The sequence below is a fragment of the Salmo salar genome, chromosome 06 (assembly GCF_965601325.2).
Source record: "Salmo salar chromosome 06, fSalSal1, whole genome shotgun sequence".
In the NCBI taxonomy this organism is placed as follows: Eukaryota; Metazoa; Chordata; class Actinopteri; order Salmoniformes; family Salmonidae; genus Salmo; species Salmo salar.
In genome coordinates this window covers 43153036-43205000 of record NC_138296.1, presented here as the reverse complement: position 1 = coordinate 43205000, position 51965 = coordinate 43153036, and the positions used below count along the sequence as shown (strand labels likewise).

At 44.2% G+C, this 51965-nt stretch overlaps 1 protein-coding gene across 1 annotated transcript; it reads left to right on the top strand.

The window, feature by feature from the left end:
* The first annotated feature begins 16984 nt into the window (after positions 1-16984).
* On the top strand, positions 16985-22788 carry LOC106607322 (uncharacterized). The gene is made up of 2 exons (XM_014204173.3): positions 16985-17110; positions 19566-22788. The coding sequence occupies exon 2, from the start codon at positions 19573-19575 to the stop codon at positions 20914-20916; it is 1344 nt and encodes a 447-aa protein (XP_014059648.1). The 5' UTR covers positions 16985-17110; positions 19566-19572; the 3' UTR covers positions 20917-22788.
* The last annotated feature ends 29177 nt before the right edge of the window (positions 22789-51965 follow it).

Below are 51965 nucleotides of genomic sequence, written 5' to 3'. Positions count from 1 at the left end.
TCACGCTATGGCCAAGCAGCGCAGCGGTACATTCAGCTGTGAGAGACAGAGAGAGAGAGAGAGAGACGAGAGAGAGAGAGAGAGAGAGAGAGAGAGAGAGAGAGAGAGAGAGAGAGAGAGAGAGAGCGAGAGAGATGGAGAGAGAGAGATGGTGGAAAGGAGGGAGAGAGAGGAGATGAGAAGAGGAGAGAAGGGATCAGGGAGGGACTCCGGAACATTCTGAAGGCCAATGCTGCACTCTTTCGTTATATTGCTCTCTGCACATTGTTGATGGTTTCTCTACCTCTCTGTATGCTGTGTCTTCTGTATGCTGTGTCCCTCTCTCTACCTCTCTGTATGCTTTGTCTTCTGTATGCTGTGTCCCTCTCTCTACCTCTCTGTATGCTGTGTCTTCTGTATGCTGTGTCCCTCTCTCTACCTCTCTGTATGCTGTGTCTTCTGTATGCTGTGTCCCTCTCTCTACCTCTCTGTATGCTTTGTCTTCTGTATGCTGTGTCCCTCTCTCTACCTCTCTGTATGCTGTGTCTTCTGTATGCTGTGTCCCTCTCTCTACCTCTCTGTATGCTTTGTCTTCTGTATGCTGTGTCCCTCTCTCTACCTCTCTGTATGCTGTGTCTTCTGTATGCTGTGTCCCTCTCTCTACCTCTCTGTATGCTTTGTCTTCTGTATGCTGTGTCCCTCTCTCTACCTCTCTGTATGCTGTGTCTTCTGTATGCTGTGTCCCTCTCTCTACCTCTCTGTATGCTTTGTCTTCTGTATGCTGTGTCCCTCTCTCTACCTCTCTGTATGCTGTGTCTTCTGTATGCTGTGTCCCTCTCTCTACCTCTCTGTATGCTTTGTCTTCTGTATGCTGTGTCCCTCTCTCTACCTCTCTGTATGCTGTGTCTTCTGTATGCTGTGTCCCTCTCTCTACCTCTCTGTATGCTGTGTCTTCTGTATGCTGTGTCCCTCTCTCTACCTCTCTGTATGCTTTGTCTTCTGTATGCTGTGTCCCTCTCTCTACCTCTCTGTATGCTGTGTCTTCTGTATGCTGTGTCCCTCTCTCTACCTCTCTGTATGCTGTGTCTTCTGTATGCTGTGTCCCTCTCTCTACCTCTCTGTATGCTGTGTCTTCTGTATGCTGTGTCCCTCTCTCTACCTCTCTGTATGCTGTGTCTTCTGTATGCTGTGTCCCTCTCTCTACCTCTCTGTATGCTGTGTCTTCTGTATGCTGTGTCCCTCTCTCTACCTCTCTGTATGCTGTGTCTTCTGTATGCTGTGTCCCTCTCTCTACCTCTCTGTATGCTGTGTCTTCTGTATGCTGTGTCCCTCTCTCTACCTCTCTGTATGCTGTGTCTTCTGTATGCTGTGTCCCTCTCTCTACCTCTCTGTATGCTTTGTCTTCTGTATGCTGTGTCCCTCTCTCTACCTCTCTGTATGCTGTGTCTTCTGTATGCTGTGTCCCTCTCTCTACCTCTCTGTATGCTGTGTCTTCTGTATGCTGTGTCCCTCTCTCTACCTCTCTGTATGCTTTGTCTTCTGTATGCTGTGTCCCTCTCTCTACCTCTCTGTATGCTGTGTCTTCTGTATGCTGTGTCCCTCTGTCTACCTCTCTGTATGCTGTGTCTTCTGTATGCTGTGTCCCTCTCTCTACCTCTCTGTATGCTGTGTCTTCTGTATGCTGTGTCCCTCTCTCTACCTCTCTGTATGCTGTGTCTTCTGTATGCTGTGTCCCTCTCTCTACCTCTCTGTATGCTGTGTCTTCTGTATGCTGTGTCCCTCTCTCTACCTCTCTGTATGCTGTGTCTTCTGTATGCTGTGTCCCTCTCTCTACCTCTCTGTATGCTGTGTCTTCTGTATGCTGTGTCCCTCTCTCTACCTCTCTGTATGCTGTGTCTTCTGTATGCTGTGTCCCTCTCTCTACCTCTCTGTATGCTGTGTCTTCTGTATGCTGTGTCCCTCTCTCTACCTCTCTGTATGCTGTGTCTTCTGTATGCTGTGTCCCTCTCTCTACCTCTCTGTATGCTGTGTCTTCTGTATGCTGTGTCCCTCTCTCTACCTCTCTGTATGCTGTGTCTTCTGTATGCTGTGTCCCTCTCTCTCAGACACGGTCTGTTCTAGAGCCTGGACCGCTGATTTATCTGGTTCAATCTGATAACTATTTACACTCCCCAAAATCTCACATCTCATATGTGTCATATATTACACAGTGTTTGTGTGTGTGCGTGTTTGCTTGCGTGCCTCTGTGCAGGTGTGTGTGCGTCCGTGTGTGTGTGTGTATACATAAAAAGTCTGTCGATTCACCCCTCATCTAATTGTAGTAAAGACATTAATTTCCTGTCCAATATTCCCCTATGGCCTACAATATTAAATTCATGATAGCATATAAATCTCACAAACCTTCCAGAAATTGCCCTCAAGATATAACTGAATCAAAAACTCTCACTAAACAAAACATCCATTTGCATCCAAGTCATCTATTTTTTACACACGACCCACAGGGCACAGACGTCAATTCAACATCTATTCCACGTTGGTTCCACGTCATTTCATTGAAATGACGTGGAAACAACGTTGATTCAATCAATGTGTACCTAGTGAGTACCCACTGGACATTCAGGACATTCAGTGCTCAGACCGCCACACACACAACCGTCAAATCAACTGACACGACATGTTGGACAACTCAGCCACTACATTCTATAATCAGATAAAGTAGTAGCAATGATTTACAAAGTGTCATTAACACATGCCATATAAACAAACTATTAATACACAGGTAAGTGAGGAGCTGTATGTATCAAGCGTCTCCGAGTAGGAGTGCTGATCTAGGAACAGTATTACATTTTGGATCATAATGATGAGGATCACATGGGCGGGGGGGACCTGATCCTAGATCAGCACTACTACTGTGAGAGGCTTTATGAATCGGGCCCCTGGTGCTGAGAGCAGGTGCTGACCAGGCAGTGTCCCAGGGGGCTGGGTGACTCCTGAAGGACCCAGCTCAGCTTCTACAGGACATCTGGAGTCTCATCAGCATTACATAGGAATCATTCAAACACACCCAGACTGTCACCACCTGACCACACACACACACACACACACACACACACACACACACACACACACACACACACACACACACACACACACACACACACACACACACACACACACACACACAGCGGGAGGGCTCTGAGGGACACACACACAGCAGGAGGGCTCTGAGGGACACACATATACACAGCAGGAGGGCTCTGAGGGACACATATACACAGCAGGAGGGCTCTGAGGGACACATATACATAGCAGGAGGGCTCTGAGGGACACATATACACAGCAGGAGGGCTCTGAGGGACACATATACACAGCAGGAGGGCTCTGAGGGACACATATACACAGCAGGAGGGCTCTGAGGGACACATATACACAGCAGGAGGGCTCTGAGGGACACACACATATACACAGCAGGAGTGCTCTGAGGGACACACACATATACACAGCAGGAGGGCTCTGAGGGACACATATACACAGCAGGAGGGCTCTGAGGGACACATATACACAGCAGGAGGGCTCTGAGGGACACATATACACAGCAGGAGGGCTCTGAGGGACACATATACACAGCAGGAGGGCTCTGAGGGGGACACACATATACACAGCAGGAGGGCTCTGAGGGACACATATACACAGCAGGAGGGCTCTGAGGGACACATATACACAGCAGGAGGGCTCTGAGGGACACATATACACAGCAGGAGGGCTCTGAGGGACACATACATATACACAGCAGGAGGGCTCTGAGGGACACATACATATACACAGCAGGAGGGCTCTGAGGGACACATATACACAGCAGGAGGGCTCTGAGGGACACATATACACAGCAGGAGGGCTCTGAGGGACACACACATATACACAGCAGGAGGGCTCTGAGGGACACATATACACAGCAGGAGGGCTCTGAGGGACACATATACACAGCAGGAGGGCTCTGAGGGACACATATACACAGCAGGAGGGCTCTGAGGGACACATATACACAGCAGGAGGGCTCTGAGGGACACATATACACAGCAGGAGGGCTCTGAGGGACACATACACACAGCAGGAGGGCTCTGAGGGGGACACACATATACACAGCAGGAGGGCTCTGAGGGACACATATACACAGCAGGAGGGCTCTGAGGGACACATACACACAGCAGGAGGGCTCTGAGGGACACATATACACAGCAGGAGGGCTCTGAGGGACACATATACACACACACACACACACACACACACACACACACACACACACACACACACACACACACACACACACACACACACACACAGAGGATACACAATGGACAGGAGACACACACACAGACCAGGTTGGACACACACTGCTAAAGAAGACACAGGTACAGTATGTAGGTAAACATAACATACTGACACATTTACATTGGAGTCACATTGTTGGGGGAACAACCACTTTTCCACAGAGCAGCTCTGTTCGCATGTTGAGCTGCCTGCAGCTGCTTGTGGTTAATGCGCTTCTACACCAAACGCACACGAACAGACTGCTAATGAAAAGGCATGATCACTATCTCTTACGTGCGTAACCAAGGTGGTTCAGTGAACCCCTCTCATGTGATGAGTAACGATGCCTAAGACCTGAAGACTTGCAAGTCTAACATTGTCTTAGGAGCCATGGGCTTCAACCCAGTTGGTCAGGTATGTGTGTGTGTGTGTGTGTGTGCATCTGTGACTACTGCTTACCATCCTCTTCCTCACTTAATAGCTAGAACTGGGTCTGGACTGTGTCTATAGACTTTTAGTCTAATGGGTTGATGACAACTGACTGAAACAAAAATGCTTTGAAGTACACAAACAAATAAGTGAAAACATGCTAGAAACAAAGTGTTTGTGTGTCTCTGTCTGAGTATGCAACTTACTTAGCTGGTGAGCCAGTTAGTTTTTGTGTGTTTCTGTCTGAGTATGTAACTTTCTTAGCTGGTGAGCCAGTTAGTTTTTGTGTGTCTTTGTCTGAGTATGTAACTTACTTAGCTGGCGAGCCAGTTCGTTTTTGTGTGTTTGTGTCAAAATGGCAGAAAAAAGGCCAATGTGATGAGAGAAAAATAATGACTGCTAATTAGTGCCTCTGTCTTCTGCATCCAGACATGCTCTGGGTTTTATTGTACTTCTACTACCAGTGTTTAACTGTTCTCCAGCTGCCTGTATCATATTACAGAGCGGGAAAGCACACAAACAAAGTATTTTTAATATTTCATTTGTTTTTGTAAGGCAGCGTCAGGAAAGGCATAAACCAATAAGGAGAGGTCCACAGCGACATGCAGCCAACTTTTCCCTGGTATTTGGCAGAGAAACAGAATGTTTTTAATGAAAGCGGTAATATACAAGTGGCAGCCTGGGAGTGCAGCCCGCATCAATAATTCTGGAGCTGTATGAATATCTGCCGCTCCATTCCTGGGGTTGGTGTCAGCAGAGTCGTGAGTGGAAAAAAGAAGTGATTTACGCTGTTACCCAAGTTTTTAGCTGATGCACACATTCTACCTGTATTATAATCTGGACAGGGGTTGGACTGAAGTAGGGCAGGCCAGCCCTCTGGAGGGGGGAGTGTGTGTACTCTCTGTGTGTGTGTGTGTGTGTGTGAGTGTGAGTGAGTGTGTGAGTGTGTGAGTGTGTGAGTGTGTGAGTGAGTGAGTGAGTGAGTGAGTGAGTGAGTGAGTGAGTGAGTGAGTGAGTGAGTGAGTGAGTGAGTGAGTGAGTGAGTGAGTGAGTGAGTGAGTGAGTGAGTGAGTGAGTGAGTGAGTGAGTGAGTGAGTGAGTGAGTGAGTCCGTCCGCTTGCGTGTGTTGAACAATAAACACAAACGCAGCCTCATGTGATTGATCCTTTTTTTAATTGATGTAGTTCTGTCCTTGAGCTTTTTCTTGTCTATTAATGTTCTGTATTATGTCATGTTTCATGTATTGTGTGGACCCCAGGAAGAGTAGATGCTTTTGCAACAGCTAATGGGGATCCTAAAACAATACCCAATCATTCAAACTAGATACCATCTCGGGGGCATCTGTTTGGCAGCAGGGGGAGCGGAGCAAGCCATGGTCGATATGCCCCTCTCTCTGCCAACACTGATTGGGCGCTAGCCTTTCATTACAGCCCTGCTGCCATTGTTGTCGGTCCACAGGAGGGGAGCGAGGCACTGCCATCTCGAAGGGGGACTCATCCTTTTGCCGACACACACACGCGCACTCACACACACACAGGTTTCCATCCTGCCAACACAGAGAAGGGGTCATAAGGTCAGAGCTGCTCCAGTTAGTTTTTCCAACAGATGTTGGTGGATCAAGTGTTTGATGTGTTGCCGACGGGGATGGGAATGCACGCAGAACGTGAGCTGTTGCTTGGAAGTCTCTCTGGGTAAACAGAGGAAACGGATACATTCACCATGCTAGAAATAGGGAGGTAAAAGGCTTTTGAGGGAGCAATGGACTCTTCAAACAGACACAAAAACATGCCGTGTGTGTGTGCGTGTGTGTTTGATGTACTCTCTCTCTCTCTCGCTCTCTCTCTCTCTCTACGTAGTGTGAAGTAGAGGTACAGTTGAAGTCGGAAGTCAACATACACCTTAGCCAAATACATTTCAACTCAGTTTTTCACAATTCCTGACATTTAGTCATAGTAAAAAGTCCCTGTCTTAGGTCAGTTATGATCACCACTTTATTTTAAGAATGTGAAATGTCAGAATAATAGAGAGAATTATTTATTTCAGCTTTTATTTCTTTCATCACATTCCCAGTTGGTCAGAAGTTTACATTCACTCAATTAGTATTTGGTAGCATTGCCTTTAGATTGTTTAACTTGGGTCAAACGTTGTCCATTGTCCATTTGGAAGACCCATTTGCGACCAAGCTTTAACTTCCTGACTGATGTCTTGAGATGTTGCTTCAATATATCCACAACATTTTCCTCCTCATGATGCCATCTATTTTGTGAACCATGAAGCACCACCCTTGTGCTTCATGGTTGGGATGGTGTTCTTCGGCTTGCAAGCGTCCTCCTTTACCCTCCAAACATAATGATGGTCATTATGGCCAAACAGTTCTATTTTTGTTTCATCAGACCAGAGGACATTTCTCCAAAAAGTGTGCAGTTGCAAACTGTAGTCTGGCTTTTTTATGTCGGTTTTGGAGCAGTGGCTCCTTGCTGAGCAGCCTTTCAGGTTATGTCGATATAGGACTTGTTTTACTGTGTTTATAGATACTTTTGTACCTGTTTCCTCCAGCATCTTCACAAGGTCCTTTGCTGTTGTTCTGGGAGTGATTTGCACTTTTCACACCAAAGTACGTTCATCACTAGGAGACAGAACACGTCTCCTTCCTGAGCGGTATGACGGCTGCATGGTCCCATGGTGTTTATACTTGCGTGCTATTGTTTGTACAGATGAACGTTGTCACGTCCTGACCCTTGTAAGAGGTCATTTTCCATAGTAGAGTGGTCAGGGCGTGACAGGTGGGTGTTTTGGGTGGTTTTGGGTTTTCTGTTTATATGTGGGCTTTTTCTAGATTTCTATTTCTATGTTTTGTTTTCTATGTTTTGGCGGGGTATGGTTTCCAATCAGAGGCAGGTGTCTATCGTTGTCTCTGATTGGAAGCCATACTTAGGCAGCCTGTTTTTCCTTTGGGTTTTGTGGGTAGTTGTTTTCCGTTTTGTCAGTGTACCTCACGGAACTGTTGGCTGTCATTTTTGTTATTTTGGTTTAAGTGTTTTCATTAATAAAGGAAATATGAGAACTTTACCTACTGCGCCTTGGTCCCCTTTCGACGACTCTTGTGACAGAACTACCCACCACCAACGGAGCAAGCAGCGTGCATTCTCCAGGAGGAAGAGCAAGACCAAGCAGTATGGTTCAGAGGAGTGGACCTGGGTGGAGATCCTAGATGGGGCAGGACCCTGGACAAGGCCTGGGGAGTATCGCCGTCCGCAGTGGGAGATAGAGGTAGCGAAGGCGGAACGACGATACTGGGAGGAACGGCTAGGCAAGCAAGAAGAGGCCGAGAGGCAGCGCCCAAAAAATGTTGGGGGGGGGGGGGCACACGGGTAGATTGGCGAAGGCGAGGTTAAGACCTGAACCAACTCCCCGTGCTTACCATGGGGAGCGAGTGACTGTAGAAGCACCGTGTGATGCGGTGGTGCGCACGGTGTCGCCCAGGCGCACTCACAGCCCGGTGCGCTCGGTGCAAGCTCCTTACCGCTGCCGTGCTAGAGTTGGCATTCAGTCAGGAAGGAGTGCGCCGGCTCAGCGTTCCTGGTCTCCGGTGCGTCTCCTTGGCCCAGGTTATCCTGCGCCAGCTCTACGCACAGTAACCCCAGTTTGGCAGCTAAACCCAGTGTGGCCAATTCCAGCTCCCCGCCCTTGCTGGGCTATGGTTAACATCGAGCCAGGACGGGTTGTGCCAGCCCTAAGTGCCAGACCTCCAGTGCGCCTCCAAGGCCCAGTGTACCCTGTGCCTGCTCTGTGCACTCTCCCTCCAGTGTTCAACCATGGCCCAGTACGTCCTGTGCCTGCTCCTCAGCTTGGAGCCTCCAGCGACGCTCCTCAGCCCGGAGCCTCCAGCGACGCTCCTCAGGCCGGAGCCTCCAACGACGCTCCTCAGGCCGGAGCCACCAGCAATGCTCCTCAGGCCGGAGCCTCCAGCGACGCTCCTCAGCCCAGAGCCTTCAGCGGCGGCCTGCAGCCCAGAGCCTTCAGCGGCAGCCTGCAGCCCAGAGCCTTCAGCGGCGGCCTGCAGCCCAGATCCTCCAGCCGCGGCCTGTAGGTCAGAACCTCCAGCGGTGGTCTACAGCACAGAGCTTCCGGTAATGATCTACAGTCCGATTCCTCCGATAATGATCCACAGGCCTGTGTTACAGAAGCGGAGGGATCTGCGGGCGGAACGGGGGTTACGCCCTGAGCCGGAGCCACCTCCGTTGCTGGAGGATCGGAGGGAGAGGAGGGTTCTGGGTGTAGCACATGAGCCGCCATAGACGTTTGTCACCCTCCCTTCACTCCCTTTGTGTTTGGGGTTGTTTTTATTGTTTTTTGTTTGGGTGCAGTCAGGGTCTGCACCTTTGGTGGGGGGGGGGGGGGGTACTGTCACGTCCTGACCCTTGTAAGAGGTCATCTTCCATAGTAGAGTGGTCAGGGCGTGATAGGTGGGTGTTTTGGGATAGGTGGGTGTTTTGGGTGGTTTTGGGTTTTCTGTTTATATGTGGGCTTTTTCTAGATTTCTATGTTTTGTTTTCTATGTTTTGGCGGGGTATGGTTTCCAATCAGAGGCAGGTGTCTATCGTTGTCTCTGATTGGAAGCCATACTTAGGCAGCCTGTTTTTCCTTTGGGTTTTGTGGGTAGTTGTTTTCCGTTTTATCAGTGTACCTCACGGAACTGTTGGCTGTCGTTTTTGTTATTTTGGTTTAAGTGTTTTCATTAATAAAGGAAATATGAGCACTTTACACACTGCGCCTTGGTCCCCTTTCGACGACCCTTGTGACAAACGTGGTATGAACCAGACTTGTGGAGGTCTACAATTTTTTTTCTGAGGTCTTCGCTGATTTCTTTTGATTTCCCCATGAAGTGAAGCAAAGAGGCACTGAGTTTGAATGTAGGCTTTGAAATAGACCCACAGGTACACCTCCAATTGACTCAAAGGATGTCAATTAGCCTACCAGAAGCTTCTAAAGCCATGACATCATTTTCTGGAATTTTCCAAGCTGTTTAAAGGCACAGTTAACTTAGTGTATGTAAACTTCTGACCCACTGGACTTGTGATATAGTGAATTATAAGTGAAATAATCTGTCTGCAAACAATTGTTGGAAAAATTACTTGTGTCATGCACAAAGTAGATGTCCTAACCGACTTGTCAAAACTATAGTTTGTTAACAAGACATTTGTGGAGCGGTTGAAAAACGAGTTTTAATGACTCCAACCTAAGTGTATGTAAACTTCTGACTTCAACTGTAATTGGCCGGTGCAGGGTGTGAATGAGTGCAGTGGTATTGCCGTGGCGTTGCCAGTGTGATAAGCAGCACCAATGTTTCGTTCCACCGCTTTATTTCACAAGAGCTGGTTGAAGCCGGCTTCTTGTCTCCACATTCCCCTTTACGGCCTATCCCCACCCCACTTCAACCTCTCAGCATCCACAACAACACTGGTGAGATCACGTGTTTCTGGTTTCCTAGTAACTGGGGGAGGTAAGAGGAAGTGGGAGGAGGGAGAGGGATGTGGAGGTGCATTTTCATCCTCTGTGTGTGTGTGTGTGTGTGTGTGTGTGTGTGTGTGTGTGTGTGTGTGTGTGTGTGTGTGTGTGTGTGTGTGTGTGTGTGTGTGTGTGTGTGTGTGTGTGTGTGTGTGTGTGTGTGTGTGTGTGTGTGTGTGTGTGTGTGTGTGTGTGTGTGAGCGCGCGTCTGTGTGCGTTTGTGTGCGTTCGTGTGCATTTGCGTGTGTGTTTTTGTGTGCATGCGTGTGTGAGTGCCTGGGTGTAAACGGTGCTCATTATGGGCGGTAGAGGAAACATGTTTCCCAGCCGTTACAGCACTCACACTTAGCTCTGTGTTTGGCACCTCCCAACTCCCTCCTTTATAGGAGTGTTATTGACCAAGGTCAAACATCAGGGGCCTTCCTCTCCCTGAAAAAAACAGCCCTGGAAAACCCCCAGTCACTCTTTATAACACACAGTAGCAGCCAATAACACACACACACACCCTGGTTCATTATCCCCTTCATATGCATCTCTAGTTGTATATCTTCTCTTCACATAATATGATAACTCACTCTCCCATAACTCTCTATGCTGCTTGTTTTCCTCTCACTGCCATTAACAGACACACATTGTGGTCCTCCCACTATCTCCCACTCACTGTCACTGGCATCTGAACAGTCTTTTCTTCAATGTGAACAAACTATTGGCTAAGTTCTAGTGCGTTCTCCACACAGGCTGAATACACAATAACATCTTGATACAGTGGTAAACACACCAATACCCTATTAGAGACTAAGAGATTGTCAGATGATGATGATTACAGTCAGACCTTGAGAGAGGACAAGCCTCCACACACACACACACACACACACACACACAAGAATTTCTATTTGCTAATTGACTGGTCATGTGATTTGAGCTGAATGTATTTATCCCCCCCGCCTACAGGAAGTAATGCAGTCCGGAGGCATGGCAGAGCCTTGTGTTAGAGAGCTTATGGCTGATGCGTTCGGTGAGAGAGCACATGGCTGATGGAGTTTGTGCTGTAAATAAATGTGTTAAACTGTCATTTTATTGACTGCCTCTGCATCACTCGGCCTGCTCAACTTAGAACCTGACAGGGACGAACACACCCTTCTGTCTGTCTCCAACTGTTTGAACAGCATGCCAGCCTGTCCACCTTGTTCAGATGTTTAAATAAAGTGGTCTACCTTATTTCTCAGAATGAGAACGTGTTGCCAATTCCTTGTAGAACTGTGTTTTATGCTAATTGTACATTTATAAAACACAGACTAGACCAGAATCAGTGTTCATTTATACTCCTGTTTTAGTAGTCTGCTTTGCGCACAATTTGAGGAGTTGAGACATAAAAAGGGTATCGTTAGAAAGGTTAACTTCTCCTCTATTACAGTAAAATAATGTCTCAATGTGTCCCTTTGACTGATTCTGTTGGACCAAACCTCAAATGTAAATAGCGAGTTGAAACCGCTTGTCAGAGAGGAAGAAGTGATCTCTCATCTTTGTTGTTGTGAGTGGCAGGGGGAGGGGCTTAGTGTGTGTGCTTTAATGGGAAGAAGGTGCTTTACAGCACAAAGGGAGAGAAGGAGACAAGACCAAAAAGACAACATGGAAACAAGAGGACCTAAACTCTCATAAAAAATAAAAAAAATCCTTGATTCTTTTGATACAGGCATTTGGAATATCGCGCAAAAAAATACATTTGAATTAAATCTAATTGATTCGTTAACGTATTCCAGGTAGAACCTTTTGGTTCTAAGTAGACCCCTTTCGGGTTATATAAAGATCCCTTTCCACATATGGTTCTACATCGAACCCAAAAGGATTCTACCTGAAACTAAAAAGGGTTCTCTTATGGGGACAGCCGAAGAACCCTTTTGGAACCCTTTTATCTAAGAATGTGGTAGTAAACCGCAGGGGATAGAGATGTAGGGATTATTGAAATGTGGAAGGTAGAGCAGAGATCCTTGATGATGCTGCCTGACAATTTTTGCAAACTGATAAATCTCTGTTTACAGTAAATGTCAGCGTTTAACATTGCACGGTAGGAAGGAGGGAGAAGCAGAGGGAGAAAGGGCCTGCCATGGCTGCTTTGTATTCTGGACTAACCATTTCGCTCTCATTTGGTAGGAATGAAAAGCAGAAGCGATGGGAGAAGAACAGAAGAGGGAGGTGGGGGTCTGTCAAACTGAGGGAGAATGACGAGACTCATTACCATTTCCTCATACCGCTTCCCAGAACCACCTCTCTCTCTCTCTCTCTCTCTGAGATTTGTATCTGATTGGTTCTTTCTTTTTAAAAGTTCCCCATTTCCTTCTTGATTCAGCAGCCAACACATTCCTGCTTTGTGGGGATATTGTCACGTCCTGACCCTTGTAAGATGTCATTTTCTATAGTAGAGTAGGTCAGGGCGTGACAGGGGGTGTTTTTCTATGTTTTCTACTTCTGTTATATTCTAGGTTTCTATTTCTATGTTTTTTAGTGGGGTTGATCTCCAATTGGAGGCAGCTGGTCCTCGTTGCCTCTAATTGGAGATCATATTTAAGTTGGTTTTTTTTCTCTATTGTGTTTGTGGGTAGTTGTTTTCCGTTTTGTTGCCTGACGGAACTGTTTGCTGTCGTTTTGTTTCTTTGTAAAAGTGTTGAGATTTCATTAAAGAATAATCATGAGCACTCAACACGCCGCGCCTTGGTCCCCTCTATACGACGCACGTTACAGATATAGGCTAACCTCCATGTTGAAAATGCATTATATCAATCAGATTCTATCCCACTCAGATGTGGCAACTACTTAGAACCTATCACTATCCACCTTGTGACACACACAGCTACAGAAGTTGTAGCCAGTCTCTTTGTCGACTGTGAATAGTAGGCCAAACAGCTAATGTCTTGGGCTGTGTTAAAGTCCTCTTTCGCATTAGTGCTTTAGACTGAGGAGTCAGAAGATACAGGGCCTCTCTCTCTCCTACAGCCCTATGCTGCTGGAATGTGGTGAAGTCCTGACCTTTTCACACACCACTCTAATGTTTTATTGCACTGCCCAGGCAACCATGGAATTAACATGCAGCATTAATGTGTCATCATCGGTCATCGCTCACATGGCTATCATGGAAACGACATTTAGGGGTTTTGTGGCTATTGCTGTGAGGCTTAATCTGTGTTAAATGTATTTTATTTTAATCCATTTAGAAAAAAATCCTCCCATTATACTATAGCCGACTGGATAATTGAAGCGAATTTGTAGTCTAGACCAAATGCTATTTGTTGGTTAGTACTCATTAATATATTACAGTAGTAAGATATTAATAGGATTCCTTGTGGAAAGGGTAATTCCTGTTGGAGAAGATGAGAAACGAAATGACTAGTGTGCCACAAGGTCACAGCACTGAACATACTTCTGTCCAGCAGAGACTTATGTTTACATGAAGAGGCACAACCCACGCATGCACAAGCACACACATTCTCACTCTCACACAAACAAGCCCTCAATTCATTAGATTATTGCTGACTGTTAGAAATGCAGTGCATTTGACCATTAATTGCAGAACAAAGCTTATTTAGAGATAATAAAAATGTAAATATATTCTGAACTGGGCCATAAGTTTGAAAAATTCAAGACATAATTTTTAGGTCATATTGTCACGGTTGTCGTAGGAATGAGCGGACCAAAGTGCAGCGTGTGTGTCGTTCCACATTTTATTTATACTGTGAAACTATGCAATACATAAATAAACTGAATGACAAAAACAACAAACCGTGACGCAGAGATGAAACATACACTACTCAAAATTAATCTCCCACAAACCCAGGTGGGACAAACATCAACTTAAATATGAACTCCAATTAGAGATAACGATGACCAGCTGCCTCTAATTGGAGATCATCTCAAACAAAGCCCAACATAGAAATACAAAAACTAGAACAACCCAATGTAGAAATACAAAACTAGACCATAACAACCTAGAAAAACTAAACTAGAAAACCCCCCTGTCACACCCTGACCTACTCTACCATAGAAAATTACAGCTTACCATGGTCAGGACGTGACACATATCGCCCAGCCCTACACTGAACCAAAAACGGTTTCCTCAAAGGGTTCTCATATGGGGCAGGCAAAGAACCATTTTAGGTTCTAGATAGCACCTTTTTTCTAAGAGTGCAGTTGTGTGGCATATCTCTCTCAGACATTATGGATCTTAGTATGCCCTAGGCTAAATACCTAGGCTAAATATAAGCCTTCCACAACCATAAGACACAATAATAATGTCATTTTTCAATACAAATAGTTTAACATACTTTTTTTTGCAATAATCACTGATCTGGCTTTCAAGTCTGTCATGGTGTTGTGAAATTAGCTGCATCCGTTTGAAGGCGGTAGGTTGGAATAGTTTTCATTGTTAGTGTTGCATCATAAGCAGTTCCAGTGAATTTCCACAGTTCCAGTGAATTTGCAATAATCACTGATCTGGCTTTCAAGTCTGTCTATGAAAATGCCATTTTTGTTACAAATATAACCAGAACCATGCATAATGCACATTCACTTAGAATAACTAACTTCTTGTAGCAGGCATTATAGAAAATATACACGTCTCGTAAACAATCGCTCAAGCACATGCCTACGTGCTAGTTGAGTAGCCAGCTAATCTTCTTATTTCAAGTTTAGCCAACTTGGACCTTTTTGCTAGCTAACCAGGAAGAACACACCCTTCTGTCTGTCTCCAACTGTTTGAACAGCATGCCAGCCTGTCCACCTTGTTCAGATATTGAAATAAAGTGGTCAACCTTATTTCTCAGTCTCGTAAACAATCGCTCAAGCACAAGACTACGTGCTAGGAGTAGCCAGCTAATCTTATTTCAAGTTTAGCCAACTTGGACCTTTTTGCTAGCTAACCAGGAAGAACACACCCTTCTGTCTGTCTCCAACTGTTTGAACAGCATGCCAGCCTGTCCACCTTGTTCAGATATTGAAATAAAGTGGTCTACCTTATTTCTCAGAATGAGAACGTGTTGCCAATTCCTTGTAGAACTGTGTTTTATGCTAATTGATCATTTATAAAACACAGACTACACCAGAATCAGTGTTTATTTATACTCCTGTTTTAGTAGTCTGCTTTGCGCACAATTTGAGGAGTTGAGACATAAAAAGGGTATCGTTAGAAAGGTTAACATCTCCTCTATTGCAGTAAAATAATGTATAAATTTGTTTCAGTGTCCCTTTGACTGATTCTGTTGGAATATGGCAACTAAGTTCATTAGTGATTCATCTTAACTCTCTCTCAACTCTCTCTGACCCCTTTACACATGCAGCTGAGTAACAGAGTGACTGAAAAATCTGTAACAGAATGACTTCCATTAAATTGGCCACAATGAGAAATCCTAGTAGTCACAAACCACAGTTGCTGAAGAGAACACTACAGCACAGTACCTTAGAGTACAATACAGTAAATTAAAGTAGAGTATAGTTCAGAACAGTAGAGTAAAGTTCAGTACCGTAGGTTAACACATGAGTAAAGTACAATATAATGTAATATACTCTATTTTATCGGACTATACTGTATTCTACTGTACTTTTCTTTACCTTGCTGTACTATACTCTACTGTACTCTACTCTTCTGTACTGCAGTCTACTCTACTGTACTGAACTATACTCTACTGTGCTTTACTGTACTGTACTGTACTCTACAATGATCTCCTGTGCTTTACTGTACTGTACTGTACTCTACAATGATCTACTGTGCTTTACTGTACTGTACTGTACTGTACTGTAAGGTACTCTACAATAATCTACTGTGCTTTACTGTACTGTACTGTACTGTACGGTACTCTACAATAATCTACTGTGCTTTAATGTACTGTACTGTACTGTACTGTACGGTACTCTACAATAATCTACTGTGCTTTACTGTACTGTACTGTACTGTACTGTACGGTACTCTACAATGATCTACTGTGCTGTACTGGGATGTCAAAACTTTGATTGGTACAGATTTGTTTCGGTCAGGACCAACAAAATGTGGTCTTGTTTGGGGAATAATAGCCAATGTGTAGAATAATACCCAAACATGCAAAGAACAATATTAAATGTTTCTACCTTTATGTACCTATTTAGGATACATCACCATGAAGATAATGACATTAATAATTATGCATTTCTGGATAGTACAGATCAATGACTCACAATGTCATGCTGTTACCGTCAATCTGTTACCGGGTGTTGATCCACTAAACTTACTGTAGTTCAATAATCAAAACAGATTTTTTGTATCATAGCTGACAGGCATCTTTGAATCTTAATTCAGAGTAGATATTTAACAGAATTTTGGGAAAACATGGTCACATTAAAAACGGAGGGAGATTTTACTGTCATTCTGTCACCAAACTTTGCATCTGCTCTGTTCATCTACTAAATGTGTTTTAGTGAAATTTTCAGTGGCAATTGTTAAAAGTAGACTTCTACATACTTGAAGAAGTATGGTTTGTTTAACTTGGCAATCAATGGTTTTTGCTTAGCATACATTTGAAAGTGAAATAGTGAGTCTCATGACCACTCTGCGCAACATTTTTATCACTCTGCTCAAGTGTAAAAAGGTGAACCTGTTAGCAGCATATTATAACTGATTATAACTTGGCGGCATACACAAACACACACCTGAGCGGTCTGCCAGGTTAGTGGGTGAATGTGTGACTCATTTCCTTTCCTGGAGACGTCAGTCTTCTGCCGGGCTATAAAAGGAGGTGAGGTGGTTCAGTGTTCACTAGATCAGAGGACGGTTCACCAGATCAGAGGACGGTTCACCAGATCAGAGGACGGTTCACCAGATCAGAGGACGGTTCACCAGATCAGAGGACGGTTCACCAGGAACACGGTAAGAGAAGATCATTTACTAACGCATAGATACTATTTCTCTTAAACTCTCTTACTATTTGTGTGCAGTTAGGAATTGTAAAATATTTAACAGTGTTTATATATAAGTTATATATTTTTGCTACTGTAGGTTAAATATCTTCTCTGAATTAAGATTCAAAGTGCTCAATCGCTGTTAGGAATTTGCAGTACAATTCCTAACCGCACGCATAATACAAGCAAGAATTTAACAGAAAAGGGAACATCTCATTGTAATCAGATCCAACAGATCTAAGATCATAAACACTGTTAAATATTTTACAAAAATAGTTTCCAAAAATATATAAATTATATATATATATATATATATAATATATATATATATATATATATATATATATATATATATATATATATATATATATATATATATATATACACACACACTACCGTTCAAAAGTTTGGGGTCACTTAGAAATGTCCTTGTTTTTGAAAGAAAAGCACATTTATTTGTCCATTAAAATAACATAAAATTGATCAGAAATACAGTGTAGACATTATTAATGTTGTAAATGACTACTGTAGCTGGAAACGGCAATTTTTTTATGGAATATCTACATAGGTGTACAGAGGCCCATTACCAGCAACCACCTGTGTTCCAATGGCACGTTGTGTTAGCTAATCCAAGTTTATCCTTCTAGGCAGAGCTCCTCTGTCCAGTGTCTGTGTTCTTTTTCCCATCTTAATCTTTTCTTTTTATTGGCCAGTCTGAGATAAGGCTTTTTCTTTGCAACTCTGCCTAGAAGGCCAGCATCCCGGAGTCGCCTCTTCACTGTTGACGTTGAGACTGGTGTTTTGCGGGTACTATTTAATGAAGCTGCCAGTTGAGGACTTGTGAGGTGTCTGTTTCTCAAACTAGACACTTTAATGTACTTGTCCTTTTGCTCAGTTGTGCACCGGGGCCTCCCACTCCTCTTTCTATTCTGGTTAGAGCCAGTTTGCACTGTTCTGTGAAGGGAGTAGTACACAGCGTTGTTCGAGATCCTCAGTTTCTTGGCAATTTCTCACATGGAATAGTCTTAATTTCTCAGAACAAGAATAGACTGACGAGTTTCAGAAGAAAGGTCTTTGTTTCTGGCCATTTTGAGCCAGTAATCGAACCCACAAATGCTGATGCTCCAGATACTCAACTAGTCTAAAGAAGGCCAGTTTTATTGCTTCTTTAATCAAAACAACAGTTTTCAGCTGTGCTAACATAATTGCAAAAGGGTTTTCTAATGATCAATTAGCATTTTAAAATGATAAACTTGGATTAGCTAAGACAACGTGCCATTGGAACACGGGAGTGATGGTTGCTGATAATGGGCCTCTGTACGCTGTGGCAGACCAGGGAGTTTGGTCAAGACGTTTACACAGATCAGACACGGACAGAGTATGATTAGCTCTGTTTCAAGGGTGTTTATTAAATAATAAATCAAAAGAAAAGGATAGGTCTCCCCTATGAGACCCTCTCCGGGATAGCGTATCTGGGCTCCGGGTCTTACAGTGCTATTCCTGTCAGGCACACATACTCCCTCATCTTTGCTTGGGCACCATCTCCAACTACACAGAAGTCAACTTACTTCCCCCAGTCCTTCCCTGTGTGCTGCCCTTCTGGCAGCTTTATGGGGTTTGTACAGCTGGTGAGCAATCAGCCCTTGATTACTCACCAACTCCCCAATCAGCCCCAATTAGTCATGGTTTGAGAGCCCATCGAGACCTGGCACGTCCAGCAGATGGAGCCATCGCCTCGTGATGTATACTCCGTCTGTCACCAGGCCTTGGCGAGTCTCCCCCTGGTGGCTGACCTGCTGTACGCCACAACGCCAACGTAGATATTCCATAAAAAATCAGCAGTTTCCAGCTACAATGATAATTTACAACATTAACAATGTCTACACGGTATTTCTGATCAATTTGATGTTATTTTAATGGCAAATGAATGTGTTTTTCTTTCAAAAATAAAGACATTTCTAAGTGACCCCAAACTTTTGAACGGTAGTGTATATCGATATAATATTGTCCCAAAATATTATTGTGATATGTACATTTATAGATTTTTTCCCCCATCACTAGTGAACAAAGATGGCGACTCCCATGTACTTACCACAAAACCCTAATTTGCTAAATTTGCCATACATTGCTCTGCGTTACTATTTTTTGGTATCAGCATTAGCACAGTATACATGATCCTAATTCTAGATCCAAGATGGCGGCAGTTTGAAAAAATGGGAAAAGTAGATTTATTGACACATTGAACCATTTCGCGCGCAGTAGTTTGTGGGTCTGTGAGTGGTGCTAAAAACGTCATATCTGAATTCCTCCATCTTTATGCACCTTCGCCGTTGTAATCAATCAATTCTAAATGCAATCAATCAATCCATTTTCAAGACTTGAGTTACTGCTGCTATCATACTGTATGTCTCTCTCTCCCACAGGATTACCATGGAGAGAAATGCCTTGCTTTGCATCTTCTTCTTGTTGCTACCACTGGCCTTAACGTCTGCAGACATACCTGTCCTTAACTCAATAAAAGACCTCAGGAACATCGAGTTTGGCCACGGATTCCCTCGTCATGGCCTAATGCTGCTACACTTTGTCTCTGGCGGCATATACGTCGATAACAACGATGCACTCATACCAACGTTCTCGCCAGAAAGGGGAGACTGGGGCTTCCATTACTTTAATAACAATGAACACATTTTTCCACCACTGCAAGATCAGAACAATCAGGGTTACTACGCAGTCGGGAATATCAACACACGAACAGCATACCCACTCTATCCTTATGTCACTCACAGCTATTACCTTACCCCAGGAAACTTAGAGAGGAACATGGACAGGTTAGTTGTCAGAACACACCCCAACAGTCTACTGTTAGAGGCAGTCTACATAACACAGCACTATCGAGGAAGCAATGAGTATGACCCCAGTAACACCTACCAAATCAGCTCCGCCCTCCTGCGGGAGATCAGGACCCTCAGCAATAACAGGGTGGACAGTGTGCACGCGTTTCTGTACGCTGCCGGCTATGACGTAGACTCCACATCCTTCACCCAGAACTGCTTCGCCACTGATAGCCCATACATGGTTGAAGACGCAGGCAGAATGACTCTGAATGAGTCCACTGCTATAATGAAAGGGGCAGTGGTGAATGACCACCACACAGAGTGCTATGCTGTTGTGCTCCAGGTGAAATCCACAGAAAGTGGGTACGCTCGGCTCGGATGGGCTAATGTCCCTGACAGCCTGCTGGATGAGGGGGTAATGCTGGCCCTCTTTATTAATAACGCTAAAAATAATCTTGAATCTCTCTCTCTTGACAAGCGCAGCTACGGAACCTATGACACCAACCAATACCTTAACCACGGCCTACAGGTCAAGCTCCTCTCCAAGGACGGGTCAAATGTCTTCATGAGCGGACCTAAGTATGATGACGCAGACAGGAAGCTTCCTGTTGGCATAGAGGGGTATGACGCCAGTCTGCAGCTCTACACTAAAGACGGCTATGCTTGCGCTCGCCTGTTCATCAGTAAGACCTTCACCGATTGGAAGACTGATTTCTATTACTCGTGGGTTGGATTCTACTCCAATCACAACGATGCTAGTAATTCTTACTCTACTCACCAGTACGCTATCTATTTCACTAAGCAGGATGACACAAACATAAAATATGATATATATTCGTATGTGTCTGATATGTCCATTCAACCTGGAGCTCAAGCTCGATTCTTCCTCACGGAAACATACGATGAAATTCTGGCACAAACTAAACCATGGGAAAGGTAAAAAGGTGTCTGGAAGATTGCTGGTATTAGTATTAGTGTCTCCAGCCGTGAGCGAGGTACTTTACCCCTCAGACTGTTGAACAAAAACAGTCATTTAAGGAGAAACCAGCAGAATCTTACAACACTTGGAAAGAAATTGGAAAGCAACAGCGTAAATTTAAAGCACACAACAAAGAACACCTCAGTCATGTCTCCACCGCTTACACACACCACACCGTCTCCGTGGCGACAGAGCAGCCAATCACCATGCTGACGGCAGTAGAGAGCAGACAGGATTGGGCACATCTGACCCTTCTGTAACTCAGAGACTGATTAGACTACTACTAAAATATGTTTTGTCTCAGGCAATAAGATGGAGATGTGGGGAGAGAATGAGTGAATGAATCAAAAGGCGTAAATCAGCATAATGCCCTGAGGTAGTTTATTAACTACCCTAAACTACTAGACCTATGATAACTTCATAACTGCAATTGAACAAACTACCCTGACCAGACCAATCAAACACTGATGTCTGTAATGTCTACATGTCAAGTGTTTGTATTGTCTACTACCGTCAATTGTGGTACAGTTTTTCTATGTAAATTGTAAATTATGTTTTGTTGTGTTCATGGAGCCCAGGAAGATTAGCTGTCGTCATAGCGTCAGCTAATGGGGATCCCAATAGAGATAAAGATAAATAACTTTGTGTTATATTGAAGGCCAATTATCAAGATTGTTAATGGATGGGTAGATTTGTTTGGGCTGGTTAGACTCACAATCTAACAACAGAGGAGTAGAGGAGGGCCAGCAGTATTTTGACTAGGGTTGCAAAATTCTGGGAACTTTCAATACATTTCACAGAAATAAATATATTTAAAGCAGTGGAGGCTGCTGAGGGGAGGACGGCTGGAATGGAGTGCAATGCCTGAAAATGGAATGGTATCAAAACACATGAAAACCAGGTGTTTGATACCATTTCATTGACTCCATTCCGGCCATTATTATAAGCCGTCCTCCCCTCAGAAGCCTCCACTCTTTTAAAGATAACTTACGGTCAATTTTTTATTTTCGATTAACTTGTCTGTCGGCCCTGCATTAAAGACCATAAATAGTTAAGGAAAATTGTGATAAATAAAAACATATACCAATTTCATTTAAGGACCTAAAAATTGACAGCTGTGCCGTATAAATTGCAAAATAGTTGGGAAGAGATTTCCGATGTACCCATTCCATGGCACATGGTTTATGAATTGACACGCGAAACAATGCCGGATTCAAAACTTCAAAACAAATTTTTCAATTTAAATTATTATTCTTGCAACCAATATAATGTTATATATATGGGGATATAATCTTCCCAGCGCTGCAGATTTTGCTGTGAAGAGGCAGAGACATTAGATCATTTATGGTACTGTCCATATGTAGCTAGTTTTTGGTCACAGGTCCAGGAATGGCTGAAGAATTGCAACATTTACCTAGAACTAACGCTGCAGATAGCAATACTGGGTGATTTGAAAAGTCATAGTCAATCAATCAATAATATAATAGTTTGTCACGTTCTGACCTTAGTATGAGGTCATTTTTCCATAGTAGATTGGTCAGGGCGTGACAGGGGGGTGTTTTTGTCTATGTATTTTGGGTTTTCTGTTATCTATGTGGGTTGTCTAGATTGTCGTTCTATGTTGTATTTTCTATGTTGTGGCCGGGTATGGTTTCCAATCAGAGGCAGGTGTTTTAAATTTGTCTCTGATTGGAAGCCATACTTAGGCAGCCTGTTTTTCATGGGGTTTTGTGGGTGGTTGTTTTCCATTTCGTTGTTTGTACCTGACGGGACTGTTGGTTGTTTTGTTAGTTTTGCAAAGCGTTTTCATTAAAAGTAAATATGAGCACTTCACACGCCGCATTTTGGTCTCCTTTAGACGACCCTTATTACATAGTTATTTTTGCAAAAATGTTTACCTTTAATTTACAATCTGTAGAAGCTATGAGAATAGAAAGGTTCAGTACTTTTGTGAAGCATCACAGCACAGTTGAAAAATATATGGCAAATAGAAATCCAAAATGGATGGCGTTAACAGATAGATGGGAGGGGTTGAATGGAGCTGAAGGGTGGGACTAATAACAAGATAACCAATGTATAACATATGTGGTCTGTGAAATGTATATAGGTTCAGAAATGTTGTGAAATAGCACAGTTACAAATAGAAATCAAACTGGATGGACATCAGAAATAGAGGAAGGACTAAAAACAAACAAAATATAACTATTGAAAGATTGTGTCTGTAAAATGTGTATAATATGTATAAACTGAAGGTAGAAGCCTAAGTGTTATTGTTTATTAGTGTACTCCAATAGGGGGAAGGGGGGTAGGGTTTGCAGGGAATAATAAAGGTATATTCTAAAAAAAAGTATGTATATGTGTGTATGGCAATATGTATGTGTATATGTATGAATGTTTATGTATGCATATATATATATATATATATATATATATACACAGTTGAAGTGGGAAGTTTACATACATTTAGGTTGGAGTCATTAAAATTAGTTTTTCAACCACTCCACAAATGTCTTGTTAACAAACTATAGTTTTGGCAAGTCGGTTAGGACATCTACTTTGTGCATGACACAAGTAATTTTTCCAACAATTGTTTGCAGACAGATTATTTCACTTATAATTCACTGTATCACAATTCCAGTGGGTCAGAAGTTTACATATACTAAGTTGACTGTGCCGATAAACAGCTTGGAAAATTCCAGAAAATGTCATGGCTTTAGAAGCTTCTCATAGGCTAATTGACATCATTTGAGTCAATTGGAGGTGTACCTGTGGATGTATTTCCAGGCTTACTTTCAAACTCAGTGCCTCTTTGCTTGACATCATGGGAAAATCAAAAGAAATCAGCCAAGACCTCAGAAAATTAATTGTAGACCTCCACAAGTCTGGTTCATCCCTGGGAGCAATTTCCAAACGCCTGAAGGTACCACGTTCATCTGTACAAACAATAGTACGCAAGTATAAACACCATGGGACCATCCAGCCGTCATACCGCTCAGGAATGAGACGCGTTCTGTCTCCTAGAGATGAACGTACTTTGGTGCAGAAAGTGCAAATCATTCCCAGAACAACAGCAAATGACCTTGTGAAGATGCTGGAGGAAACAGGTACAAAAGTATCTATATCCACAGTGAAACGAGTCCTATATCGACATAACGTGAAAGGCCGCTCAGCAAGGAAGAAGCCACTGCTCCAAAACCGCCATAAAAAAGCCAGTCTACGGTTTGCAACTGCATATGGGGACAAAGATTGTACTTTTGGAGAAATGTCCTCTGGTCTGATGAAACAAAAATAGAACTGTTTGGCCATAATGACCATCGTTATGTTTGGAGGAAAAAGGGGGAGGCTTGCAAACCGAAGAACACCATCCCAAACGTGAAACACTGGGGTGGGAGCATCATGTTGTGGGGGTATTGCTGCAGGAGGGACTGGTGCACTTCACAAAATAGATGGCATCATGAGGCAGGAGAATTATGTGTATATGTTGAAGCAACATCTCAAGACATCAGTCAGGAAGTTAAAGCTTGGTCGCAAATGGGTCTTCCGAATGGACAATAACCCCAAGCATACTTCCAAAGTTCTGGCAAAATGGCTTAAGGACAACAAAGTCAAGGTATTGGAGTGGCCATCACAAAGCCCTGACCTCTGTGGGCAGAACTGAAAAAGTGTGTGCGAGCAAGGAGGCCTACAAACCTGACTCAGTTACACCAGCTCTGTCAGGAGGAATGGGCCAAAATTCACCCAATTTATTGTGGGAAGCTTGTGGAAGGCTACCCGAAACGTTTGACCCAAGTTACAGTTTTTCTCAATTGCTAAAACACAATTTCTGAAACCTTGCTTCATTTCCTGAAAACATTAAACACAAAACCTCATTTTCAAGCACTATTTGCATAACCTCAAACCTCAACCGCAAAATGAAACATTCGCCTCAAAACAGTTTTACCTGTGTTCAAAATCAAACACTGCTCTCAAATCATAAACAAAGTGATCAAAATGGTATACACTCTCAAGCAGTCAGTAAACAATACACCGAAAAATAGAAAACACATTGTTCAAAACATACAATTCTCAGGGAGAAGCACACAAGCCTCTTGTGTGCCGTATCCAGCCCTGACATGATTCCTCACCTATATCACCACAGGCTAAATCCATGGCTTGCAGCAGATTTACTCTGGTGTAGGGTTGTCTATCCTACACTTTCCATCTCCAAGAGGAGAAAAACTCCTCAATCGGATTCAGGAAAGGCGAGTATGGAGGGAGGTACAAGTTCATAAACTGCCCATTGGTGTTAAACCATTCCCTTACCTGAGCAGCTCGATGGAAACTGTCATTGATCCACACTATCACATAGGTGGGAATGGGATTCTCATTTAGCTCTTGACCCTGCTGCTCTTGAACCTGCTGCTCAAATAAAATATTTCTTAGATTGGCAATAAGTCTTAGAAGGTGCTGGGTGTTATATGGCCCGAGTGTAACATGGTGATGTAGAACACCATGGTTGCTGATAGCAGCACAGATTGTGACATTGCCACCTCGTTGACCAGGGACTTCAACAATGGCCCACTGTCCAATCATGTTTCGGCCTCTCCTTCTCCTCTTTGTTAGATTGAAGCCTGCTTCATCGACAAAGATGAACTCATGGGGTCTGTCCAAGGATTCCAAGTCAAATATTGTCTGTGTAGAAATACAATATACTGTATGTAGGATTTTGTAAGTCGTACAGAGACAGTGCTATACTGTAGAGTACAATTAGGCCTACTGTATGCACTTCTGATTCACATACATTGTATGTACTGAAGAGTAATGTCATTCACATAGTATGTGTTAGTACTGTAGACAATCTGGATTACAGTAAATGTTTCTGAATGTACACTTACTTGCACATACTGAGCTCACAGTTCTTTCACCCTTGGTGAGTTGCGCTCAAAAGGTACTCTGTATACTTGTTTCATTCGCATCCTGTTACGATGGAGGACACGGTCAATTGTGGAAATGCTCACACTGTCGATTCCCTGGAAGTGTGTGTTGTCTTGTATCACTCGTTCCTGGATTTCTCTGAGTCGTATTGTATTATCTTGCCAACTATAACGGCCTCTTGCTCCCGAGTGAATATAGCTGTCCTTCCACCTGCATGTAGCAGCCTTGCAATTGTACAAAAAGTAGTTGTGCAGTTACAAAACATATTCATGCAGTACAATACATACAGTGATTAACTTTACAAATGTCTATTGAAACAGCTGCATATAGTGTAGTACAGTAAATTTGCAATTACAAAACTACAGTAGTATACTGTCCCTGTTCTCTTCTCTGAGTGTCCTTACTATGGTGGACACAGAAAATCGGCTGAAATTGGGTTGCACTCTAAGTCCTGCTTCCCTCATTGTCAGTCCATGGACAAGAACATGGTCTATAACTGTTGCCCGAATTTCATCAGATATTTCCACTCTTTGTCTTCCTCTTCCTCTTCGTCCTCCTCTTCCTGTTTCTTGCCCTCCTCCTCCTCATCGCCCACCTCGCATACGCACTCGTCCTCGTCCTCTCACATTGTTTCTTCTATCCATTCTCAGACTTTCTCCTTCCCACCTTCAACAACCTGTTTGCTCTCTGAACTGGCTTATATTGGTTGTGTCGCATCATTTGAAACCGGTTAAATACATTTTGAGTGGTTGTGTTCAATCAATGACATGTGTTCTCTATTTGTATTTGATTGTTGCCACTTGTGTTTACCAGTATGGATGACATATGCATTAGAGTGCAGAATGTGTTTTGAGAATGAGAATGTGTTTAGAGTTTTGCTGAAAAGTCTAAGTGAGATCTGCAAATTGTGTTTTGCCATGTGAAATGGTTTAAGGTATTGACCACAGACTGCATAATTAGCTAAATGAGTCCAGGCAACTGAGAACTTTGTTCAGCCAATGGGTTTTAGTGTTTTAGCAATTGAGAAAAACTGTAATTTAAAGGCAATGCTAGCAAGTACTAATTGTGATGAAAGAAATAAAAGCTGAAATAAATCATTCTCTCTACTATTATTCTGACATTTCACGTTCTTAAAATAAAGTGGTGATCCTAACTGACCTAAGACAGGGAATTTTACTAGGATTAAATGTCAGGAATTGTGAAAAACTGAGTTGAAATGTATTTGGCTAAGGTGTATGTAAACTTCCGACTTCAACTTTGTGTATGTATGTATGTATATATATATGGTTATGTTTATGGATATATATAATTACCCCAAAAATATATGGGGGATTGGAAATGATGCAGACAATTACATTGATAAAATCTTTACAGCTGATCCACACCTTATTATTTTAAATGACAAAAAAATACTATAAAAAAAACACTCAATTTAAAACACTTAAAAATCCCAATTTCTAGATGAACATGTCGACTCATCGTCAAGTATCCACCATGAGTAAAGTCAATCGGTCAGTCTATTAAAGATACTATAATTTGTGATGAAATTGTACTGGCGAAATAGCATAGCAACTGTCTAGTTGCGAGTAGAGAAGAGAGAGGGTGAGTGAGAGAGAGAGAGAGAGAGAGAGAGAGAGAGAGAGAGAGAGATTGACTGAGATTGACATTTTCAGCAAATAAAGTATGCAAATCTTCAGTTAGATAAATGAATGCTACTTTTCCAACAGTCATAGGCTTTGACGACTCAGAAATGGTCAACAACAAATCATCAAATATGATTCATTTCAATAAAGCTCATTTCAGGACTGGTATGGGGATATATTTCTTCATGATCTGTAAACACACTTAGGCCTACAGCTTAGTGTAGTACAAAAATATATACATCGAAATGAACTGCTGTGGAAAATCGGAAAATAAAATATTCAGATGTTCATAACGATACACAGACATAAAAATCGACCCTGTACTGATCTTAGTATGAAAACAGGGACTTTTGATAAACACATGTAATCTTCAAACCCTTGAATTATTAATGACCTTCAAAGCTAAGTAGTACAACTGTGACCGATTCCTGATACGCGCTATTCCTTTTGGAAGGATCCAATCTCAAACACAGAGAGAGGGGAGGAGGCCATGTGATTGGTTGGGAGAACCCCTGACTTCTCAACAACAACAAAAAACAGTGAAACTAAGGAGGGAGTATGGAAGGAAGGAAGGCTGCCCCAATCAATATGTCAGAGTAAAAGTTGGCTCTGTAGAAGCGCTAGGTCATCCATCTTCTCCCACAGTGATGAAGCCCATATGAATGCAGAGAGAACCTGTATGGACCATATGCGGACAGAGAAGGATTGAGCACCATCACACACTGTTCTAAACCAGTACGCTATGCTCTCTCTCAGACACACACACACACACACACACACACACACACACACACACACACACACACACACACACACACACACACACACACACACACACACACACACACACACACACACACACACACACACACACACACACACACACAGTGACAAGGACACTGTAAGAACTGCTCCTCCTTCATGGAACAACAGCATGCCTAATTGATTGTAGACGAGCTGTGTGTCCTGAAGGGTAGCCTATTGCTTTGTGTGTCTGTGTTCTGAACATACTTTGTAATGCATGTGTTATCTGGTTTGCTATCACTACAATGATGCAAAGCTACTCCCAGTTGGTTCAATTACTTCCAAAAAGCCCTCAAACCAAACAGTTATGCTGCCATAAAGCATTGCATCATCACCAGCCAATCGGCAGGCAGCAGTCATGTGCTTTGTGCAACAAAGACCTGGGGAATAAGCAGGTGCATGGCAAGAAAACAATGAAATATAGTCACATACCGTATAGTATAGACCAATACACGGACACGGTACAGAAAAATGCATAACATTAAAGCACACACACGCTCATAGGTTTCTGCAATTGCTATTCCCTCCTTGAAATAGGCCCATGGACAGACTGAAATGTTTTCTTGTGGCTGTATCTCTTCGATTCACTTAAGTGTCTCTTCTAATGAAGAGGAGAGAACAAATAAATAGAGAAGAGAGTAGATAAATAGAGGAGAGAGCAGAGGTACACAAGCCTTCTCAAGTGTCCTTTTAACTAACTAGTCTAAGAGCTACCTTGAGATGCTGTTGCATTAGCCCTCTGCCAAGGCAGGGAAGCTGTACACACGCACGCACAACCCCACACGGACAGACACACGCACGGACGCACACACACACGAGCACCCGCACGCACGCGCACACACTTCCTTCCGTTCTTTCCCTTATACAGTAGGCTGCGTTCGTTATCCTTCCGACATCGACAATCATGCCTTGGTCTTAGAATGTTTCCATCCGTCAGAGTAGTGTTATCTCCCTCCCATACAGTATTGCAGCCTCCTCTCACTAGCAGCACGCCTACCGCTTCCCTCTGACAATGACTTCTGCTCACTGGTGACAATCACTTAGCACACACATGATGTGCGTTGAACTCAATCCCACATAAACCCTACTATACAACGTTGTGTGAGCACAAAGCTCGGCCAAGATCGGATCCCTCTGCTCCAAGGTATCAGTAGGGGAATTAGACTCCTACAAGGCAGCCTGCTGGGCGGTAGCATACTTCATGTATTAGTGCATTGTTTCTCTAACATGGTTTATGTAATGTGTACTGGTCAACCTCAGTCCAGGGCTTAAGATAGACTTGCTTCCATTTCATCATTAGAAACTGCATGGTGATATTTTCAGACTACTTATTGCGGGCCTTCAGTTACCTCACACAGCAAGCGGGCTACAGGCACAAGGCTTGACCTCGGCTGTGACCCAAATGGCACCCTATTCCCTACATGGTGCACTACTTTGACCGGTGGCTATATGGCTATGTTCAAAAGTAGAGCACTAGGTAGGGAATAAGTGGCATCTGGGACGCAGGCCCTCATGTCTGTTTGGAGGAAAAGAAGCCAGTGGCTCAGCTATCCAGCCTACTAATCCATTTCAATCCCTCCAAAAACCAGACAGCAGACAAAACCCCAAGGACGAACAGAATGAAGGATAGCAGACAGACAGACAAGAGTCCAAAGCAGCCCCGGCACATTTTGTTCTGGATATGACCGTTGACCAAAGGCATTTTAGAATACTGCAGTTCCTTTCTTTCTTTCTTTCATCTCCTGACCCTTTTTGAAAGCGTCTTTTCCTTTGAGGCATTTCAGGTTCTGCGCTCTGGATGGCGACATCAATAGAATCACACTTGTCTTTGGATCTAGTGTAAGCTCAGTCAGGACCAAGTCATCATCACGAAGAGAAAAGAATCTCGTTCAACTCCACCTCTCTCCTCTACAGTACTCTGCCATCTTCCATGTCATCCACAACCTCCTATTACTTACAGTGCATTTGGAAAGTATTCAGACCCCTTGATTTTTTCCACATTTTGTTTCGTTACAGCCTTATTCTAAAATGGATTCAATTATTGTTTCCCCTCATTAACCTACACACATTACCCCATAATGACAAAGAAAAAACTATTTTTTTTACATTCTTGCAGATTTACAAAAAATGTAAAACAAATACCTTATTCACATAAGCATTCAGATCCTTTGCTATGACACTCAAAATTGAGCTCAGGTGCATCCTGTTTCCATTGATCATCCTTGAGATGTTTCTACAACTTGATTGGAGTCCACCCGTGGCAAATTCAATCGATTGGACATGATTTGGAAAGGCAAACACCTGTCTATATAAGGTCCCACAGTTGACAGTGTATGTCAGAGCAAAATCCAAGGCATGAGTTCGAAGGAATTGTCCGTAGAACTCCGAGACAGGATTGTATCAAGGCACAGATCTGGGGAAGGGTACCAAAACATTTCTGCAGTATTGAAGATCCCCAAGAACACAGTGGCCATCATTCTTAAATGGAAAAATTTTGGAACCACCAAGACTCTTCCTAGAGCTGGGTACCCGGCCAAACTAAGTAATCGAGGGAGAAGGGCCTTGGTCAGGGAGGTGACCAAGAACCCGATGGTCACTCTGACAGAGCTCCAGAGTTCCTCTGTGAAGATGGGAGAACCTTCCAGAAGGACAACCATCTCTGCAGCACTCCACCAATCAGGCCTTTATGGTAGAGTGGCCAGACGGAAGCCACTCCTCAGTAAAAGGCACATGACAGCCCTCTTGGAGTTTGCCAAAAGACACCTAAAGACTCTCAGACCATGAGAAACAAGGTTCTCTTGTCTGATGAAACCAAGATTGAACTCTTTGGTCTGAAAGCCAATTGTCACGTCTGGAGGAAACCTGGCGCCATCTCTACGGTTAAGCATGGTGGTGGCAGCATCACGCTGTGTGGATGTTTTTCAGCGGCAGGGACTGAGAGACTAGTCAGGATCGAGGGAAAGATGAACAGAGCAAAAGTACAGACCGATCCTTGATGAAAACCTGCTCCAGAGCGCTCAGGACCTCAGACTGGGGTGAAGGTTCACCTTCCAACAGGACAACAACCCTAAGCACACAACCAAGACAACGCAGGAGTAGCTTTGGGACAGAGACCTGAAAATAGCTGTGCCGCAACACCCCACATCCAACCTGACAGAGCGTGAGAGGATCTGCAGAAAAGAATGGGAGAAACTCCACAAATACAGTTGTGCCAAGCTTGTAGCGTCATACCCGAATACATTATATTGTCTAGCAACCTTGTGTCTTTGTACTGCTCCTGGCCTGTTCTTCCCTCAACCGTTACCTACACTACCATCTCATCTCTCCTAAACTCTCCTTTATTCTGTCATTTATTTCATTCTCTCGCTCCCATCCTCCTTATCTCTCTCTTCTCAATTGGTTTTCCCTCTAGCAACCAGACAGTCCCTGGTTGATGGGAAAATAAGAGCAGTGGAGGGGGAGGGAAAAAAGAGGGGAAGAGACAGGAAAAAACAGAGAGGGAGGGAAAGAAAGGTAGCAGAATTCCCCAAGCTATATTCCTCCCTCCACTCTGAGCAGTCAGCCATCCCTCCCTATTCTCCTTTTCTCTGCCTCTGTGTTTCTGTTACAGCTCCCTCCTTCTCTGGCTTATCAAAGACGCATATCCATCCATCCTATCATTAGGACTAAGGCATGCCTAGAGCATTTTTGTTCTTCATCCATTTCTGTCTTTACATCCCACACCCCCTGACATACACACACCCTCTCACTCCTCTCTTGCTCTCACTCTCTCTAAGAATTCCTCTTTCTTACACTTGTCTCCCTCCATTTTCAGGGGTGTTTCAGCAAACCAAACCTGTGCACTGCTTTTTCCAGTTTGGAAACAGAGAAAGGGGGTAAGAAAGAGAGAGAGGGTAAGAAAGAGAGAGAGGGAGAGAGAGAGAGAGAGAGAAAAGAGACAGACAGACAGAGACAGACATCAAAAGCACACCAGCAGGAAACAGTGCTAACCCACCCACTCCTCCATTAACAGCACCATCCCATTTTACACTCACACACACAAACAAATTGACTGTGCTCTACACACCCATTCATTTCCATCTTACTTTCTCTCTCTCCCTCTCTCACACACACAATCCTTGGAACGCTTCACTTCCCCGAGGTTTCCCATGAGGCTGACAGATGCAGCTGTTGTCACCGCCACCTCCACACACCGGTATTTCCACCTTCTGTTCACCTCACACACACACACACACACACACAAACACACACACACACACACCAGCGTCTCCTGCCTCAGTAATGACAGGTCTATTCCCTCAGCTCTACACAAGCCTCCCCTCCCATTTCCCGGCTCTTCCGCACATGCATGCTTCCTGCAACCTCCACCCAATCCCTCCAGCATCTCTCTCATCCACAACCCCACATCCCCTCTCCCTTTCCCCAGCCACCCTGCATCCTTGTCCCCCTCCTCAGCCTGGACCTGTTCAGAGCATCACATTCTAGCAATGCCACATCGCCAGCGCCCACATCCAACCCCCCACTCCCTGCTGGGAGAGAATTTGATAGCACAGCCAGCAGATTGTAAAATAAAACACATTGCAAAATAAAATTGAGCTGCTACTTATGTATACATGGAGATAGTAGCGTTGACATGCCTTGGGATGGTGCATTGCCCATGCTGCGACGCGGACAGCTGGAGCCGAGAGTGATCGCGTTTCCTGTTCCTCCTCTTTTTTTCTCCTCCCTCCTGTCCGTCGCGTTCTCTTTTTCACACAAGCGTTTAGTCTCTCCTTCCTCGTGCCGTCCCCTCTTCCTATTCGCTCCTCTCCTTCTTCCGTCCTCCTTCCCTTTGTCTCTCTCTCTCCGTCTTCCTCTTGCTCTCTTGGATCCTCCTCTGAAGAGATGGCTGTGATCCAGCAGCCGAGCTCTGATAGCTGTGAGCGTGTGTGTGTGTGAGAGAGGCGTACACTTTAGCAATAAGTGCCTAAGAAGAGAGTGTGTGTGCCTGTGCAGAGATGCTCAGCACACGGCTATGAATGAACAAAAATGTTGCTCATGATAGTTTAATGTGCTCTCTCTGTCTCTTTCTCTCTCGATCTCTCCTGTTTTCTCTCCATTGCACACCTCTCTCTCTTTCCATCGCTCTCTCTCTCCCTCTCTCTTAAAGGCACAGGCAGTGCGTTGCATTGCTACAGGCCTGGGGGCGCATCTCTCGCACCGAGAGATGATATGGCAACCAACGGGAGCCAAGGGACTTGGTCTTGTGGAGCTCAGAACCAGAGCTAGGAGGAGGTGGGTGGAGAGACGCTCCCCAGAATTGAGAGAGGAGGCTGGGGGAGAGAGGGATCCTTTCTAGGTCCCTCAACCACACACTCAATCTGAGGAAGATTGTGTGTAATGTGTATACAAGAAGATATGGTGGATGGGGGGGAGAGAGAGAGAGAGAGAGAGAGAGAGAGAGAGAGAGAGAGAGCGAGAGAGAGAGAGAGAGAGAGAGAGAGAGAAAATGGAGATTGTGTACTGTACCAGGAGTCTTCGGCCCATGCAGGGAGGGCATTAGCTCACTATCACAGCCAGTGTTATGCTCTGTTAGCCCACATTCCCAGTCCACTGATGACCACAACAATAAAGTTATGAGTTCAGTTTCATACTTATAAAAATGGTGAGGTGAAAATACCGCCCTGTGACGGGAGCAGCTCGGGATAGCTCTGTGGTGGGCGGGCCAGAGGCAAGGTTACTCTTGACAGGCAGCTGCAACACAATGTCAGTCCACAGGGATACGAACCTGAGAGGGGGTGACATGATGGAAATGTGGAGAGTAAAGGTTACCTTGGTAACCCTGGCATTGCTGTTATCAAATCAAATTTTATTAGTCACATGCTTCCGAATACAACAGGTGAAATGCTTACTTACGAGCCCCTAACCAACAATGCAGTTAAAAAGAATACGGATAAGAATAAGAAATAAAAGTAACAAGTAATTAAAGAGCAGCAGTAAAATAACAATAGCGAGACTATATACAGGGCGTACTGGTACATAGTCAATGGTTAGTTGAGGTAATATGTACATGAAGGTAGAGTTATTAAAATGACTATGCGTAGATGATAACAACAGAGAGTAGCAGCGTTGTAAAACGGGGGGGGGGGGGGGGGGCAATGCAATAGTCTGGGTAGCCATTTGATTAGGTGTTCAGGAGTCTTATGGCTTGGGGGTAGAAGCTGTTTAGAAGCCTCTTGGACCTAGACTTGGTGCTCTGGTACCGCTTGCCGTGCGGTAGCAGAGAGAACAGTCTATGACTACGGTGGCTGGAGTCTTTGACCATTTTTAGGGCCTTCCTCTGACACCGCCTGGTATAGAGGATGGCAGGAAGCTTGGCCCCAGTGATGTACTGGGCCATTTGCACTACCCTCTGTAGTGCCTTGCGGTCGTAGGCTGAGCAGTTGCCATACCAGGCAGTGATGCAACCAGTCAGGATGTTCATGATGGTGCAGCTGTAGAAACTTTTGAGGATCTGAGGACCCATGCCAAATCTTTTCAGTCTCCTGAGGGGGAAAAAGTTTTGTCGTACCCTCTTCACGACTGTCTTGCTGTGCTTGGACCATGTTAGTTTGTTGGTGATGTGGACACAAAGGAATTTGAAGCTCTCAACCTGCTCCACTGCAGCCCTGTCGATGAGAATGGGTTGTGCTTGGTCCTCTTTTTCCTGTAGTCCACAATCATCTCGTTGAGGGAGAGGTTGTTGTCCTGGCACCACATGGCCAGGTCTCCATGACCACCTCCCTATAGGCTGTCTCGTCATTATCGGTGATCAGGCCTACCACTGTTGTGTCATCGGCAAACTTAATGATGGTGTTGGAGTCGTGCCTGGCCGTGCAGTCATGAATGAACAGGGAGTACAGGAGGGGACTGAGCACGCACCCCTGATGGGCCCCTGTGTTGAAGATCAGCGTGGCGGATGTGTTGTTACCTACCCTTACCACCTGGGGCCGGCCCGTCAGGAAGTCTAGGATCCCATTGCAGAGGGAGGTGTTTAGTCCCATGGTCCTTAGCTTATTGATAAGCTTTGAGGGCACTATGGTGTTGAACGCTGAGCAGTTGTCAATGAATAGCATTCTCACGTAGGTGTTCCTTTTGTCCAGGTGGGAAAGGGCAGTGTGGAGTGCAATAGAGGGAATATGTTCCGCAATAGAGGGAATATGTTCCGCAATAGAGAGAATATGTTTGTCCAGGTGGGAAAGGGCAGTGTGGAGTGCAATAGAGGGAATATGTTCCGGGATTCCTCCGATGGCATTGAGGAGTACACCACGTCAGTCATTGGCTTCATCAATAAGTGCATTGATGATGTCGTCCCCACAGTGACCGTACGTACATACCCCAACCAGCAGCCATGGATTACAGGCAACATCTGCGCTGAGCTAAAGGCTAGAGCTGCCGCTTTCAAGGAGCGGGACTCTAAGCCGGAAGCTTTTAAGAAATCCCGCTATGGCCTCCGATGAACAATCAAACAGGAAAAGCGTCAATACAAGTCTAAGATCTAATCGTACTACACAGGCTCTGATGCTCGTCAGATCATCTGTGGATCTGTTGGGGCAGTATGCAAATTGGAGTGGGTCTAGGGTTTCTGGGATAATGGTGTTGATGGTGTTGATGTGGGCCATGACCAGCCTTTCAAAGCACTTCATGGCTACAGACGTGAGTGCTACGGGTCAGTAGTCATTTAGGCAGGTTACCTTTGTGTTCTTGGGCACAGGGACTATGGTGGTCTGCTTAAAGCATGTTGGTATTACAGAAGTTGAAAATGTCAGTGAAGACACTTGCCAGTTGGTCAGCGCATGCTCGCAGTATACGTCCTGGTAATCCGTCTGGCCCTGCGGCCTGGTAAATGTTCGGCTGCGAAGAGCGTGATCCCACAGTGATCCAGAACAGCTGATGCTCTCATGCATGTTTCAGTGTTATTTGCCTCGAAGCGAGCATAGAAGTATTTTAGCTCGTCTGGTAGGCTTGTGTCACTGGGCAGGTCTCGGCTGTGCTTCCCTTTGTAGTCTGTAATGGCTTGCAAGCCCTGCCAGATCTGACGAGCATCAGAGCCTGTGTAGTACGATTAGATCTTAGACTTGTATTGACGCATTTCCTGTTTGATTGTTCATCGGAGGCCATATCGGGATTTCTTAAAAGCTTCCGGCTTAGAGTCCCGCTCCTTGAAAGCGGCAGCTCTAGCCTTTAGCTCAGCGCAGATGTTGCCTGTAATCTATGGCTGCTGGTTGGGGTATGTACGTACGGTCACTGTGGGGACGACATCATCAATGCACTTATTGATGAAGCCAATGACTGACATGGTGTACTCCTCAATGCCATCGGAGGAATCCCGGAACATATTCCAGTCTGTGCTAGCAAAACAGTCCTGTAGCTTAGCATCTGCTTCATCTGACCACTTTTTATTGATCTAGTCACTGTTGCTTCCTGCTTTAATTTTAGCTTGTTAGCAGGAATCAGGAGTATTCCTCTATGTTACCTCTATGACTCTTGCCGCCTTTTAGGAGGTTTGTCACTGTAAGCACTGATGTATTCTTCTGTTGTCTGGGCAACATACACCTCTCAGACATGAACACAGCCAGGATCTAGGGCAGAGCCCACCTACATACACAAGAACAATTTACAAATAGAAAAATCTATATGGCTATGAATTTTTGTTGCACGTAACAACATGGTATCTGACAGAACAAGGTAAAGTATGAGCCACCGCTGGTGAAATCACGCACTCTATAGCGAGGGTCAGGGACACACCAAGGTCGAGGGAAAGAACCACAGGCATTATGGGTGAGAGGAAGATCCTGAGCATTGCAGTCGAGGGACCAAGATTGAGGGGAGAGTGGGAAGAGAGTACAGCAGCTAATGGACTGTGAAAGATGGAGGAGAGAGAAGAGGAGGTGAAATGCCAGAAGATGATAAGAGGAGGAAGGAGAAAAATTGTTTTTAATGATTGATAAATAATGTATGGAGGAGCCAGGCTGCCCAGGTCTTTAAGAACATGCTGGTCTGTCTGTCTGTCTGTCTGTCTGTCTGTCTGTCTGTCTGTCTGTCTGTCGTCGCCAGCTGGTTTACAGGCAGAGAAAAACATGAGCCTGTTGCCTGCTGTCACTCCATCTCTATTGGAAACAGAGTCAGAGGTATGGATGGTAGAAGCCTGCTGTACTTCACAGAACAGACCACAGTGTTCCTTCCCGAGGAGGGAGAGAGTGAGAGACATCTCCTCCTTTTATCCCAGGCACTCCCCTGTGTTATACAAGCTTCTAAGAGCTGCCAGTCTTGGGATTCGCGTACACACAGGGACAAACAGGCCATTCTGCATTTCAGTCTGAGAGCATCAAAATGATGATGATAATAATGATAATAGCCGGTAATGACTGTCATGATGGGAACGATTTTCACTTATCATCATAAACAGATTGGGTGGTTGTGTGCCACAATGTGTCATGGCAGGTTTGATTTCAACAGAGTGTGAGAGAGAGAGAGAGAGAGAGGAGAGAGAGGGTTGACATTATTACAGGTACTCAATAGTCCAATATGGAAACAAGACCATCATTACTCATCACCAGTATGTACATTTTCTATACCGTACTTAGTCCGCCCATTCTAATCAGTTACTATGGATGGCAGCTGGGTAGGGACATTTCACAACATGCCATAACAAAACACAGAGCCAACTGTGGGATATCCCATATTTATCAGTCATCTATCGTTCTAAACCCAAACAATTAGCCAGTCACTACTCCAATGAACCTCTCATGGCCAAGGAGAGGGAGGCCCTATTAGTGACAACAAAGCCCCCAGAACAAAAGATAGGTCTAAACTAACGTACTGTATCACAGCTACAGAGAGAAAACAAAAAACTCATTTCACTGTAATTTAGTGCAGCTCCCTCCGGCTCTTTTGATGGCAGCAAGGTGATGTGCTTAATATAGTTTTGTGGAGCGCAGAAAGAGGATGTCTTCGGTGGCCATTCAAAATCATTCAGGCCTAGATCACTGTGTGTAGACTACAAGGAGGAAGGAGCACCTGACTGGACTGCACAATGACTTGGTCAGCTAAACAAAACAACACATTCAACATTGCACATACAACTGAAGGCTTACTGCTGCCTATATTATGACCTTTTCAAAAGTCCCAGAAGGACTCTAACAGTTGTAGGTTCCACTAACTTAGTGGAACATCAACACGAAGGAAGAACAGTCCTGCCTTTTAAAGACCATTGGGATGCCCATTATATACTATAGAGATGCTTCTCTATAACTCAATACCAAAGTCCTATGTGGCTCAGTTGGTAGAGCATGGTGCTTGCAACACCAGGGTTGTGGGTTTGATTTCCATGGGGGACCAGTATGAAAATGTATGGGCACACTACTGTAAATATTATGCTATAACAAAAATGTTTTAAAACAGAAATCTTATAATTAAGGCTACATACTCACTGGTAAAAACATGTAGCCTATAGGCTACTATGGAATGAGGGGCAGTCTTACATGTTGGCTACTTGGGTTTGCGTGGCCATGGGCTTCTTCTTTAAACTGAATATCTTTGACTTTAACTGGACAGCAGAACATTTCAACAATGTTTGTCACAAACATTCTCCGGTTAGGCTAACATTTCTTTTTGAATTGTTGTGTGCAAAGTAGGCTAAAGCTATTTAATGTAGTTGTTGGTAAATTGTTCTGTCGAAGTGCAGAAACATTTTTACCAAACGGTCAATACAAAAAGAGAATAAAAAAACGCGCCCAAACTGCAAGGTGTGCGACGCACCTGCACAAGCAATGCAGACAGATGGAGACAAATTGCCTCTAAAAAAAGAACCACGTTGCAAAAAAAAAGCAATTCCTTTATGATGAAATGGAAACTTTTTCCCCCCATGTCCTCCTATATTAGGCTACCTAAGGCTACATTAAGTGAGAGATATTTGTAGCTTTTCCGTTAAAGATGGATTAGACTCTAGAGTATGCTAATGTCAATTGTTCACGGCCTCTCAAAATTCGCTGGTATTCATGACAGTCCGCTCTCTTTTTCATCTTCATCAACTTTGTACCCCACCGTGTCTTTGTCTGCAAGGGCTTCAATCAGCATACTAATTCGACGCCCATACAAGGCATGATGGCAGCGATCTAAATGTCATCAGAGATTTTTTTGAAATTCCTAGAACATTGTTGCAATTATGTTTTCTCAATTATATTCCAGAGAAAATGGGCCCTATTCTTTATTAGAACAGCCAACAGCCAACAGCTCAGCAATGATAACAATGATATCTCCCCTTGTTCATGTTTCATTCACCAGTGTTCCTTCCTTGCACAAAGGTTGCAAATGTTATCTGTGTTATCATATATGTTTGTCCCTAAAGATTCTTGCTTGCATGAAGTTACGTATGTTCTCTGTGTGTGGATGAAGAAAACATTATCATTAGCAGCAACAGCAAGCAATGGTGGCAGCAGCCAGTAGGAGTTTGCCTGGGGGCTTTCTCTCATCAGGTCGTGGTTGTGGATTCAGTGAGGCCAGGGAACTGGTTGTTGTGCAAATTGCTGAGGAGGCCGAGCTTCATCGTAGCAGCCCTGCAGTGTTCTGCTGGACTGCAGGCTCGACTCCTGCCTTCTAATAACATGACATATACTGTTAGCCTCTACACTCTGGAGCTGACTTCATTTGTAGTGAAATGTTGTCCTACCCTATACCCGCCCTAACCGCCTCCTCTCCTTGACATCCATTGCTCTTTAATAATGTGTGTGAATTAGATGTAGGCCTACCCATCCTCCCCACCCACACAACTAACCCACATACCCATCACTGTCACTTTAATGGACATGCACATCAATCGGGGGGAAATCTGAGTAACTGCCTTGCACTTTGTTACTTTCTTAATACAAGTCTCTCTGCATGCTGGCTGGGGAGGATGCACAGCGACGGACTTACCATGAGGCAGACGAGGCAATTGCCTCAAGCCTCACATCATTAAGGGGCCTTGTGCGCTGGGCATAATTTAATAAAATAATACAAGTAATCTTTAATTAAAAATATATATTATTTCTTCGCTTGAGACCCCGGTTGCTCCACTCGATATATATACATACATAAACATATACACTGAGTGTACAAAACATTTGGAACACCTCCTCTTTCCATGACATAGACTGACCTGGTGAATCCAGGTGAAAGCTATGATCCCTTATTGATGTCACTTGTTAAATCCACTTCAATCAGTATAGATCAAGGGTCAAGGGATAAAGAAGGATTTTTAAGCCTTCAGACAAATGAGACATGCATTGTGTATGTGTGCCATTCAGAGGGTGATTGGGCAAGACAAAAGATATAAGTGCCTTCGAACGGGGTATGGTAGTAGGTGCCAGGCGCACTGGTTTGTGTCAAGAACTGCAATGCTGCTGGGTTTGTCACACTCAACAGTTTCCCATGTCTATCAAGAATGGTCCACCAACCAAAGGACATCCAGCCAACTTGACAAAACTGCGGGAAGCATTGGAGTCAACATGGCCCAGCATTCCTGTGGAACGCTTTCGACACCTTGTAGAGTCCATGCCCCGATGAATTGAGGCTGTTTTGAGGGCAAAGAGCAACTCAGTAATGTTTTGTCCACTCAGTATATATACATATATTTTTTCACAATAGTAGAAACAAGTGTCATTAATCACCTATGGACTGGTTCATAATAAATAATAGACTATTCCACCCTGACAGAGTTCCCATGCATTTCACGCGATATGATTGGAAACGTAACTTTCATTGAAATTAAGCTGCAGCTGTCATGGATCCCCACGGTACTGCTGCTCATTCCGTGCACCAGCTCCGGAGGTCTACGTCACCGGCCTTCTAGGCGTCACTGAACTGGACTCATTACCACCAACCCCGGACTGTCTTGTCTCATTATGCACACCTGGTTCCCATTCCCCTGATTAGTATGTTACATATGTGCCCTCTGTTCCCCGTTGTCGGTTATTGTTACCATGACCGTTGGTCCTGTGAGTACCTGTGCTGTGGTATCGGCTTCCATGCTACGTGTTATTGTGCACTTGTTTTACGGTTCTCGTCCCGTCTATTATTTAGAGGTTGACACCTCGCTCATTTTTTGGGGTGGAGTAAATAAAACCCCCTATTACGTATTCCTGCACCTGTCTCCAATCATTAGACAACGTGACAGAATAACCGACCCATAAATGGAGACGGCAGGAAAGACCGAGCTATCGACCATCGTAGGGACAGTCCAGCATCATGAGGACTGTCTCTCCAGACTCGGCAGCGCCATGGACAACGTGCTGGCAACCATCCTGCGCTTGGAGGGGAATGTGCAGGAATGTGCAGTTGGATGGCGGAGAGGGCGTTCGAGACACTGAAGGCACTCTTCACCACTGCTCCCCTGCAGGCACATCCCAGAGGAGAAAGAGGGAGAGGAGACGCCCATCATCCCTCCGTCCCGTATCATCATACTAGTGGTGTGGGACGTGGACGCCGTCCTTGTCGGTTATTGTTACCATGACCGTTGGTCCTGTGAGTACCTGTGCTGTGGTATCGGCTTCCATGCTACGTGTTATTGTGCACTTGTTTTACGGGTCTCGTCCCGTCTATTATTTAGAGGTTTACACCTCGCTCTTTTGTTTTGGTGGAGTAAATTAAAAAAAATATTACTTATTCCTGCACCTGTCTCCAGTCATTAGACAACGTGACAGCAGCAGGGCAGAGAAAGAAAAAGAAAGAAAGTTTATTGAAAATTCCCAGAATTTGGCATCCTTAGTCACATCCCTCCAATAGAGTTCCCGACACTTGTAGAATCTATGCCAAGGTGTATTGAAGCTGTTGTGGTGGCCCAACATCCTATTAAGACACTTTATGTTGGTGTTTCCCTTCTTTTGGCAGTTACCTATAGTTTCAGCCACTTGCAAATTCAAGGAATTTGTTTGGATGCTGGAATTATATGGGATGAACGTGCGAAGGTAACCTACTTTTTCAAGTGATTTGTTTGACAATCAAATGAAAACATCATGACTGGTTGTGTTCATGGCATATTAAAATGTAATACATTTTTACAGTTAAATTACATGTCTTTACTATAAAACCCATGGGGGTGGGGCTCAGACTGGCCTCTGCCTGGGTCCTCCAAATCACTAAATCTGCCCCTAGTGATACATGGAGAATGAGTCTGCAAAATGGTTTAGATGTTATGTTTTTAGGTTGAGCTGATCACTGCACATAACAACTTGATAATATTCTGCTTGGGACCACCTCCTCCAGTAGCTCATAGAGCAGGTGACAGTACTGTAGGTGGTGCAATGATGCTATTACTCTAAACGTATCTACAGGTTAATTGCTGGCGTTTTGCATTTCCCAGGGCTGAGCTTATAAGACTGGCTAGTCCCCTAGGGCTAACACTGATTGTCATCTTCATCATCCTCTTCATCACCACCCCTCTCTGTTCTCTCCATCCAAGCGTTGCGAGCTCACCGGCCCAGAAACCCTTTCATCGGTACAAGCAGTGGCACAATAGATCTGCCTTCGCTCCAGTGGTGATACTGTAGGGGAATGTCAATGACAATGTGGTTGGCTGGATGCTCGAAGAGGGGACATGTTTGGTGAGGGGGGGGGGGGGGTACATCGATCATCCTTCAACCTCACCTCCACCACTCTTACACACATTCAGTCACTCACCTCTCAATGGTAACCTTCACAGCTACCTCCAGCCAATAACACAATAACCCTGCATCTTGGTTGGAGTGTACTATAGAATAAAATATACACTCCCCTACATATTTATTTGGTCAGTGAAGCTAAAATGTTTAATTTGGCTTTATACTCCAGCATCATGGATTTGAGATCAAATATTTTGTGAGGCAATAGCACAGAATGTCACCTTTTATTTGAGGGTATTTTCATACATATCTGTTTTAGCGTATAGAAATGAAAGCACTTTATGTATCTAGTCCCCCCATTTGAAGGTGTCATAAGTATTTGGACAAATTCACTTGTGGTATATTCAGTTTGGTCAAAAGTTTTGTATTTGGTCCCATATTCCTAGCACACAGTGACTACATCAAGCTTGTGACACTACAAACTTGTTGGACGAATTTGCAATTTGATTTGGTTGTATTTCAGATTATGTTGTGCCCAATAGAAATGGTAAATAATGTATTGTGTAATTTTGGAGTCACCTTCATTGTAAATAACAATAGAATATGTTTCTGAGCATTTCTATATTAATGTGGATGCTACCATGATCATGGATAATCATTAATGAATCGTGAATAATGATGAGTGAGTAAGTTACAGAGGCAAAAATGACATGCCCCCCAAAAATGCTAACCTCCCCTGTTATTGGTAATGGTGAGAGGCAAGCATGTTTTGGGGGTATCGTCTTTGTGCGTCTGTAACGTTCTCATTATTCACAGAAAAACAAATATGTAATACAGATATGTATGAAAATATCCTCCAATAAAAGGTGACGTTCTATGCTGTCACCTCATAAAATATTTGATCTTAAATCCAAAATGCTGGAGTACAGAGCCAAATTAAGAGTTTTAGCTTCACTATCCACATAAATCCATAGGGGAGTATAGGTTTCTTTGTGAACTAGAGGTTAGAGTAGGGGTATAGTAGTGCATGTGGAGAACATGATGGATGTCAAGCCAGCAGATACACTAATACTGCAATGCACGGTGAACCCAGCCTGATCCAATATACTGACTAACATTTATCTTAATTAACCTCTTATGCTCTATATATTACACAGTAGCAGCTAGGCCATATACCATAGGCATCAGTGCATCTCCATGATAGAGACTACTGTCCATCTAAACCAATGAGCAACATCATCGTGGGCTTCCTGATTTGCATTTTACCCATGATTGCTCACAAGTCAGCAACATACATTGCAGTCAATATTGTCGCACCAATTTCAATGTTAACACAGAACAGAGTGAGATAATGTTCTCTTTTGTTTCCTCATTCAGACAGCACCAGCATGATCAGACAATGGATTTGACTCCTTTATCAAAGCAAAGAGTGCTGCTCCCCAGTACTTGGCCTCCTTCACATACAGCGGCGAAGCCGCCGCCAATCAACTGACCAGATCCGGTGTTTCCATGGCGATGTGGATGGTAGGAGACGAGTCGTGGTCTTTATGGATGAGGACAGACTTGGGGGGTGGGCTGTGTTTGCGCGTGTGTGGAGCAGTGTTGGAGCAGTGTTGGAGCAGTGTGGGTGGGATTATGAATGTCTGTCACCATATGTACTGGGTTGTGGCTGGGCTGTGTTGCATGCTGATGTGTGTGTGTGTGCGTGTGCGTGTGTGCGGGCTCATGAGGATCAGACACATGGCTGAGTGCAGACTGTGATTCTGGCGTGCCATGCAGAGGGTGTCGGTCTACGTATGTGGGATCAACGTTCTGCACACGGACATGGGAAAGGATGAAGAAGGGATTTTTGCCCCCGAGTAAGGTCAGTATGCAGAGAATAAAAAAAATCACACGCACGCACATACACGGACACACACACACACACACACACACACACAGTGAAACCGAGTCACAGCCCGCTTTTATCACCCTCTCCCTGAGGTTGTTAGCTATGTTCTTCCTGATTTATCAAAGGCAGCCATCTCTGGATCAACACAGAGCAGAGGGCTCTGTCACTATGACAGGGGAGTTGGACAGAGCACTACTGCACACAGGGTGTCTTACAAGTGTGGAGGAAGGGTAGGATATAATGCTGCTAAAAGAGGGATGGAGAGAGCCGAGGTACAGACAGTACGTACATAGACTTACATTAATAGAGGAATGGAGATACAAGAGCATGAGAGAGGCTCTGCACAGAGTATACCTAATTCTGTGTTAGAGAGAAAAGGTCAGAGGTCAGGTTAGAGAATATGAGAAATAAAGTGGGAGGGGAGAGGGAGAAATAATTAGATAATTATAGGCGATGTTTGTGGAAAAAAGAAAGAGAAATGTACTGGAAGATGTATTGTTGTTGCTATCTCTAAGATCATAATAACAGACCTACAGAACACACACACACTCAGCCCCCCTCTTCCATCTGCTCTTAGTCCATCTTGACAGGACAGGAAATAAGGAATGGCAGATAGAGAGGCTTGTCACGCATGCTTCTCTCTCTCTTTCTCTCCCTCACTCCCTCTCTCCTTCTCACCCCTCTCTTCAGATGGACCTGCAGTGACTCCCTATGGGATACATTAGGACAGGATGGATCAAATGAAAAACTGCTGCTGCTGTCACAGAGATACCCTGGGCTGACGGGCTGATCAGTGCTCCGGCAGGGGGGCTGTAGGAGACCCTGAACGGGGGGGGGGGGGGGGCAGTAAGGGATTAATGTGGCGTTAAATTGGCGGTGTGATGCCTCAGATCAAGCTGAGACGTAGGCACTCCGCAGAGACCTCCTTATAAAGGTCAGGTTCAGCCGGCCGCTGTTTGGCCATGTGTGTGAGGGAAAGAATGTGTTTTTATGTACCAGAATTAAGCTGTCGGCGTGTGTTTGTTGGTGTATGTCTGCGTGTGAATTTGGTGAACGCTAAGATATATTTTTTTAAGTCTGCATGTTTATCATACATCAGGGTTTTTTGCATATATAAGGTCAACCTCCACTGTTAAAAAAAGAATAATCAAAAAGCATTCCACTAGCAGATCACTCCTAAAATCACACTCCATAAGCAAGGGATTCCAGGCATCAGATGGGACTAGCAAGATCTCACCCACATCAACCAATCGTTGAATCAGCCGGCCAGACTCTGTCAGCCTCCTTAGCGATGACCGAGCGTCCTCGTTAAGCAACCCTCAACAATAGCATGAAAACCAAGATGTAAAACTGCCCACTATCACCACACACACACATCCTGTGGCAAAGAGTCCATGTCTCCCGATCTCCTTTCTTTTTCCATGTCTGCCCAACCACTCTCTATAAATAAGTAAGGTGCTGTTTCCAAGGTAACGTCACCATGGAGAATTGTCCATCTGAAATCATGCTGTAGAGAGAACCATGGAGCAGTGGTCTAGCTAGCACAGTATGTGCTCCGTTTTATATTAACAGACCCTCATGACCACCACCATGATCCTCTGCCCTCATTAACCACCATGATCCTCTGCCCTCATTAACCCACCATGATCATCTGCCCTCATTAACCACCATGATTTTCAGCCCTCATTAACCAACCATGATCTTCAGCCTTCATTAACCCACCATGATCATCAGCCCTCATTAACCCACCATGATCATCAGCCCTCATTAACCCACCATGATCCTCAGCCCTCATTAACCCACCATGATCCTCAGCCCTCATTAACCCACCATGATCCTCAGCCCTCATTAACCCACCATGATCCTCAGCCCTGATTAACCCACCATGATCCTCAGCCCTCATCAACCCACCATGATCCTCAGCCCTCATCAACCCACCATGATCCTCAGCCCTCATCAACCCACCATGATCCTCAGCCCTCATTAACCCACCATGATCCTCAGCCCTCATTAACCCACCATGATCCTCAGCCCTCATTAACCCACCATGATCCTCAGCCCTCATCAACCCACCATGATCCTCAGCCCTCATCAACCCACCATGATCCTCAGCCCTCATCAACCCACCATGATCCTCAGCCCTCATTAACTCACCATGATCCTCAGCCCTCATTAACCCACCATGATCCTCAGCCCTCATTAACCCACCATGATCCTCAGCCCTCATTAACCCACCATGATCCTCAGCCCTCATTAACCCACCATGATCCTCAGCCCTCATTAACCCACCATGATCCTCAGCCCTCATCAACCCACCATGATCCTCAGCCCTCATTAACCCACCATGATCCTCAGCCCTCATTAACCCACCATGATCCTCAGCCCTCATTAACCCACCATGATCCTCAGCCCTCATCAACCTACATTATGCACTATTTCATAATTATAGCCCCAACATTCTTCTTAGCATTTCTGCTAGCTAGGCAGTTCCACTGTGACCCTCATTTAAATTGTGTGTGTGTGTGTGTGTGCAGATCAGAAACCAAATCGAAAGCCAGCAGTGAGCTAAATGGAACTTTTGTACCCTCTAGTGGTGAGAGCAGACACTGACATGTTTAGGGTGGATTCTACATAGCAGCAAGGCAGAGATGGGTAATTACCCACCATAGCACACTAGTAAAGCCAAATTCAGTGTTTGCTTGTTAGGTTACAGTGCAACATTACAGTTGAGGTGTTTTCCTAAGCTGTGGTATTAAGGTTTGAGGGATGTAGTGTGCATGTGAAAAGAGACAGTCTGCCTGGCACCCTGCAGGAGGTGACGAGCCTGTCTCACTGAGTCCCCTCTCAGTAGTGCCAGTGGGGTTTTTCAAACACAGAGCTGTCACTGAGTGTGAAGTAACACCTACCTCTGGTCTCCCTTCAGGTGGGAGGGAGACATTCACACGCATGCAGACACAGTCACAGACAGACGGACGGACCGGACGGACGGACAGACACACCGGTTTTACCATACACACCACTGTCATCTCTAATTACAATGTCTTTCCCCCTAAAACCTGACTAAACCAATCCAATTTCAATATGAATGGTGGCAAAAAGAGGATTCTCAATCATGGGAGATTTTTCATGGCAGAGAAATATGGAGAACGTGGTAGAGATATACATTGGGCTTCTGAGTGGCGCAGCGGTCTAAGGCACTGCATCTCAGTGCTAAAGGCGTCACTACAGAACCCGGTTCGATTCCAGGCTGTATCACAACCGGCCGTGATTGGGAGTCCCATAGGGAAGCGCACAATTGGCCCGGTTAGGGTTTGGCTGCCCAGGTTAGAGTTTGGCTGGGGTAGGCCATCATTGTAAATAAGAATTTGTTCTTAACTGACTTTCCTAGTTAAATAAATAAATCTGATTAAAGTGGACATCTGGGGATAGGGGGTCTTTCTCCCTCTCGCTGTCAGAACAGCTCTCCCATGTGGGCCTTGTCAGGAAAGGTCAACAGTTAAACTATTGAGGAGTATGGGAAGGGCCATACTGAACCATCTCAAGATCTCCTTTGGAGAGACTTCTCAGGTGTCGTCATTAGAATCATGACAGCCACGTCTGTTGAGAGAATTGAGCCAGGTGCCTGCTAATGTGAATATAATGCCCTTCCGTTCCCAGAACCCTACCTAGCTATACACAGAGCATTAATACCCCAACAAACATCAGAGACAACTTCAATAATCATGATTAGTCCATCAACACTAATTATCTAATTTAGTTCCTGATGGTACACTAAAAGCAATCATGGAAATTTGGTCTGGAGGAGAAAGAGAGGATTATGGGGGATTCCGTCAGTTGGCATGGGGATAAGACTCTAGTCCATCACACTGACCTCAATATGTCACATGACCTGTACATCAGACAGCCAAGATGTTGGGCGAAACAAGGGGAGATCACTCTATTGTCATTTGATATTGTCGCTATTCTTCAAGGGGGTTCCAATAACGTTCGCTTCATATGAGGAACCATTCCCTAAGACTCCTTTTCAATGTTATATCCTCCCTTTTCATGAGATGAAGGAAAGAAAATTGAGCTTTCTTATCAGAATGAAAAACATTGGGCATGTAAAAATCTACATCGAATACAGATACCTCGACCTGATTCCTTGAATCCTTTGTAGAATTTGGGGAACCCAAACAAAGAGGATAATGAACAGTCTGCATGAGCTTCACCTAAACCGTATGGACCCCTTCAGAAGATATAACTGCAAATGGGATATGGTCCCCTGTCAAGTATATCTAAGGGCTTGTTCGAAGCTCCACACAGGGACATTCTTCGGGATATTGACTTGTAATGAAAGACTAGCTTAATGCTCAATCCCAGCCTGGTCTGAGGAAATTGAGAAATGATATTGCGATAGATCACCTGGGTATTCCAAATGATGACAGAAGTAGGTAAAAGTGCTCTGAGCGTTCTTTGAAAGCATCATTTTTTGATTTTGGGGCAACCGATACAAAATTTGCATGCCACATATTATTGATTCATCAGAGGAATTCCAGAGGTCATTACACTTATTCCTGAATAACCATATTTTGTGGTGGGCAACATAGCCAAAACATCATAGCACAATATTTTTCAGATTTTTGACGGTATGTCGGTATTTAACAGTATTTAATGTTTTTGAACAATAAAAGTTCTAAATATGTTTTATGACCCTAGGGTGGCAACAAATGAATTATAAGTGGTTATAATGGGCTTTCTCCATTCTGATTAGGCTATTTATACTCAACCAAACTAGGACCAAATTGACAGTGATGTAGTCTAATGTGTAGAACTTTTCATTTGTTTAGCACTGTATCAACATATCGTTACAGTATTGTAAAAATCCATATGGGTATACCAGTACTCCCGATATATCGCCCAGCTCTAACCACATTATTGACCATAATTCTGGGCGGGTCAATGGACCTGAGACAATGAGATGGTGAAACAATCACTTTTTTTTTTTTTTTTACTGAAAAAGTACACAAAAGCTAGCATAGAATTGATGTGTGTGGTTTACCTTGCCATGGAGGGGACACACACAACATGGCCTAAAAACCACCCCAGTTCTCTCTAGCAGACACTACAGGAAAGGATAGACTGAGCCTCTGTAGGCCAAGCCTCCCTGAACCGCCTGCTATGAAAGTGTTTTCTGTCAGTGGGAAAAACCATGCTGCACCACTTATTCTCTGAAAGAAGAGAGAAACATAATGCTATTATTTTGCAGGTAGTGCCACGCTGTGACTAAGAGGAGTTATTGCAGTCTAGGAAAATCTGCTTCAGGGGCTCTTGACATTCCTTTGTGATTTTTGTAACTCGAAAACACTAATGTTAGCCTGAAAAACCTTAAAGGTTTACCTTAAAGGTGAAGCCTTGTTCAAAATGATCTCTGTTCCAAGGTAATGAATAGGTGCTTACTGTGGTGGAATTGTGAAACTGATGTTTCAGTATCGTAGCCTATTTTAGCCCAGTGTTTCAGTATCGTAGCCTATTTTAGCCCAGTGTTTCAGTATCTAAGCCTATTTTAGCCCAGTGTTTCAGTATCGTAGCCTATTTTAGCCCAGTGTTTCAGTATCTAAGCCTATTTTAGCCCAGTGTTTCAGTATCTAAGCCTATTTTAGCCCAGTGTTTCAATAACTAAGCATCTATTTTATTTCATGAAATAAATATACAAGAGATTTGTAATAGAGATCTCTTTATTATAGTGCATTTCTCAGATGTTACAAGATGGGTTTTAAAAAGCTAAAAACAAAGGGAAATCCTTAAGTAAAAGAAAATACATATGCACACACACCTTGTGTCATTTGCACAGAAAATGATCTCAAAATGAAAGCTTCACATCTGAACAAAGGTAGCTAAATGAAATTGTCAAGTAAAAAGAAATGTTCATACAGAAGTTCATATACACTTTAATTACTTGCCATATACCGGAAGTGACGCTCATCATTCAATTCAATGGATTTTCTTTCAGCACTAAACTCTACAATATCATTACAGGAAAAAGGCCCAAAATTTGATTTAGAGTTATTCATTTGTGGAAACCATTTTCTGGAACAATTCATAAAAGAAAAAGAGAGATCTAATTGTCCAGTTGTACACAGATACAAGGGTAAAGGTCAGTCCTTCCCTCAAGAGGTCAGTGTGGGGCTGGGACCTTAGGGTCATCTTCAATCAGCAGGGGGTGTGTACAGTACAGTGTACTAAGGGTTTCTCAACTAAATTCGCAGTAGCCTTTGGAATACATGGGATGTACAGAAAACCATTGTCAGTTATCGTATGCATTTTGAAGCTGTGTGTTGATGTGGAGAACAGCCGCGGCTTAATTTGCACATGGTAACTGTCTGCTGGTGTAGTTGCTATGGCGATGCTGATGGGAGAGAGTTATCAATGAGAGCACTGCTGATGTGAGCAGAAAGCTCAAGCTTCCCCCCCCCCCCGCTGCTTGTGGTAAAGAGGTTGATGAGGCAACCTTCCATGGTCTAGTTACAGAACTATTGTATTATAGTGCAAGCTGGTCATGTTTCACATGTAGCGAAGGGGAAGATGTGACTCTACCTGTGCAGCAGAACCGGGATAACTAACCCCGACGACACAAAGATCAAACAACCTAGAAAGCCCCGCATAGGGTGTGTGTTCACAATTCAGAGTTTGGATTGTAGGCTGAAGTAAAGCGTAACGCATTGAATGCCATGAGAGCTTGATAAGAACACAGCACTATGAGGAATTGGAGAAGAGTGCCGTGTTAGTGCAGCTGAAAGTCAGTGGCGGCTGATGGAAGGAGCTAAAGGAAGGGCTTAATGTAATGTCTGGAATGGAATCAATGGAACGGTATCAAACATATCGAAACCACATTTGACTCAGTTCCAATTATGCCATTCGAGTCATTACAATGAGCCCATCCTCCTACAGCTCCTCCCACCAGCCTCCTCTGCTGGAAGTGCCCTGCAGGAAAGCCCAACTCTGCAGCAAACATCCTAAAAGCTAACCCAAACACAACCAGCCCTTCATAAGTCAAACCCAAAGGATCCTAAAGCATTTTGATTGAAAGACTGCACACCTGGCTCCTCAGCTCATGCTAGACCAAGGGAACCAGGTCATCTGTACAAAAAAGAACAATGTAAATAAAATATAATAAAAAGG

What these genes read in the sequence shown, in the direction of transcription:
- LOC106607322 (XM_014204173.3), top strand. Translation starts at nt 19,573, where the DNA reads ATGGAGAGAAATGCCTTGCTTTGCATCTTCTTCTTGTTGCTACCACTG.